This window comes from Schistocerca serialis, chromosome 4, assembly GCF_023864345.2.
Source record: "Schistocerca serialis cubense isolate TAMUIC-IGC-003099 chromosome 4, iqSchSeri2.2, whole genome shotgun sequence".
Classification (NCBI taxonomy): domain Eukaryota; kingdom Metazoa; phylum Arthropoda; class Insecta; order Orthoptera; family Acrididae; genus Schistocerca; species Schistocerca serialis.
In genome coordinates this window covers 903,325,696-903,397,784 of record NC_064641.1, presented here as the reverse complement: position 1 = coordinate 903,397,784, position 72,089 = coordinate 903,325,696, and positions in this window count along the sequence as shown.

Here is a 72,089-nt window from a genome sequence, read left to right as displayed (position 1 = left end):
TTCACTGAATTCTTTCACAAATACACACACCGATTTATCGCGACAATTGATACCCACACAGTAATTTATTTATGTGGCATAGCGTCAATTTATCGAATATTTTAAATTTCAAGTTAATGAATACCTGGTCAATAGAGTAAATTACTTAGAAAATCGCTGCACAATTCCTTCTTGCGTAGAACAAAAGATCGCTTAGCAATCGTTTTATGTTTATAAAGTGCACTCCACCACTGCAGTTAACCAGCTCTTCCCTCCTCTTAGTCTAAATAAATAGCTGTTACCTTTTCCACACACTATCTCCACTAACATACCGTATACTGGCATTTCTTTGATGAAAACTGACACAGCTTTTGTTCATCTGATGTCTTGAATTCTTCATTGTTCACCTTCAGGAAAGACTGTCTTGATAAATCTTCTAAATCAGTATGTATTTGTTCCGTCTTCTATTTTCTTACATATTTTGCCAGTTTTGCTAAACGTCCAAAAACTGCTTTCCACTCTCTCAGTACTCCGATTCTTCTCTCCTCACATCGCCATTCCAACATTATCACATAGGAACAACTCCCCTTCCACAAAGTACAGCGCATTTCTCTCCTCACATACTGCCGTGTCCCCTATGTCCATCTTTACGCTTCCAGCTTCCATCGTCAACGCTCTCACTCTTCAAGAAAAGTTATAAAGGTAAATGTTTGTCCTATTTGGAGATAGTCCTCTCTACTACATTAACATTACATAGAATTTGCATATGAATTCACATGAAACACAACAAAATGCCTATTTACACATTACAGTGGATACGTTTCCATTTATATATTTATTTTATTTATATTTGCATCATTAAAGAGAAATCAGTAAGGGGCATATTATGTTACATTAATGTTAAATTCATTGTCTATGACCAAAAAGATACTATACTAATTACCAGTGCAGGATAATCTGTCACACCTGATTCATTGTTCTATAAAAAAGTATGATCGGTACCAATTGTCTCATTGACCCATTTCATCGTTGTTTAGTGAAACACCTATAAATACGAAATTCACATATCTTTCGTCGTTTTAAAAGTGGAAGTGTTCAGACAAATTATGATGGGCTTTCGAAAAATAATGAAACACATTTTTTCTCGACCAGTTTCTGCTAAAATATGAGGAATTTGTTGAGGAACATCCTGGAATACTCCAACTTCAGCCCCCATAGTAGCTGGAAGTTCCGACAGGTGGTGGAGCTATAAGCACCCTCCAAAGTGCGGTCCGTACTGGAGGTGCGTTCCAGACAAAGAGCTCTCATTGAGTCTCTTTTGGCAGCAAACAAGGACGGCGTAGATATTCATAGGCGCTTGCAGAATATCTGCTGAGACATGGCAGTGAACAAAAGCACCGCGAGTCGTTGGGCGAGGCATCTGACATCATCGCAACAAGGTCGTTTAAACCTGCCCGATCTCTCTCGTCCCGGCCGGCCGCACACAGCTGAGACTCTTCAGATGTTGGAACGTGAGGACACTGCAGTTCTAGGTGACGGGCTGATCACAATAAAACACCTCGCTGCACAGCTGGTCATCTCTGTTGGCAGCGCTGGCACAGTCGTCCACGAGCTGTGGTACTCAAAGGCGTGTACCCGCTGGGTTCATTGCTACGTAACAGAAGACCATAAAGAGCATCGTAGGACCGTTAGCGCGGAACTGCTTGCGCGTTACATGTCTGACCCCGACAATTTTTGTCGAACATCGTCACAGTCGATGAAGCATCGGTTCATCAGTTCGCACAGGAAACAAAACCGCAATCCATGGAGTGGCGCCACACCACCTTCCCATCGAAGAAAAAGTTCAAAGACGCGCCCTCAGCTTGTAAAGTCATGACGACAGTCTTCTGGCACTCTATAGGAATTATTCTACTTGACGTCCTCTTAAGTGTATGAGATATCCGCAGCAAATTGTAGAAACGACTTCAGCGTGTTCGTCGCCACAAAACTGCCACCAAACTTCCCTTTCTCGAAAACAACGCAGGGACTCACACAAGTATGCGCACTCAAGAGGAACTGGCAAAACTACATTGGATGGATTTTCTTCATCGACCCTACAGCTCTAATCTCGCCACTTCTGACTTTGGCCCAGCGGAGGATGCACGCCGCGGGAAGCAGTACGTCGGTGATATGGATGTTGTTAATCCAGCAAGAAGTTCGCTCCGATGTCGCCCAGCGGAGTGGTACAATGCTGGGGTACTGGCCCCGCAGTAAAGTAGCGTAAAGCCGTCCCATTGAACGGAGATTATGTTGAAAAAAAGGATTTTGTATCAAACGAGTGAGGAATAATGTCGTGTATTGGAATTCTGAATAAAACCAACCTTTTCCATCTCGTGTGGCGTGGGTGAAAACTGTTTGTCGTAAGTTGCTCCGGTGATTATACCAAACCACAAGAAAAACAAATCACGTCCTTATAATATCGCAGCACACTGAATTCTCGAAGAGAACGAAGCACATGTAAGTCTGGTACTAGGCAAAGTCGGTGCAGCAGTACATCAGCTCCAAATCAGTAACCACTCGAGACCAGAACAGCCGCCACTCGCAGAGTCAGCACCTCTGACTTGTCCATGTCCCTGCTAGGGAGATACCAAATAACCTGCTTTCAGAAAAAAAATATGTTCCATTGCTTACTGAATGCCCCTTGTTTTTTTTAATTTTAAAGTTGAGTTAGGCGCGCATGCATTCTAAGAACGGTTTAGAACTCTGTACCGCAGTCTCTCAATAATGACACCTTCTCGTACTTCGGCAAACAGGGGCAGATTGCTGCTCCCCGTATGGGTCAGATCATTAAGGCAAACTCCATATGTATGCAGACGTGCACACGAATACTCTTTGTCCGGGAAACAGCTGTCTTGGAACTCAACACGAACAAACACATCTCAGGTGTAAATTTTGTGCCACCAACTTGTGGGCGGGACGGAATTAAAGTTTCAGTATTTCTGAAAGTGTTTGTAAGGTTATTTGTGGTCCTATCTCACAAAGACACCACCCGTTTTGATGTTGTCTTCCGTACGAGCAGTGATTGCAGCGCCATGTCCACCTTCCCTCGAAACTGTTTTCCCTCATTAAACAACTTTATAGATGATGTGTTCACCCTTGGCTTCCTGTAACATTGTGCAGACCTCAACTGAACATTTGTTGAGACGAAAGCAGACTTTTCGAGCCGCATATTGTTCATCGCGCGTGACCTCCATTCTTGCCTCTGACGATACTGAACATGTACACTATTGGCCATTAAAATTGCTACACCAACAGGAAATGCAGATGTTGACCGAGTATTCATTGGACAAATATATTATACTAGAACTGACATGTGATTACATTATCACGCAATTTCGGTGCATAGATCCCGAGAAATCAGTACACAGAACAACCACCTCTGGCCGTAATAACGGCCTTGATACGCCTGGGCATTGAGTCAAACAGAGCTTGGATGGCGTGTACAGGTACAGCTGCCCATGCAGCTTCAACACAATACAACAGTTCATCAAGAGCAGTGACTGGCGTATTGTGACGAGCTAGTTGTTCGGCCATCATTGACCAGATGTTTTCAATTGGTGAGAGATCTGGAGAATGTGCTGGCCAGGGTAGCAGTTGAACATTTTCTGTATCCAGAAAGGCCCCTCCAGGACCTGCATCATGCGCTCGAGCATTATCTTGCTGAAATGTAGGGTTTCGTAGGGATCGAATGAATGGTAGAGCCACGGGTCTTAACACATCTGAAATGTAATCTCCACTCTTCAAAGTTCAGTCAATGCGAACAAGGGGTTACCGAGACGTGTAACCAATGGCACCCCATACCATCACGCCGGGTGATACGCCAGTATGGCGATGACAATCACACGATTCCAATGCGCGTTCACTGCGATGTCGCCAAACACGGATGCGACCATCATGATGCTGTAAACAGAACCTGGATTCATCCGAAAAAACGACGTTTTGCCATTCGTGCACCCAGGTTCGTCTTTGAGTACACCATCGCAGGTGCTCCTTTCTGTGATGCAGCGTCAAGGGTAGCCGTAGCCATGGTCTCCGAGCTGCAAACGTCGTCGAACTGTTCGTGCAGATGGTTGTTGTCTTCCAAACGTCCCCATCTGTTGACTCAGGGATCGAGACGTGGCTGCATGATCTGTTGCAGCCATGCGGATAAGATGCCTGTCATCTCGACTGCTAGTGATACGAGCACAGCGTTCCGTATTACCCTCCTGAACCCACTGATCCCATATTCTGCTAACAGTCATTGGATCTCGACCAACGCGAGCAGCAATGTCGCGATACGATAAACCGCAATCGCTATAGGCTACATTCCGACCTTTATCAAAGTCGGAAACGTGATCGTACGCATTTCTCCTCCTTACACGAGGCATCACAACAATGTGTCACCAGGCAACGCCGGTCAACTGCTGTTTGTGTATGAGAAATCGGTTGGAAACTTTCCTCATGTCAGCACGTTGTAAGTGTCGCCACCGGCGCCAACTTTGTGTGTATGCTCTGAAAAGGTAATCATATGCGTATCACAGCATCTTCTTCCTGTCGGTTAAATTTCGCGTCTGTAGCACGTCATCTTCATGGTATAGCAATTTTAATGGCCAATAGTGTATGTCTCACCCTGGCCACTTCTTACAGGAAGGAACCAGGACTGCTACATTGAAACTAGTAGACCCCGTGGTCTAGGGGTAACGTCTTTGATTTATAATCAAGACGTTTTCGGTCCCGGGTTCGATCCCCGCCACTGCCTAAATTTTGAAAAACAATCAGCATTGGCGGCCGAAGACTTCCGGCATAAGAAGTCAGCCTCATTCTGCCAACGGCCATGTCAAAGAGGGCGGGGGAGCGGATAGAGGTTCAGGACACTCTCTTGTCCTAGGGGTGGGAAATTGCCCCTAAAGGCGGAAGAATCAGCAATGATCAACGACATGAGGATGCAGAAGGCAATGGAAACCACTGCATTAAAGACACGTAACGTGTATGCACAGGACATGTGGCCTGTATTTGAAGAAGTGTCATGATGATCTCTCCATTGGCAAAAGATTCCGGAATAGTCCCCCATTCGGATCTCCGAGAGGGGTCTGCCAAGGCGGAGGTTACCATGAGAAAAAGATTAAATAATCAACGAAAGGATAACGTTCTACGACTCGGGGCGTGGAATGTCAGAAGCTTGAACGTGGTAGGGAAACTAGAAAATCTGAAAAGGGAAATGCAAAGGCTCAATCTAGATACAGTAGGGGTCAGTGAAGTGAAGTGGAAGGAAGACAAGGATTTCTGGCCAGATGAGTATCGGGTAATATCAACAGCAGCAGAAAATGGTATAACAGGTGTAGGATTCGTTATGAATAGGAAGGTAGGGCAGAGGGTGTCTTACTGTGAACAGTTCAGTGACCGGGTTGTTCTAATCAGAATCGACAGCAGACCAACACCGACAACGATAGTTCAGGTATACATGCCGACGTCGCAAGCTGAGAATGTGTATGAGGATATTGAAAGGGTAATGCAGTAGGTAAAGGGGGACGAAAATCTAATAGTCATGGGCGACTGGAATGCAGTTGTAGGGGAAGGAGTAGAAGAAAAGGTTACAGGAGAATATGGGCTTGGGACAAGGAATGAAAGAGGAGAAAGACTAATTGAGTTCCGTAACAAGTTTCAGCTAGTAATAGCGAATACTCTGTTCAAGAATCACAAGAGGAGGAGGTATACTTGGAAAAGGCCGGGAGATACGGGAAGATTTCAATTAGATTACACCATGGTCAGACAGAGATTCCGAAATCAGATACTGGATTGTAAGACGTACCCAGGAGCAGATATAGACTCAGATCACAATATAGTAGTGACGAAGCGTAGGCTCAAGTTCAAGACATTAGTCAGCAAGAATCAATATGCAAAGAAGTGGGATACGAAAGAACTAAGGAATGACGAGATACGTTTGAAGTTCTCTAACGCTATAGATACAGCAATGAGGAATAGCGCAGTAGGCAGTACAGTTGAAGAGGAATGGACATCTGCAAAAAGGGCCATCACAAAAGTTGGGAAGGAAAACATAGGTACAAAGAAGGTAGCTGCGAAGAAACCATGGGTAACAGAAGAAATACTTCAGTTCATTGATGAAAGGAGGAAGTACAAACATGTTCCGGGAAAATCAGGAATACAGAAATACAAGTCGCTGAGGAATGAAAGAAATAGGAAGTGCAGGGAAGCTAAGACGAAATGGCTGCAGGAAAAATGTGAAGACATCGAAAAAGACATGATTGTCGGAAGGACAGACTCAGCATACAGGAAAGTCAAAACAACCTTGTTGTTGTTGTGGTCTTCAGTCCTGAGACTGGTTTGATGCAGCTCTCCATGCTACTCTATCCTGTGCAAGCTTCTTCATCTCCCAGTACCTACTGCAACCTACATCTTTCTGAATCTGCTTAGTGTATTGATCTCTTGGTCTCCCTCTACGATTTTTACCCTCCACGATGCCCTCCAATGCTAAATTTGTGATGCCTTGATGCCTCAAAATATGTCCTACCAACCGATCCCTTCTTCTAGTCAAGTTGTGCCACAAACTTCTCTTCTCCCCAATCCTATTCAATACCTCCTCATTAGTTACAACCTTTGGTGACATTAAAAGCAACGGAGGTAACATTAAGAGTGTAACGGGAATTCCGCTGTTAAATGCAGAGGAGAGAGCAGATAGGTGGAAAGAATACACTGAAAGCCTCTATGAGGGTGGAGATTTGTCTGATGTGATACAAGAAGAAACAGGAGTCGATTTAGAAGGGATAGGGGATCCAGTATTAGAATCGGAATTTAAAAGAGCTTTGGAGAACTTGCGGTCAAATAAGGCAGAAGGGATAGATATCATTCCATCAGAATTTCTGAAATCATTGGGGGAAGTGGCAACAAAACAACTACTCACGTTGGAGTGTAGAATATATGAGTCTGGCGATATACCATCTGACTTTCGGAAAAGCATCATCCACACAATTCCGAAGACGGCAAGACATGACAAGTGCGAGAATTGTCGCACAATCAGCTTAACAGCTCATGCGTCGAAGCTGCTTACAAGAATAATATACAGAAGAATGGAAAAGAAAATTGAGAATGCGCTAGGTGACGATCAGTTTGGCTTTAGGAAAAGTAAAGGGACGAGAGAGGCAATTCTGACGTTACGGCTAGTAATGGAAGCAAGGCTAAAGAAAAATCAAGACACTTTCATAGGATTTGTCGACCTGGAAAAAGCGTTCGACAATATAAAATGGTGCAAGCTGTTCGAGATTCTGAAAAAAGTAGGGGTAAGCTATAGGGAGAGACGGCTCATATTCAATATGTACAACAACCAAGAGGGAATACTAAGAGTGGACGATCAAGAACGAAGTGCTCGTATTGAGAAGGGTGTAAGACAAGGCTGTAGCCTTTCGCCCCTAATCTTCAATCTGTACATCGAGGAAGCAATGATGGAAATAAAAGAAAGGTTCAGGAGTGGAATTAAAATACAAGGTGATAGGATAGCAATGATACGATTCGCTGATGACATTGCTATCCTGAGTGAAAGTGAAGAAGAATTAAATGATATGCTGAACGGAATGAACAGTCTAATGAGTACACAGTATGGTTTGAGAGTAAATCGGAGAAAGACGAAGGTAATGAGAAGTAGTAGAAATGAGAACAGCGGGAAACTTAACATCAGGATTGATGGTCACGAAGTCAATGAAGTTATGGAATTCTGCTACCTAGGCAGTAAAATAACCAATGACGGACGGAGCAAAGAGGACATCAAAAGCAGACTCGCTATGGCAAAAAAGGCATTTCTGGCCAAGAGAAGTCTACTAATATCAAATACCGGCCTTAATTTCAGGAAGAAATTTCTGAGGATGTACGTCTGGAGTACAGCATTGTATGGTAGTGAAACATGGACTGTGGGAAAACCGGAACGGAAGAGAATAGAAGCATTTGAGATGTGGTGCTATAGACGAATGTTGAAAATTAGGTGGACTGATAAGGTAAGGAATGAGGAGGTTCTAGGCAGAATCGGAGAGGAAAGAAATATGTGGAAAACACTGATAAGGAGAAGGGACAGGATGATAGGACATCTTCTAAGACATGAGGGAATGAATTCCATAGTACTAGAGGGAGCTGTAGAGGGTAAAAACTGTGGAGGAAGACAGAGATTGGAATACGTCAAGCAAATAATTGAGGACGTAGGTTGTAAGTGCTACTCTGAGATGAAGAGGTTAGCACAGGAAAGGAATTCGTGGCGGGCCGCATCAAACGAGTCAGTAGACTGATGACCAAAAAAAAAAAAAAGAAATGGCCTGTATGATGCTCATTAAGATAACAAAAATGGTAGGATTAAATTCCAGGGCGAGGTATTATGACCATAAAAAATTAGGATCCCTCTCTATTAACCCTTAACTCACCAGGTGTTTAGACCGCGCGAGGATTTTCCAATTCGCTGTCCAAAATGAAGTCTGACGGAATGGTTCCATCCTCCCCTGCTCTCCTTAAATCGCTAACCCTACAATGTTTTGCTGTCGACTGCTGCAATACCATCTTCTTTGTATGTTGCAGACATTGGGGTTTCCTATATTGCGCCCTGTCAATTACGGATGTGTAATCTTCCGTACATAACAAAAAGTGTTGACTGGAATGTGTATGTGTTAACGATCCTAACTTCGGTGAAACTGTTACTCGGGGAGCAGTGACATAGATAACTAAAATGACGAAAAAGACAACTATTTTCCAGTAACCAGTGATGGCATTTCCGCTAGCGAATAAGATGGTAATTCAGAGGAGGCACTTCACGACCATGGTGACTGATGTCTTTCTGTTTCTTCAACAAAATACTTAGTGATTTAGTTAAAATCGAATATGTTCTGAGTCATGGTAAGAAGAAATTTAGATCACAGCACTGAAAGTAAGTTTTGGAGACTTTGGTTCTGTATCTACCGAGTGCAATTTTTATGGGCAAGTTTAAAACCTGGGACTTAGGAGTGTTTGGAAATGGAACTGCTGCATACTATACTATGTATTTGAGTACGGTGCGTGGGTATGGGGAAACACCACTGGAAAGTATTTCAAGAGACGTCAAACTCTGCAAGTCCGAGAGCTAAGGCTCCATCAGATGGGCACCGACAACAGTCGTCATATGTCGTCGCCAGAGGTCACCCGATTATATCGTTCTACATCTCGGCCATAACTACATCCCATCTTCTTCGTCAGTTTTTGATGGGTTGAAAAGCACAACGCTTCTGTGCTTATGGAAGAGTACTGCACCGCAGCTTTTGCTATAAAAACGAGACCGGAAACATGTGAATGAACTGCAGTCTACATGTGTCGAGTAGAAGGAAGCGGATACCATACACTCGTTACACTGCTACATACTCGAGGTGATTGGTGGTGACATTCAAAAACAATGCAGCATCAGAAAATACATTCCAGTAAAAGACAGGTTAGTCGAACCATACATTAACTTCTTTTTATATATCGTCTTCAATACCTTGCCTAAAAATTTGGTCTTTACTGTTATTGACTCCAATTCTAGTACAATACTACTCATAGCGCATCTCACACCAATACTGGTGCAGTAATATAACCAGCAGGATAGAACTTTTAACTGAATTTGATCGCAAATTGCGTGCATTTCCAATTAGTTTAATCAGTTAGTTATTATCGAATGATTTTAATGCACTTATGGTTTACGTATAGCTCATAAATAATACCAAGGCGAGCTGAAAAGTATAGCCACCGAATTTCCTATGTGAAAACCTTTAAAGCTTTATTTATAAAATACGCTATTGTCATTTTGCGTCTTTATTCTTGCTGGCTACATAATTTATTTCTGAACGTAAGTCACCCTGGCTGCGACCACTTTTCTCCCAACGACAGATCAGTTTGTTGATATCGTCACAGCAGAATGTTTAACTTTTTTTCACGGAGCTACAAGCTCACATCAGTTTGCACCGATTCAGCACGATCAAAGACAAGTCTTCGAAGGTGTTCTTTAAGTTTTTAAAACAGATGAAAATCAGATGGGGCCTAGTCAGAACTGCAAGGAAGCTGGTCGACGACAGAGTACCAGAGGCATCCAATTGTTGCAGATGTCGCAACGCTTGTGTGTCGTCCGGCACTGGCATGCAGAAGGAGAGAGGGCTCCATGTGTGGACGAACTGTTCTGTGGTTTCTCACGCACCGACGTCGTTATGTCACACACCGCCACGTTGCACGCTACAATTCGAAGCCCTCTAGCGAGACAAGATTGAAACTAGCGTCAGCGAAGCGGGAAGGCCGACCAAGCAATGTGCGTGATACGCAATACTTCAAAGGAGATTGAGAATAGAATGAAAAGTGGGAGGCATTACTTTTCGGCACGTGCTGGTAAAAGTAATGTTGCAGATTTGGAACGACAATGGAAGAAAAGAAGTTTTACTCAAAAAATGAATTTACAAATGAATTCATAATGTAGAGGAAAGATATTCCTCTATCGGCCACATTAAAGAAATATGTTATACTGTGTGAACCAGAATTTTCAACTACGTTGCATGTACGGTTTCCGAATTTTAGCGAACCTCGCAGTCAGAAATATTGCTGTAGCCAAAGAATCAGACCATTGATTCAGAGATATATGTCTGTTATCCTCAGGATGCCAGAAACTTCTCTTTTCTTTGTACTTACTGTTAGGTCTCTCACACTAGAATATTTTGCGTGTGGGAACGTCGCCCGATTGGAGCGAAGCGAACAAAGTTATTTCAGTTCCACCGACCATCTTCCGAAACCCGGCCGGTCAAGTGTACATTTCGTTTCCACTGAGACCGGGCACGTACTGGCCCGATCTGCTACAGATTTTTAGCTCTCGCCGTTGCATTGCCACAATGGCCCTTACAACTGAAAGTCATCACTTCCTTTTTGTTCATTACCCATCCCGTTTCCTTTCCATTCGTCCTACACCAATTATTCATGTACACTCCTGGAAATGGAAAAAAGAACACATTGACACCGGTGTGTCAGACCCACCATACTTGCTCCGGACACTGCGAGAGGGCTGTACAAACAATGATCACACGCACGGCACAGCGGACACACCAGGAACCGCGGTGTTGGCCGTCGAATGGCGCTAGCTGCGCAGCATTTGTGCACCGCCGCCGTCAGTGTCAGCCAGTTTGCCGTGGCATACGGAGCTCCATCGCAGTCTTTAACACTGGTAGCATGCCGCGACAGCGTGGACGTGAACCGTATGTGCAGTTGACGGACTTTGAGCGAGGGCATATAGTGGGCATGCGGGAGGCCGGGTGGACGTACCGCCGAATTGCTCAACACGTGGGGCGTGAGGTCTCCACAGTACATCGATGTTGTCGCCAGTGGTCGGCGGAAGGTGCACGTGCCCGTCGACCTGGGACCGGACCGCAGCGACGCACGGATGCACGCCAAGACCGTAGGATCCTACGCAGTGCCGTAGGGGACCGCACCGCCACTTCCCAGCAAATTAGGGACACTGTTGCTTCTGGGGTATCGGCGAGGACCATTCGCAACCGTCTCCATGAAGCTGGGCTACGGTCCCGCACACCGTAAGGCCGTCTTCCGCTCACGCCCCAACATCGTGCAGCCCACCTCCAGTGGTGTCGCGACAGGCGTGAATAGAGGGACGAATGGAGACGTGTCGTCTTCAGCGATGAGAGTCGCTTCTGCCTTGGTGCCAATGATGGTCGTATGCGTGTTTGGCGCCGTCCAGGTGAGCGCCACAATCAGGACTGCATACGACCGAGGCACACAGGGCCAACACCCGGCATCATGGTGTGGGGAGCGATCTCCTACACTGGCCGTACACCACTGGTGATCGTCGAGGGGACACTGAATAGTGCACGGTACATCCAAACCGTCATCGAACCCATCGTTCTACCATTCCTAGACCGGCAAGGGAACTTGCTGTTCCAACAGGACAATGCACGTCCGCATGTATCCCGTGCCACCCAACGTGCTCTAGAAGGTGTAAGTCAACTACCCTGGCCAGCAAGATCTCCGGATCTGTCTCCCATTGAGCATGTTTGGGACTGGATGAAGCGTCGTCTCACGCGGTCTGCACGTCCAGCACGAACGCTGGTCCAACTGAGGCGCCAGGTGGAAATGGCATGGCAAGCCGTTCCACAGGACTACATCCAGCATCTCTAAGATCGTCTCCATGGGAGAATAGCAGCCTGCATTGATGCGAAAGGTGGATATACACTGTACTAGTGCCGACATTGTGCATGCTCTGTTGCCTGTGTCTATGTGCCTGTGGTTCTGTCAGTGTGATCATGTGATGTATCTGACCCCAGGAATGTGTCAATAAAGTTTCCCCTTCCTGGGACAATGAATTCACGGTGTTCTTATTTCAATTTCCAGGAGTGTATTTAACTTTATTTATTCCTTGTGATACATCTCTCTTGGCAATACAAATGAGACTCGTAAGATACATGCACTGTTACAATTGGCGCCTTGCTAGGTCGTAGCCATGGACTTAGCAGAAGGCTATTCTAACTGTCTCTCGGCAAATGAGAGGAAGGCTTCGTCCGTATTGTCGCTAGCAATGTCGTCCGTACAACTGGGGCGAGTGCTCTATCGTATATCGAGACCTGCCTTGTGGTGGCGCTAGGTCTGCGATCACACAGTGGCGACACGCGGGTCCGACATGTACTAAATGGACCGCGGCCGATTTAAGCTACCACCTAACAAGTGTGGTGTCTGGCGGTGACACCACAGTATCTGACCCCAGGAATGTGTCAATAAAGTTTCCCCTTCCTGGGACAATAAATTCACGGTGTTCTTATTTCAATTTCCAGGAGTGTATATACCGCAGCTGCTTAACCGCGAGTGGTTAACAGCTGTGTCATACCTATCCTACAAAACTGACACTACTCGTATTTATAGTGCTTACTAATGTTTCTGAGAGAGAAAAATTACTTCCCAATAAAGGAAATGAACTTCCTGTACGACGTCGCGATCATCGTGAACAATGCTGCGAGTAAAAACGTTTTGATCGCTTGATAAATGTCATTAATAATCCGTTTCGGTAGCTGCCATCAACAGATACCTGGAATCAAGGTTGAAAGAACGTAAAGAGCGACAGGTGTTTGTAATATAACGTGAAGCTACAAACGTATAAACTCTGTAACTGAGTTGTCAGTCCAGTTGACTCACATTCGGAGGAAGTGAGTTCGATTCCCGGACTGACAGGGTTTTCCCTTTGTGGGATTTCTCATACGAGACGTATTCAGCCTCTTGAGGCCAACTGAGCAGCTACTCAACCGAGTAACAGCGGCTCCCAAGTCTACAAACACCTCATCGACTGAGAGCGCGATGCGGTAGCGACACACCGCTCTGGTGCATTCAACGACGCCTTTGGCAGAGGATGACACGGCGGTCGGTCGAGCCCGATTGCCTATTATAGGACAAGAACGTCGAACTACCAAGGGTTAGAAATTAAAAATTGAAAACATTTATAAAAGCTCACCTACCTCAAACTTAGAATTTGTTCAGGTTCAGCATCGAAACATGGCCACGGGAAGTTTATTAGTGTCAAACATAGGCCTTAATTTGGGGAAGGAATTTCTCAAAATTTAAGTTTGGAGCGCAGCTCAGTATGTGGTTGAAACATTCACTGTAGGAAAACCGAAACAGAAAACAATCGAAGTCTTTGAGATGTGGTACTTCGGATGAATTTTGTAATTTAGGTGGACTTATCAGGTAAGGAATGAGGAGATTCTCCCCAGCATGGGCGAGAAAAAGAGACAGGGTGGTAGAACGTCCGTTAAGACATCACGGAATATATAGTACTAGAGGGAACTATAGAGGGTAAAATCTCTATAGGAAGACAGAGATTGTAACACATCCAACAAATAACTGAGAATGTTGGCTGCAAGGGGGGAGGGTGGGGGGGGGGGGGAATATTACTTTGTTGCAAATTGTGCTCCCCGCCACATACCGCTTCTTGGCTAGCGGAATATATATGTAGACGTACATGTAGATGTAAACTCTGAAATGAACCGACTGGCACATTAGAGGAATTCATGGCGGGATGCATCAGACTAGGTCATAAAACTGACGGAAACCAGGAAAGATCTCTACTCGGGGCACCAACTGACATCTTGCTTCTCTAACTTTCCAATGATACAAGTTTCAGTTGCAGGCAACGCTATTGTCAGGAATGTGAACTTCAGATTTTATTTATTTTATTTTCCTTTCTTCTTATTTCCTCCTTCGTACATATAGAGATACAGACGATCGTTAATTCTCAAATATTCCCAGTCAAATAATAATAAAAATCCTAAGAAGAATGACAAAAATAACAGAAACAACTATATATAAATATTTACAGTATTATTCTTTGGTGTTGGCGACATTTAATGCACATGCAGTTCTACTAAATTTGACTTTCAGAGCTCCTCAAATCCTTGCCGATGTATCATATCCACCACGTCGTCCTCATCTACGTTCTCTTCCCTTCCCTTTCTATAATATTGCCTCCAACTTCATCTTCCCTTCATAGCCTCTCTATACACTCATTCTACCTTTCAGCTTTCCCTTCTTTGCTTAGTACTGGTTTTCTGTCAAAGCTCTTGACATTCATACAACTACTTCTCTTTTTTCCTAAGACCAGTTTAATTTTCCTGGAGGTGGCATGTATCTTACTCCCCATCTTGACTGGCTCCTATGCGATCGGCGCAGCGTATTCCTGGCCGGGTCGGAAAAATCGTCCGCACAGAGACCGAGTGTTGTGTTGTTCTCACGTTCGTATAGTAATAACTGACACCCCTGATGACCGACAAAAAAAAATGCATTTCCGTAGTGATATACTCTCCTTTATCATTGTATTTTTCCTCCAGCCATTCTGCTTAGCCATTTTTCACTTCGTGTTCGACTCATTTTCTTAGACGCTTGTAGTTCCTTTCTCCTGCTTTAGTTGCTGCCTTTTTGTATCTTCTCTTTTCATCAGTTGAATTCAGTATCTCCTGTGATACCCAAGAATTTCTACTACGCATTGTCTCTGTTTACCCGTTTGATCCTGTGCTGACTTCACTTTTCATCTATCAAAGCTACTCTTTAGTCTTGTACTGCATTCGTGTCCCGTGCTTCAGTCAATCCTTGCCTTATGTTGCTACCGAAACTCTCAAAATACTCTGGTTCTTTCAGCTTATCCAGGTCCCGTCCCCTAACTATCTGCAATTTCTTCAGTTGTAATCTATAGTTCATAACCAATAAATTGTGTTCAGAGTCTACATCTGCCCCTGGAAATGTCTTACAGTTTAAAACCTGCTCACATGATCTCTGCCTTACCATAATACAGGGTGTTACAAAAAGGTACGGCCAAACTTTCAGGAAACATTCCTCACACACAAATAAAGAAAAGATGTTATGTGGACATGTTAGAGCTCTTTTTAGTTTCGTTCTTCCACGTACGCTCAATGGAGCACGTTATCATGATTTCATACGGGATACTCTCCTTGTGCTGCTAGAACATGTGCCTTTACAAGTACGATACAACATGTGGTTAATGCACGATGGAGCTCCTGCACATTTCATTTGAAGTGTTCGTACGCTTCTCAACAACAGATTCGGTGACCGATGGATTGGTAGAGGCCGACCAATTCCATGGCCTCCACGCTCTCCTGACCTCAACCCTCTTGACTTTCATTTATGGGGGCATTTGAAAGCTCTTGTCTACGCAACCCCGCTACCAAATGTAGAGACTCTTCGTGCTCGTATTGTGGGCGGCTGTGACACAATATGCCATTCTCCAGGGCTGCATCAGCGCATCAGGGATTCCATGCGACGGAGGGTGGATGCATGTATCCTCGATGACGGAGGACATTTTGAACATTTCCTGTAACAATGTGTTTGGAGTCACGCTGGTACGTTCTGTTACTGTGTGTTTCCATTCCATGATTAATGTGATTTGAAGAGAAGTAATAAAATGAGCTCTAACATGGAAAGTAAGCATTTCCGGACACATGTCCACATAACATATTTTCTTTCTTTGTGTGTGAGGAATGTTTCCTGAAAGTTTGGCTGTACCTTTTTGTAACACCCTGTATAATCAGTCTCGAATCTTACGGTGTCTCCAGTTCTCCTACACGCATATACCATTCTTTCACGATTCATAAACCAAGTGTTGGCGAGGATTAAATTATGCTCTGTGCAAAATTTTGCCAGGTGGCTTCCATTCCTTTCCGCCAGTTCATATTCACCTGCAGTTTTCCCTTCTCTTTCATTTCCTGCGGTCGAAATTCAGTCTCATCACTATTTAATTTTCGTCTCCCTTAACTATCTGAATTCTTTCTTTTATCTCTTCATTATCTTCTAAGGTAGTTGATATATAAACGTGTACTACTATGGCATCGTGTCTATCTCGGTTACGACAATGCGTTCACTATGCTGTTCATAGCAGCTTACCCGCATACCTATTTCCTTATTCAATATTGTACCTATTCTTGCATTACCCGTATTTGATTTTGTATTTATAGCCCCGAAGCTCTGATTCGTAGAAAGTCAGTTTTGGAATTCCTGATGACGACATACTCCTGAGTAGTCACCGTCCCTAGATGCGGGTGTGGGACTAGTTTACGTCCGCAAGATTTTAACCAAGAGGACGCCATCATTTTTTAACCATACAGTAGAGCAGCATGTCCATGGGAGTCATCGCTTTAGTTTCCCGTTGTTTTTAACCGTTCATAGCACCAGCAACAGTACAAGTCCACGATGGTTGATGCTACAAAGCTACATCATTCCATCATCCAAGTGTTGCCCCTGCAACCTCTGAAAAGGCTGGTGCCCTTCTTCAGGAACCACACGTTTGTCTGGTTGGTTGGCCTCTCAACAGATACCCTTCAGCTGCAGTTGCTCCTACGTTACGGCTATCAGCATTGCTGAGGTAAACAAGCCACCCCACCAATACGGGGTCCATGGTTCTTGCATGCGGAGAGGGGAGGTATTACTGTGGTTTCTGTATTTCATGCGAGTCCCCAAGTGATGACAGAAACCTACACTTGAAGATTCAAATTTAAATAGAGCCCTATCTATAACCAGACAGAGCATTTCTTTTTCTAGGTTCAGTATAAATAAGGAAAAATTATTTGATTCGCGTTACTTGGGAATCTTCTAAGGGAGCTTCAACTTTTTTCTTTATTTGAGTGAAACTAGTATTGATTTGGAATCGCTATATGAGTAATCGTGTCGAATGCTCTGGGCACCGACATATGTTTCTTATGTTAATAAGTGTTTTGTAAATCTGTCGTCCAGTGGCTTTCCACTCAACGATCACTGTATCCAAGCTATCCCGCTCTTAAAAGGGTCGTTAGTTCCAACGTAATTCCATCTACCATAACCATCAACCTCCCCCCCCCCCCCCCCCATTTTCTGTCACTCTCGATGTCTCCATCGCTCGTGGGCTTTCAAATCTCTTGATGAATTTTGGGTATAATTAATTTTTGAGTCCAACTGATGAGTCAGTTGATTTAAAAACGACGTCCTCAAAATACAGAGAAATAAAAATAGGCCTCGACCAGGTGTGTATAATTTGCTAGAGATTTATTTCCGTTTTCCCACTTACCATCTGCTCCACGTCAATATAAACCCACATCAGCCGTTACTATACATGTAACTCCTTTTAACTGTACTTTCCTCCCCAAATGCCTTGCTTTAGTGGCTGCGTAGCTAAGTATTTTGATCATCTACAATTTTCATCTCTGCTAGGTATGTAGACGAGCAGAACTTACAGTGACCAAATGCATTACAATTCCTTAAGTCACGAATCAAGTCACCTCTCTTCAAATGCTGAATTAATGCGCTTATAATTAGCAGTCAGGAGCATATTGTGTTTTGTTTGCTCTTCAGTATATTTGTTTGCTCTTCAGTATACAGATGTGCTTGTTATAAAAATGGCTCTAATATGTGCATTGTGTGAATGATTCGTGAAGTGAAGAATTCAAAATTGATGTTCGCAGATGCATATTGTGCGTTTTCAGGGTCTGCCGTCAATACACCGAGAGTAACGGCTGACAGCTAACTTACAATTAGATTATCATACTAGGGTTCACCATGGACTTACTATAAGCTGTAGAACAAATAGTTACCTTGCGGTTGGTTTACTCTACCAGGATCTACTACATGTCATAAGAAAAACGGCTATGTTACAGTGTTCAACTGTATGTATAACTGAAACCACACAGAATATCTTGGAAGCTCTGTACAGCAATTACGCTGCTATGCATAAAAAAGTAGTGAGACCAGGAGTCGTATAGAAAAGCAATAACATTTTCAGCGTATCTAAACTTGTTGCACGGACATACATTACACTGTCAGAGCAAATAAATATGAATAATTGTCCAAAAGTAGCCAGACGAGCCCATTATTATATGATTGCGCAATAACTGGAAACAAGCATAACTATAAACATCAAAGAGCATGCGGCAAGAGCTACTTGAAGTGGAACTACCAAACTGAAATATTTGTAGGAAGAGTGTATTCCAGACTGAGATTCATTGGAAAAATCCTAGAGACAGGTAATTGCCCACTACAGAGGTGACTTGCTGTGCAGGCTGGCTGGGTCCCGATCAGGATAGACGAGGATTTGGGCACGCAAATGGAGGTTTCATTGAATATGTTATTGAAACTCAATTTCTTATAATATTGTAAATGGAATACATTCCCGAGTCAGAATGCGAGGTCATTAACTATTCAAGATGTCCAGGGAATAATGTAGTTTTGGTGTTAGAACGAAGCCTGATCAATCAGGACAGAGAGAAGACGGTTGATATCATAATTAATTAAAATCCTGAGCAAGAGACGGTATCCAGTCTTGCATCAACACCCCAGAAGATTCATGAAGCAACATATGACTTATCTCCCTCCCAGTCCCGCAGGCTGATCAAAGAGGTCCATGGAAAATTGTGGGTCAACAGAAGCACATATCACCTGGGCCACAATGAATTGCACTCAAAATATATAAATGAAAGTTTAAGTGAGAAAAAATTTAGAAATAAATATCGATCCCTACTAGACTGCATAGATGACCTGCACATTCCTTTGCCCCTTTCATTGGCCGAGATACAGTGGATAGGCGACCCATGTCTGGAGTTTATAACTAGCAACTTGGGCGTAATCGGTTACTTTCGCCAGAAGGGCTTACATAAATGGTTACGATGTTATGTTTTACTTTTTAACTGGCCTGAACAATGGTTGGCAGACGCTCAGGTGATAGCTGATCTGGGCGTATGAGCTGACAGGGACTGCCCACAATGACAGCTGAATAGCACGAATACGAGAACAAGAGAACAATTGGTCTCCTGCACATGCGTGTATCTAACTTGAGAGAAAGCCTTGCGCAAAATGTTACACATCAATATAGCCTTTGGGTACTGAAGTGAAACATTCGTGCCAAATTTAATGCGAATTATGTAAGCCACTTTTTGCTCTGAACTGTACTGAAGGCCATACGGAACAGCACCATAAGTATAAAAGTAAGCACGAGTTGTACCAATCATATGCATCACAAAAAATTTCAAACATTATAAATATCATAGTATTGTCACGTAGAAGAAGGTGTAATTAGACGATTGACGAACACTAACTTCACTTAACGAAGGTTTATTCAGCAATTTCACATACAAGAGCGCGGAGCAAATTGCCTGCGGCCAGAACACATACAGTATATTTACAGCTATAGAACATTCCAGTACAATGGTTCTTGACATTTGTGCACACTTCTAGAATGTACTCTAACCGAATATAGAAATACAGTCCAGGTAAGTTTCGAACTCACGACGTTCCATGAGAAAGTTTAGTATTACAACCACAACACCACGGAGCTACTCAGCTTCTTCAGCGACATTGCTCCCTCCTTAAGAGAACACCGTCTCGGTGCTATGTCGTCGTAGTCTGGGAACGAGTCGTCGGTCCTGCGTACTCCGACTCCTGATGTCTGATCCTCGCACTGGTGGTGATATTCTCAGAACTTCTTTGGCCTCTACGCTCTTCACCACCTTCCCGCTTGTTACCTGTCGCTGGAGTTTCGAATTTACCCTGACTTGCAGGATCCCTACAGGGCTTCATTCGAAGTACGTGAACCGTATCTCTGATCTTTCGTCGTCTTGTGTCGGGGTCGAAATCTTCAACTTCATAAGTAACATCAGACAACTGTCTCACAACTTTATAAGGTCCAAAGTAGCATCTGAGGAGCTTCTCAGAGAGACCAACCTCCCGAACAGGAGTGAAGATCCAGACGAGGTCACCAGGCTGGGAGACAACAAGGCGGTGACTGCGTCATACCTTGAGCCTGAAGCGTGCGGAGTCGACTTAACTGCTGAGATTCCTCAGCTCTCGTTAACACTTGGACGTTGCAGTCGTCGTCCACGTCATCAGGATGTAACGGAAACACAGTGTCGATCGTCGTAGTTGCTCACGTTTATGGACCAGGAAAAATGGCGTAAATCCTGTGGTGTCTTGTTTGGTGGCGTTGTAGGCAAACGTCACGAAAGGTAGCACCTCATCCCAGTTGCTCTGCTCAACATTGACGAACACTGATAGCATGTCGGCCAAGGTCTTATTAAGGCGTTCAGTAAGCCCGTTAGTTTGCGCATGGTAGGCAGTCGTCATGTGATGAGTGATGTTGCACCGACTGTTTACCTGTGTTACAAGATTCGATTGAAAAACTTTCCCTCGATCGGTAATTAACGACCTTAGGGAACCATGTTTTAATACAATGTCTTCCCCGACGAATTTGGCTACCTCGTATTTTTCGGCTGTTTTCAAGGCTTTTGAAATGGCATAGCGTGTCAGATAATCGGTGCAAACAATAATCCACTACCAGACGTTGGAAATCGTCCGACGAGGTCAATCCCAACACGCTGGAAAGGCGTTTCGGCTGGTGGAATTAGTATGAGTCGGCCAGGTGGTTTCTGAGGAACTGACTTCATCCTCTGGCGCTCTCAACAATGCGACACATATTGACGGACACTCCTGAATAAAACTGGACATAAAAACCTCTTGCGGATCCTATCGTATGTCTTAATAAATTCTAAATGTCCGGCCTCAGGTGCATTACGGAATTTCTGTAAAACATCTAACCCCATGTGTTTAGGAATCACTGGTAGCCACCTCTTTCCAACCGGATCAAAGTTTCTCTTGCAAAGTAATCCATTAACTACCGTAACCTGTCCTTTCACATCCTCTGACCGATTTAAGGCAAGTATAGTTTGAGATATTATGGCGTCCTTCTTCTGCTCAGCAGAGAGAACCTGGAGTGCAGCGAGACCGTTACTATCTTCATCAAAATCTAGATGTCTTTCGTAGGGTTTCTTGAGAGAAAGTCGGCATCTTGGTGTTTTCTTCCACTTTTGTACACTATGGTAATGTCATACTCTAGAAGACGTAGTGCCCACCTGGCGAGTCGTTCCGTTGGATTTTAAAACCTGTCAACCAACAAAGTGACTGATGGTCTGTAACAACTGTGAATGGCCTTCCATAAACTGTCGAAAACTGCACATGGCCCAGATCCCAGCAAGAGATTCTCTTTCTGTAGGTGAGTAGTTTCTCTCGACTTTTGTAAGTGTCCTAGAATATAGGCCATAACCTTCCCTTTTCCATCCGAAATTTGCACCAGAACAGCACCGATACCATACCCACTAGCATCTGTGTGTAGTTCTGTAGGTTCTCTCTCATCATACAGACCAAGTACAGGGTCAATCGTCAGAGCTTTTCGCAGCACATCGAAAGAATCTTGTTGAGAACCATCCCAGATAAATTTAGCATTGGCTTTTAAGAACTCTTGGAGTGGCCTGGCTTTGATACAAAAGTCTTTGATAAAATGACGGTGTTAAGAACATAATCCGAGGAAAATTCTCACATCTCTAATACTTTTAAAAGCACTCCGTCTTCAGGCCACGAGTGGCCTACCGGGACCATCCGACCGCCATGTCATCCTCGGTGGAGGATACGGATTGGAGGGGCATGGGGTCAGCACACCGGTCTCCAGGTCGTAAGATGGTATTCTTGACCGAAGCCGCTACTATTCGATCGAGAAGGTCCTCAATTGGCATCACGAGGCTGAGTGCACCCGAAAAATGGCAACAGCGCACGGCGGCCTGGATGGTCACCACACCAAGTGCCGACACGCCCGACAGCCCATAAGGGGCTCCGGAACGCCCTATACTTGCAATGTTAAAATAACGCTTATAAATTACATCTTTCCTCACAAAGTATTTCAGGTAGGAAGTTGAACTTTTTACAGATTATTTATTGGAATATGGGCTACAACTTAACACAGGGATTTTACAAAATTTTAGTTAAGTTATTAAAGATGATTTTTTTTCAATTGTAATGAAAATTCACAATATTTTTTTGCAATTTTTTATTTATATATTCAAAAATATACAGTTTTTTGGAAAAAGGCTGTGTTAAATTATGCAGAAGGTACTGTGTAACATTTTCTGATAGTTTGAAACAAATATGTTTGGAAGATCCTTAGAAAACATGTAATTAGTGTGAGAAAATAAAAGTTTTGGGAATCGAGCGACAAAGATTGGATTAACTTCTTAGTGCATTCCAGGTCCATAGGATGGATTATCTTCATCCTCTGCAAACTCCTCCTCCAGCTTCCTCTTGTTCCTCCTCCTGTTTACTATTGCTTGTATTTCTAGACTCTTTACAGCCCTGTCTGCAGCCCGAAGGCGTTCCTTGTCTAAAGCAAGCATCGCTCATTGTTGTGTTCGTAGATTTTGCTATCATTTTCTTCAGTTGCAGTTACTGCAACACTGTTCCAAAAGGTGGTCATGTATGAACACTTATCACATTTCAGTTGTATTTCACTAGCAAGTCCTACGTGCTTTATTATGGAGAGTTCCAGACCAACTTCACTACAATGAATACATCTTACACAGTTTGAAAAAATTCCTTTGAGAACCGACATATCAAATATTTCATTCACATCCGATTCGCCCATAAAACATTCATAGTTTTCACTCATTGAACCAAGCTTCTTCTGTGAAGTATTTTCTTTCCCACTTTGCCTGCTATGGGCAGGTGTACTTGAGAGGTTAGGTTCACTCACTTGGTTATCGTCTTTATTGTTTACAGTAATAACACATACCTTTGGCTTTCCAACATTTCTCCTTTTCTTAAAAGCCTGCAGAGGATTTCTAATAACTTTACTTTTACTCATTATTATACTTCAACAAAACAGAGACTCAAGAAACAGAATTAATTACGAATATTTTCGAGATAACGACAGAGTAAATAAACATGAAACAATCGACAATCACACCAGCGATATATATTGAACCATCACAGGTTAGCCACAACACATACTTTATCTCACATCACTAAAATGTACCTGATGAACACGGACGTTAATAATAACACCATTTGACAGCAGTTTAACAGCGCCACAGTGGGTCACGCCCATGTAGAACACATTTCAAAAAATTTTTTAAAATAGTTGTAGTCTTCGGAATTGAATAAATTATATATCTATTAAAAGGTAATAGTCTGCAGATTCAGAAAACGCAAAAAAGTAAAAATTGAACTTTTCATGATTTTGAGCCTTTCCGGAGCCCCTTAACTTCGGTGATCTCACGGGAACCGGTGTATCCACTGCGGCAAGGCCGTTGCCCTCTAATACTTTTAGGAATAGGAAATTCCGTTATAGATCTTACCTTTTCTGGATCTGGCAGCACACCTTCGTTTGACACAAGGTGTCCAAGTGTTTTGATTTCTTTTGCTACAAAGAGACACTTTCTTGGATTAAGTTTCAGTCCGCCTTGTTGGAGACACTTGAGAACGGCCCTCAGTCTTTTTATATGTTCATATAAATAACAAATCGTCCACTTTAGGTGCCTTAGATTATCCATCATCCGCTCAAAAGTTGCTGGTGCATTACACAAACCAAACGGCATTACCTTAAACTCATACAGGCCCTCAGGGGTGATGAATGCAGTTTCCTCACTATCAGCCTCATCTACTTCGATTTATCAGTGTACCGAGTACATTTCCATCGTGGAGAAAAACTTATCCCCCTTCAGACAATCTAGTGTATCGTCAGTTCGTGGAAGAGGGCAAACGTCCTTTTTAGTTATCTTATTAAGCTTCCTGTAATCAACAAAAAAGCGCCAACTGCCATCCTTCTTCCCGACGAGGACCACTGGTGACAACCATGGGCTCTGCGAAGGCTGAGTAATGTCATTCGTCATCATTTTCTCTACCTCGTCGCGAATTATTCGATGTTCCGTTGCTGACACACAGCATGCTCTGTGGTTTATTGGCTGATGCTCTTCAGTGCTAATCCGCTGCTTCACCGACGATTTGTCTAATTTGCTCTTTACCTGTGGTCTGGAGCATTCAGAGAACTCTTGAAGAATGGAAAGTAGCTTCTTTTGTTGTTCCTTAGTGAGATCAGGTGATAGTCGAGCTAGAAGATCTTGTATCTTAGTGGTAGCGCTAATTTCGCCCACAGACTCGGCATGGGAGGTTTCTATGACGCTCAGCTGTTCTTCAATTAACGGCTCAGCGTTTGCTAAGCACATACGGCTTGGAAAGATCTGCGGTTCTCAGCGACAGTTAATTATCCACAATTCACCGAACCCGTTCTTAAACGAGATGACGGAGTCTGGGATGACCAAGTTATTCTTCAGTGGTATGCTTTTCTTACATTCAACTGCAAGATCCATGGGTTGATGCATGGCATGGCACGTGACATCTTTCTATCGCTGACTGCACACATAGTCTCCACACACACGAGTGCGCATCTTCCTGTCCACAGTATCTCATATCGTCTAACGTAATCTACGAGCGACCACAATCTATAATTGCCTGAGAAGCTTTCAAAAAGTCCCATCCGCGAATAACGTCATGACTACACTCTTGTAAGATGATGAATTCTAAGGGCTGTGTATGGCCACTTATACCCACATGAATGGTACATCTTCCTTTAGGGTTAACATATTTCCCATTAGTCACCTTCAAAAATGTTTGCCGTCGACGAATACGGTTTTCTGCTACTGGTGACGGTACTTCTCCGAAAAGGCTGAATATGATGCTCCAGAGTCCACAAGAGCTTGGGCTGGTCGGCCATCCATGAGGATATCGACGTAGTTTCCTATCATTTTTTTAGTGTTCGACGGCGGAGAATTTTTCTCTTCGGCGGCCTCACATCCAAGGAAGGTCGCATCTTTTAGTTTTCCAGTTTGCGTCGGCTAGGTGATCGGCTGGACCTTCTGAACGATGACGGAGACCTTGATCGGCGTGTTGGGGAGCGTCCTCTCCAGCGGCTAGCTTGCGGCGATGGTGACCTACGTCGTTCTGCACCCACATCTTCTTGTTCATCTTCGTGGACGCGGAGTTGGCGTCGGCTAAGATCGATTTGCTGTCTTCTGGCGCGGACGTCATCAAATATCCGCCACCTTTCTCGACAATAGCGCGCCACAAGTCCTGGTCGTCTGCAGTGGAAACACACTGGTTGGTTATCCAGGGTCCTCCAGACGTCAGTCTTCCTTGGTGCCCAAACAGGTTCCTCATGCGGCACTGTAGGAACGTAGCTCCGCCTGGGTCTCGCCTTTTTCACCGTTTTAAAGGGAAATGAAGGACGAGAGATATGGTTCAATGTCTGTTCCACTTCCTCTCTTATGACCTCTTGAAGAGTCTCGGTTTTTTGTTCGCGGTGCAATCCAAATGCCTTCTGAACTTCCTCTCTCACTATCTGACGACGAACAGTTGTGAAATCAGTTCCTTCGTCCATCACAGATATCGATACTACGTTTGGAAGCCGTTCAAACATCTTGCGTGTAATTCTTTTTCATGCATTGTCTCGACATACTGGCACCATTTTCTGAAGCTGCTGTCGAAACCTCTTGCAAGAGTAGGACTTGATACATGTCCTCATCAACACCCTTCATGAGATGTGCACCCTTATCTTCCTCCTTCATTCTAGGATCCACCATTTGACACAGCTCCAAGACTTCTTGAATGTAGGATGTTGTAGCTTCTCCTGGACGCTGTGCCCTGCACTTTAATTTATCTTCAGCCTTGCACTTCAGTGGTTCTGTGTCGCAGTTCCACCTGGAATACTTCCCAGCTTGTGAACTTCTCCTCGTTGTTCTCATACCATTGCTTGGCAGTGCCCTCCAAGTAGAAAAATACGTTAGCCAAACACACAATGTCATCCCATTTATTAAATTTGGCTATACCCTCATATACCTTCAGCCACCTGTTTGGATCTTGGCCGTCCTCTTCTTCTTCTGTCTCCGGTAGACTGCGATCAGTTGAATATGGATCGAACTCGGGTTTCTCGCCACGTAAACGGCGGCTCTGTCGTGGCCGGATGGGAGCCACTGTGTCGTCGATAATGTGCGCTACCACAAGTTCCAACACCCAGCGTCTCCACCAGAATAATGTAACGTAGAAGAAGGTGTAATTAGATGAATGAAGAACACTAACTTCGCTTAACAAAAGTTTATTCAGCACTTGCACATACAAGAGCGTGTTACGACCCGCCTCCGGCCAGAACACATGTATTGCATATACAGTTACTTGACATTATAGTAGAATGATTCTTGACATTTGTGGATACTTCTAGAATGTACTCGAACAGAATATAGGAACTGAAATTTTACAGTCCAGTTAAGTTTTGAACTCACGACCCTCCATGGAACAGCTTACTATTATAATCACAACACCACGGAGCTACTCCGCTTCTTCTGCGACAATATAAGATGAAATTAAGGGGGGTAGGACGTCAAACGGACCGACCTGGAGCAGGAAAGGCACCACAGAACATTTTAACTTCCACTGTCTGTACTTTTGCAAAAAAATTCATAAAACTTTGTCAGCATGACCAGGAAGGATTCAGAATTCACACTCATAGCAGTGGAAGTTCGAAAATATAACGAAATATTTTTTTTTATATGTGAAATTTCATCTTTTTTTCACTTACTAATGACAGTATTTGTTGCTATAGGTACACTTTTCTTCATAAGTAAGAGAGATTCTTCGATGAATTGTGCACGGCATACGAACCATACTTAAAGGTGTATGAAACTCTAGAATTTTCGAAATCTATTAAAAACTGTGGTAAAAATTGAGGTAATTAACTATAAAATTTGTGTTTTTCCTAGACATGAAGATTAAAATATAACAGTTAATTCGCTTTTTCATAAATTACATAAATTCTATAATTTCATACACCTGTGAGTATGGTATGTATGATGTGCAAAATTCATCGAAAAATCTCTCTAACTTATGAAGAAAAGTGTACCTATAGCAACAAATACAGCCATTCGTAAGTGAAAAAATGATGAAATTTCACACGTAAAAGAAATTTATTTTGTTATGTTTTCGGACTTCCACTGCAAGGAGTGTGAATTCTTCCTGGTGATGCTGACAAAGTTTTATGAATTTATTTGTAAAAGTATAGACACTGGAAATTAAAATGTCCTGTGATGCCTCTCCTGCTCCAAGTCGGCCCGTTTGACGTCGTTCCCCCCTTAAATGACTCTTTAAAAAAATAGGAAGCAACTGACAATTTATTTTGTCATAACCCTATCATAAAACTGTGGTCAATTTCTAAAAACCTGTTACATTTAAAACCAATATTTAATGGAGAGTAAAATAAATTAGCACAGTTATGATGGAGCAGTTTCCTGGAATTAGTGTGGAAAAGCAAGCACCAATTAAACTGGTAAGTTGCAGGCGAGGCTCCAACTTGAAATCTTTCGTGAAGTTAATTAAACTTGAATTAGAGAAGGTAGTTAACTGAGCCCATTAACGGCTAGGGATTACACGACAAGTGGACAAGCTCTGGGCAACAAAAGTAAGTTCCCTAATAGACAAAACTGTAATGTAAATTGAACACGTACTATTTCTATGCTGTATATGGTAACCTTGCACCTTTATCAGCAGAATAGCTTTCCATAGACTTGTCATGTTGTATCAACGACAGCAAATTCCCAAGGCAAGCTAGATGGTGTTTCGTGCACGGAGGCGACAGGTGTGTTAACTGGCTGCTCCAGACGACACACGAGTCCTCGACACTGTGCATTCTAGGACCGCGGAACCTGAGACGAGGCCCTTTTATATCATTAGCCACCTGCGACGCCAGATGACCTGCCTCAGTGCACACGGGGACGGGTCGCGCCTGAAGACATCAGACTGTGAGCCGCTCAGTGCTGCAGGGAGCAGCAATGTGCCTCGCGCTTGACGTGTCAAAGCGCAAGCAGGTGTGGCCGGGCGTCTGTGAGCGCTCTGAACACAGCGGATGGCTCAATCCCCCAGCCCGCCAGGCGAGGACGGCGGGCGACATCGGGCAGTCGGCGTCTCTTGCGAGTCAGGTCTGCAAGACGAATAACACCAAGGCAACGGGATGACCGCCTTCTACCTCACAGATGTAAGCGATTCAGTGCGCACATTCCGAAGCAAACATTCACAGTTATTGCGGTTGTGGTCTAATTGCAGGTTTCTACATGAATGCCACCATTTACATATTGAAATTGGCTAGATGACTCAGGAGGAATTTTCCTACACCACAGGGAAACGGTCTCCCAAGTCAACGTTAAACTAAGGGAATTGTGACCTAGTTGAAATTTTTACAGGACACCAATAAATTATGTAAAAAGAGATTTATTTCAACAGTCTAAGGTGCCAAATGTCTCAAGCGACTATTACTTTCCATCATGTAATGTTGATATTCAGATCTACTCTTATATCTAAAAAGCATTTAAAATTTAAAATACTTTCAGTTATTTCAGATTAGTCACCAGTTGCGCAGATTGACTTTGCACAGCTCGTGAGTGATCAAGTATAATTTCAGGAATTTCAAATTTTAAACATTTTCAGCGTGAATTGTTTACTTACATACTATTAACATTTTATTTCTACGTGTAGACATGAAACACCTAGTGGAGAAAAGGACAGCAAGGGGCCTTACAACCCACCTTGTCTTTGTAGACCTCCAGAAAGCTTATGACACAGTTCCACAGAACAAGCTATGGATAAGTCTAATTGATAATGGTGTGTCACCGAGCTATGTGAAAGCTGTCAGACTCCTCTACCAAGATTGTACGGAAATGTTTAAAGTGAGAAATCAATTATCTCAAGAGTATGAGGTGACAAAGGGACTACGCCAGGGATGCACACCTGCCCCTACACTCTTTAAGATCTACCTAGAGGAGGCACTAAAATCATGGAAAAGGAAATGCGGAGGAATGGGTGTCCCTATAGACGATGAGATCTTCTTCACTCTATTTTTTGTGACGACCAAGTGTTAGTAGCTGGAGATGACGAAGATGCAAATTACATGCTCCGCAAATTAAAAGAAGAATATTAAAAATGGGGTCTTGTCATAAACGTATCTAAAACAGAATATCTGAAAGTTGGAGAAAATACTGTTAACCGCTTACAGCTCGGTTCTGATACTGAGAAAGGGTGTCATAATTTTAAGTAATTGGGAGTGACACTGTCGTCCAATGGTAGAAGTATGGATGATGTAAACAATAAAATAGGCTAAGGCAAGCGAGCCATAAAACAACTAAATGGTATTCTCTGGAACAAAAACATAACGCGCAGAACAAAACATACCATCTACCACACAATTATAGAAAGTATCGCAACATATGGTGCAGAGTTGTGGGAACTAACTCAGAGGCAGAAAGATCGCCAGCTGGCTGTCGAGATGGATTTCTGGAGACGGAGTTGTGGATACTCCAGACTTGACCATATTAGAAATGATAGGATCAGAGGGGTTATGAATGTCAAAACCACAATCCTAGACTACATAGCAGGGAAGCGCCTACTCTGGTATGGTCACTTACAGCGTATGCCAGACAAAGATGGACAAAACGGGTATGGCAATGGACTCCACATCAAAGAAGAAAGCGCGGTAGACCTGCGAGATGCTGGAAAGACGACGTCAACGAAGCAATGGCGGCAAGAGGTCTTAATGAAGGAGACTGGAATGACCGTGAACGATGGAGATTGGGATATACAGGGTGTTTCAAAAATGACCGGTATATTTGAAACGGCAATAAAAACTAAACGAGCAGCGATAGAAATACACCGTTTGTTGCAATATGCTTGGGACAACAGTACATTTTCAGACGGACAAACTTTCGAAATTACAGTAGTTACAATTTTCAACAACAGATGGCGCTGCAAGTGACGTGAAAGATATAGAAGACAACGCAGTCTGTGGGTGCGCCATTCTGTACATCGTCTTTCTGCTGTAAGCGTGTGCTGTTCACAACGTGCAAGTGTGCTGTAGACAACATGGTTTATTCCTCAGAACAGAGGATTTTTCTGGTGTTGGAATTCCACCGCCTAGAACACAGTGTTGTTGCAACAAGACGAAGTTTTCAATGGAGGTTTAATGTAACCAAAGGACCGAAAAGCGATACAATAAAGGATCTGTTTGAAAAATTTCAACGGACTGGGAACGTGACGGATGAACGTGCTGGAAAGGTAGGGCGACCGCGTACGGCAACCACAGAGGGCAACGCACAGCTAGTGCAGCAGATGATCCAACAGCGGCCTCGGGTTTCCGTTCGCCGTGTTGCAGCTGCGGTCCAAATGACGCGAACATCCACGTATCGTCTCATGCACCAGAGTTTACACCTCTGTCCATACAAAATTCAAACGCGGCAACCCCTCAGCGCCACTACCATTGCTGCACGAGAGACGTTCGCTAACGATATAGTGCACAGGATTGATGACGGCGATATGCATGTGGGCAGCATTTGGTTTACTGACGAAGCTTATTTTTACCTGGACGGCTTCGTCAATATGCAAGATGGTGCCCGGCCACATCGCACGGCCGACGTCTTTAATTTCCTGAATGAATATTTCGATGTTCGTGTGATTGCTTTGGGCTATCCGAAACATACAGGAGGCGGCGTGGATTGGCCTCCCTATTCGCCAGACATGAACCCCTGTGACTTCTTTCTGTGGGGACACTTGAAAGACCAGGTGTACCGCCAGAATCCCGAAACAATTGAACAGATGAAGCAGTACATCTCATCTGCATGTGAAGCCATTCCGCCAGACACGTTGTCAAAGGTTTCGGGTAATTTCATTCAGAGACTACGCCATATTATTGCTATGCATGGTGGATATGTGGAAAATATCGTACTATAGAGTTTCCCAGACCGCAGCGCCATCTGTTGTTGAAAATTGTAACTACTGTAATTTCGAAAGTTTGTCTGCCTGAAAATGTACTGTTGTCCCAAGCATATTGCAACAAACGGTGTATTTCTATCGCTGCTCGTTTAGTTTTTATTGCCGTTTCAAATATACCGGTCATTTTTGAAACACCCTGTATATATATATATATATATATATATATATATATATATATATATATATATATATATATATATATAAATGATTGTTAAGTGATCAAAACTAGTAACCGCTTGTTACAATTTCTAACTAAGGCTCTTAAAATAAATATTACTTTTTCAAAATACACAATTATGGCCTTCTCTCGTGACAGTATGCCAAAACGTGACATATATATACATATTATCAGTAAATTTTTGGGGTTGCAGTCACATTGTAATTAAGATCTGTGTTAAGTAAAAGCATATATTGTCCATTTATTACCCAACCAGAACCAGTTAGGAAATGCAGAATACTCTGAAAATGTAGAGTTGGATGGGGTAAGTCGGAATACGTGACATATATATATATACATGTTATTTTATCAGTAAATTTTTGGGGTAGCAGTCACATTGTAATTAATATCAGTGTTAAGTAAAAGCGTATATTGTCCATTTATTACCCAACCAGAACCAGTTAGGAAATGCAGAATACTCTGAAAATGAAGAGTTGGATGGGGTAAGTCGGAATCGTGCCAATGGCAGGGCAGCACATCCCAGCTGCTTGGGACGAGATACCCTTGACTAAAGGAACACTGTGTAGAGACAGGTGGAGTGTGTGAGGCAATGCTGTCACCCTGGATATTACGCCAAAGATTTTACACGCTGTGAAATTTAGCTACTAGTGCTCGAAAAGCAAAGTACACATAAATGACGTGGTGTTTTTTTCGTCGACCTATCCCTGATCAACCCATTGGTTAGCATTACCCTGCTTCTGCACACGGGCGACATATTAAATCTGCCCAGTGAAGTACTACATTCACCTTAAGATAGTTAATACAACTTGTATTATCCACATTGTCCACACCCAGGGGGAAGGGGAGGGGTCGCCCATGTTGCACTATTGTCGAATATTCGTCGTTTTTGTTTTAGATATGAAGTATTCATAATTACTTTTTCCAAAGCAATTTATCGATATTGAACCTTTCAGAGTGTGAAAAAGCTTCTCAGATTGTGATGAATAGTCGATGACGTGTCCTCTTCTTAAATTCCTGACTGTGTCATTATTACGGTGATGAGAATACGACTCTCACACGCGTGTCGAATTGCAATTCTAGCCGTCCGTCGACTCTCAACCGTGATTCTACAGTGTTGTGGTGTGTGACGTCATTCGGTAATGAGCTTAAATTCTTGGCCACTCAGAGACATTAAACGTTCCCTTTGGTTGTCCTGGCAACGAACGACAAAAGTAATCACAACTTTCGCGACACATTTTCCTTTGAAATACAAAATTCTTCTCTTGTGAGCTATTTGCTTTGAGACATCGTGGATCAGTTTGTATCTAACAGGTAATCTCGGTATTTCGATACCATCTTCTTTTAGTTGTCGAAATTTTTCGCTACTTGTATTGCTGTAGCTTTGCCTGTTTGTACTGCTATCGGTTTTTTGGCTTGCATAGGTATCGGTCTTTTAAGCAGAGTTGTAAAGGTGAAACGAGGTTTTCGATACCAGTTGTTGTCGGTTCACGCAAATTTTCCAATTTTTCCCTGTTTGAAACCTAGCTTTGTGTCGTGTTTCTCTGGTTGTTTATTTCTGTATGTTTATTACCGTTATTTTCAGTCTGTTATTTTAACTTTTGGTTCCTCCCCGCCCATAGACCTCATTTTATATCGTCGCTCTGTGGAAATGGGTAATGTTATTGGTCGCCATTTTGAAATCAGATTTGTGCTCGATTTTGGGCCTTGTTATGAAGTCATTTGTAAACCAGAACGGATGGTAACGGGGTTTCTGGTTTTTTCTTGCCCTATACTGCTCAACTATCGCTAAACACACTTCAATGTGTCACGCGATCTTTTATAGAGTCCTCCCCAAAGCCTTCGTTTTTTGATGCCTCACTTACGATACCTGTAGTGCTGTTCTAGATTTTCTGCTGTCTATTGGTAACGTGACTGACAGCTTCCAACATTTTCAACTCACGAAAGGGTCAACTTTTTTGCTGTCTGTGGCGGTGTAATTTCTTATTTGCTCCCGTATAGCTTCGGTAGCTTTGGAAACAGAATGATACGGTGCACGTGCAAAGATTCCACGCTCATGAATTTTAGCAGTACTATCAGAATCAGTTGGAAATTGTGCTTTAGTTTGAACCTAAACATCGATCGGTTCAACCGTCTTCAAATCTTCCGAGATGTAAATCTTGCGGAACCACGTGACCGCTACGGTCGCAGGTTCGAATCCTGCCTCGGGCATGGATGTGTGTGATTTCCTTAGGTTTACTAAGGTTTAAGTAGTTCTAAGTCCTAGAGGGGTGATGACGACAGGTGTTAAGTCCCATAGTGCTCAGAGAAAATTGAACCATTTTTTTTGTTGTTGTTGTAAATCTTGTCTTTACAGCCACAAAAGAATTACCTGCCCAAAGTTCGTTATTATCTTAAAGAACTGAGTGATACAGGGCATTGTTGCTAAAGTTGGTGTCTTAACTCGCACAACTGAGTGATACGCGGCGTTATGCATAACACTGACTGACAAGCTTTTGGTAATTGTCATAAGTGAAGTTCCAAACCAACTCTCAAAATCCAGACTTTTCATCTCTAAATGAAAATCACCTGTCTTATTCGAGCGAATTATTAACAGGCAGTTTATTAATCACGTAAGGATCGTCCCGTAACTACAATGTCCGCTATTAGTCGCGGTAATTTATTGCCTTCTTCAGATGTGATTTCGTAACAGCATGACGTAGCTGTTAGTGGATAATCACATCTGAAGAAGTAAATATGTAGCCGATGCCAGCATTTTATTATAAGCCAATCATGATGCAACAGATAATCATTATTGATAATTCAGCAGCCTTTCAGCACTGTGCATGATGAAAATTTTCGGATCCCATAACCACCCTCTTTTTGAAGCGACAGGAGTAGTTTAGATCTGGTAGGACGCTCCCGTCCGTAATGATAATTGCGTATACTTCTACGAATAGTTATTTCTGAAAATCGTCCAAAGTTGATACTTGCGCCTTCCTCGGCTCATCTTCATCCTCTCCATTCGGACTGCTCTCCCACAGAATTGCGAGGCTGCACTGTTTAGCAAGCTTCACTCGCTCCGATTCACATCACGATCTGGCCACGTACCGCTCATCACATTGAAAGTGGCTTGAAATGAAGTAGAACCGAAAAAAACACTGAAAACACCAAAACCAAACTACGTAGATTTCCAGTTCAACAAAGCGATGCGACAGCACAAGCTACCCACAAAATGCCCACCGTTAACTTTCAGACACGCTGAAATTAGTTTCACAGCGCAGCAACGTGTCTCGTGCTACCTGCTCAAACGCAGTTCATCACTGGTTTCCATCTACTGGTGTGCAACGAAACGACGCAGCTGAGCTGACAGTAACAAAGGTTTGTCTCCCACACTATAGTGGAGACTGAGAGTCGATATGTCTGCTACTGGTGAAGCCTTAAAAGGAAACTATCACTTACTGGAATTGATACAGGAAGGAATGAAACCGTGAGTGCAGTGGCTGCTCGTGTAAAACCATTACAGTGTGCTACAATGTGATGGCCTATAGCCTTTTGACTTGCAATAGTAGTAATCATGAGTAAACTGAATATATTAATTTTGCAACGAATAAAATAATATAAAACGAAAAAAAAAATGTAACACTGAGAATTGAATCCAGGTTCGCAAATTACCAGTATGTGCTTTACACACCTGCTCACAGTGCCGTAATTACAACACTTCTTTAAGAAGAAATAGAAGTAGTGAAATGGTGCTACGAGAAACGTAGCAATTGTAGTGCTGCAAGGGATGAGGTAACAGCAGACCAAGCACAGTAGTAGACTGACGTCTGCATCGTTTCCCTCATTTGATCGTAATGTGGCTGACGTCATTTCAGCACTCAACACTGGTTTCTAATTATTGTAAAGAAAGCACTACAAAACTTATTTTTGTCCATTGTATTTGCATACCGGCATGCATTCTAAGACAAATGATGTATTTTTAGTGCAATTATGGCTATCATTCCAAGTGAAATGGCGTAATTTTACTGTGATTTTCAGCTCGCAGTCGAAGTGAAATGGCGTAATTTGAGTGCGATATTAACCGGTGTGCTGTAGCTCATTAGCACATGATACCTGGCCGCCACTGTGTAAGAGAAATAGTCAAAGAAAAGCCAATTCAAGAGACCATAGGAAAGGCAATGTGACGATGATATGGACATGTTAAGAGAATGGGAGTTTCAGCATACTGAGACAGGTTCATGAAGTGAGAATAGGAAGCAAGACCAATAGACTAATGGATCACGGAAATGAAGGAATGTGTCATGAAGTGACGAGAAGATTGGGACAGAGTGGAGAAAGGAATGTGGTGGGGCTACAGGAAAATATGGAGAGGACTGTGCTATGCATATCCAGACATAAGACAGAAAGTATAGAAGACGATGGTGCTTGTGATGATAGTGGTTGTGGTAAACCCTTTGTTGCGAATACTCCCAGCCGCCTAGGGTGACACACTTTGAAATGGTTCTTGTGGTGACTGCGTTGGCTCGCAAGACCCAGCGGAAGCTGTAGCAGCGTTAAAAGGTTAAGTAACATTAAAATACCACACGAAGTCTAGGTGTCCCTGTGTGGTGCACTAAATCTCCTTTACGTAAAAAGATATGTCTGGAATTCGTTATTCTTTAACGTCACACTTCTCGGTGGCCTTACTTTTTACCAGACGTTGCTGGTTTAGACCTCACTTGTTTCACTCACAGTTTCTGCTCCGATTGGTATACTGATTACTTGTGGCGAAATGCCGCGTCACCTACTTTAGAACTCGGGCGAGTCTATATATCGTTGTGATCAAATGATTGACATGTAATGCGAAAAGCTCTAAAGTGACTCTGTAATTACACTTGTTGTTAGTACGAGGGCTTTTCGGAAAGCAAGGAACGATAGCTCGCGAAATGGAAACCACAATGAAGATCAAAACTGTTTTATTTGCAACAGTTAGCTACAGCTACCAGCTACTTATCTCCATAGTCGCCTATCCGACTTCGACATTTGTCGTAGATTTGTACCGACTTTCCAATACCCTCGTTATAGAAGGCAGCCGTCAGTGCTTTCCGCCAATTCTCTACGCTGGCCTACAGCTCGTTGTCTGTGCCTAAATGTTATTTTCATAGCCATCGGTTAATGTGAGCAGAGATGAAACTCAGAAGGAGACAATTACGGGCTGTATTGTGGGTAATCAAACATTCCTAATTGAAAACGATGCAGGAGCATTTTCATTGCACCTTCAGAATGCGGCTGAGAATTGTCTTGAAGAAGAAAACGCACGACAGTTATGTAATGTTGGCTGCATAGCTTCAGGCGAAATTTCTCACCTGGCCCTCGTACTTGGCGGGAGACACTATTGTTCTACGTATCTTTATGTGCTCCCTGTGTGCTCAGAACTAAAAAGAACGACGTAACGCGATCGACGGGCATACTAGATTCACTGCCCAACACACATGTGCAAAACGTCATCGGATTTTAACTGTAGTTTCCATTTCGCTACCGATTGTTCCTTACTTTCCGAATAACTCTCGTACTTTCTCCTTTCTGGACGCCAGTTTGACTCTTGACCTTAGAAGTTCCCTTAGAAGTATCGATACCACAAGGTTACCGAGCAGAACAACTTTCCTATGTTTAATACAGTGTTTTCGAAAAATGTGCTCTTTTTAGGAGGCGTGCCTTTATGTGTAAATCTTATGTATAGAAATTAATGCACAGGCAAACATCTGATCTTGCAACTTCAAGGCAGTTTAGTAGAATAAGTTGAAACGAAATGTGAACCCGGAAGCTCCCCTTTCTCATGCAAACTCTTACTGGCTGAGGTATACAAGCAAGACTCGCAACAAGTTCTCAGACGACCTACGTCTGCCAATAGATTTTTGCTACTCTTCAAATTGCATACAAGGTATGTAGTTTAACTTGCTAGATTAACATTCCCGGAAGAAGGGGAACCGCGGAAAAATAGCTTAAAATTTTCGTCGTCGCCAATGTCGTCCTAATTTACGATGAGTATAAGACTAGGCTAGGAACGAAAACGCCAGAAGTCGCAGCTCTATAAGGCCACCCTATAGTAAAACATATCATTTTGGCGCCCGTCTGGTGAGTCAGCTGCTGCTTATGTTGAAGTAGATTCCGGAGAAGCGGTTGGCGCAGCGGAAAGAGTGCATAATGATAATACGCTGGGTCTGAGGTGGAGTGTCTACGGAAAAACTAATTTTTGATTTTTTTAAATTTACAATTTTAACATTTCTTACACTGCATGTTATCGAAAACAACGCTAAGTATAATGTATTTATTAACATTTTCATTAATGGCATGAAAGGAAAGGCCAAAGAAAATTTGGGATTGCAGAAAAAATTCCCAGTAAAGGATTCCTACACAATATTAGACACTTTTATTATTTCACAGTTGGTGATTAACACGTGCTGGGGTATTATTCGTCGTAAAAACAAGTGAAGTGCCAATTTTCTCGGCATATTGCAGAATGTTTACAATTACATGATTGTTTTAATGTTTCTATAGAAAAACAATTTTTTAACTGTGTTGTCACAATATTCTCGAAAAAATGACATTTCTCGGTCGAGAGCTAGCAAGTGACTGGGTTTCCTTACCCATGGCCGTAGGCAGGTTTCACTTCGCCATGAAAATAGTACTGCCGTACGGCTGTCGAAAGCTGCTCGAAGGTGGAATTGAAACAAACGGAATACGAAGTCTTGTACGTATTAGTTACAATCACTTATTGGAAAGTTATTTGTAGAGTTCTCGTGAACGCTGTTAGTACAATCCCTTCTTGGAAATATCTTGGCAAAAACTAATTTCCTTTTGGCTTTCCTTTTCATGTCTTTTATGAAAATATTAAAAGATACAACATATGGAGCATTATTTTGGTTTATTTGCAGTGTATGTAATGTAAAAACAGAAAGCAAAATTAGTTTTCATGTAAGGTCTAGACATTATTGCACCGTCACAGTTAAAATGTTCTTCCTAGAGAAAGATGTCCACTCGGCATGCGGTGATTGTCTCGCCTTCTGCACCTCATGCACACGCCTACACAAAGACGGCTATTGTATCTCGCCTGTAAAAGCTGTGGTGGAGCGAGACGCCCTCTTTGTGTCTAGAGGTGCAACAGTTGTTTCCTAGTTTCAGGATAACTGAGCTTTTAAATGATAGACAGTTTGGAGTGAAAACTTCAATATACTGGTGACTGTTTGATGCAAAAACGCCGCGAAGCTCGTGCTAATCTTAACTTACAGTAGCGACATTCACAAGCAATCACTGCTGTCTCTCGTAATAGCCGGCTTACGGAATCCAACCGAACCATTTACTGAAAAGTTTACAAAACAGGTTGTCTGTGACAGGATTCTCGTTGAAATATTCCACGACCTGATATCTACAAACGTTTAGTTCTCGGTCCGTTCTTGAACAATACGCCAGCGCCAATTTTGATTATTCAAAAGTCACCGTTTACACATAAACATCGGAATTTCGTTTGCTAGCCGTTCACACACGTTCGCGGTCATTTCCCGGCATTCCACACTCAACTCATAATTCCGAAAAATCGGCACATCTACGCAGAGCTCCCTATACACGCACCCTACCATGATAAAGGCTGAGTTGCAAATTCCGTTAGACTTCACAAAGCAATTCTTTAGCCCACAAAATACTAGCGAACTTACCGTCCCCTGACTGGCCCATACATATCACAGTCATTCCAATATCGGTATTAAACTGCGCAATCCTCCATCTTTTACATTTCACCGATCTCAGCGTAGTTTCTATTAGCAGTGTATCAAATGAAAAAATTTAGAAAATCCACAAATATCAAAACAACCCCTTCTTCTAATAACTGAATTATTCTAAAACGTTTCTTGTTTTCCAGTATCATAACCTGGCGAACTATACATCAGGAATTTCTTCTGAGAGTACGACTCACTCTCTTTACAGGTATACGTTTCGCACAAACGTACACTCTGTTAATAGATATAAAAATAAAATTTATTATAGTAATCTACATTCACACCTTTATTCACACCAGCAACTAAACATATTAAATCTGCAATAATTAATCCAACTCATAATAGTAACAAAAGACACAGTTCTGTTTCAAAAAAATAATCTTTTGACCTCATATTATTTTAGTCTCTAAGATGTTGACACGTTTCAGCCACGTCCTATCAGGAGTGCTGCATTATATCAGCAAACATGTGTTGCTAGAACGATGACTCATATGTCTGCTTGCTCCCGTTGGACATACAAGGGCACAACTGAAGGCGCTAAGCCTCACTTGTATGAGCCTCGGATTACCGTTCTGCACTCTTTCCACTGCGTCAGCAGCTCCATGGTAACTACGAAAACATAAATTCCTCAGGTCTCGCCCCATCCCCCCACCCTTGACAAAAATGCTATTTTTTCTAAACGCTTTGTCATCTGTAGGTCACGTTTCTGTCTCTTTCATTTCTGGCCATTAAGTATTTCACCGACACTGTCGAGTTCGGCACGCATCTAACCTATTAGGTGACTACGATTTAACGACTTACAGTTACAGAGGTGCTGAAAGAATTCTGCGTTACTCTCGTTATGACACCTATGGTACGTTTCCATTGACGTCTTTCGTGGTCGGACTGTTGAAACACTTATCACCGTGTGTTTTACGACAGCATGTTCATTCCTAAGTGAGAACATGAATGTTTATTTCTTGATTGACTATTATGATCTCGAGTATTTTCTTACCTTGCAACGGGTCGTGTATTGATATATGTAGGCACTTCATATTACTGTTTTACTTTCGGTCGTGTCTTCCTTTGGCTTATTGAGCTTGATGTCCTTCCACGTCTCAGACAAAAAGGCGTACAGCGACTAATCTGTAACAATTTATAACATAAGACGAGTCGAGTTGGAAGATTTTTTTTTCCAAAGTTCGTTTCTTTCGAATATTTTATTATGATACGTTGTCACTTACCACGATGAGCCATTATTTCGTTTTCTATGTACATCCTCGGTCACATTTTTCACTCCAGATCCCTTCCGGAGCCAAGCAAACTGTTTCTGATTGCCTGAGGTCTTATAAGCATGATGCACAGTTTCCGGAGACGTCACATTAACTACGTTTACGCCAGCTTTTGCCTGGTAAACCCTCATTTCGGCGAAGAAGAGGGTCCTCAAATTTTTTCAGGTGTGTCATATCTAGTTGATGATAACTATAATAATTAGATCCCTTAGAGCTACCAAATTGCGAGTATGTTCACAGCTGTGTTTCAGCAGCTGCTCCAAAGAGCTCCAGGTATTTTGTGTGGAGAATAAGGTTCGGGTGATTTAGCGTTTCAGTCGAGATGCGACAGAGTGACAGCAACGCACTCTCACTTTAAGCCTGGAGTGACTTCGTGCTGCCCATTGAAGATGGTCGTTGTCCTGATGGGAGACGGGAGTTTCCAATGCGTACTCATTATCAAGACACAGAAGAAAGGGCAACACCGAGAAGGCTGAAATTAGCATCCTGTGTCACGTTCGCGGTGGCTTGAACCAGTTGGACTGAGTAATGGTACGAAAAAAGAAACAGCAAAACATTGGAGCACTACCTCTGGCGTGACCTGCAGTTAGAGTGTCGTAAGGTTGCCGATCTCTGCGTCTTTTGGAAAACCGTGAATCGTCGCCTCACAGCTGCGTCTCCAGTCGGCTACTGTCTTGTTTCAGTGTTGTCTGACGCGATGAAAACAAACGTGCAGTTTTAGGCTCTGCTGCGAACGAAGGCCATTTGCGTGGTACGTGATTCAAGACGTCCACTGCATTCAGTTCCTTTCGCAGCTGTCTCTCGAAAGCCACTCGTAGTTGTGAAGAAACCACATTCGCTGCCTGCAGATATTTCTCTCGAGCTTGAAACCGAATGTCGTTTGCATGACGTGTCACTCTTCTCCGGTCCCTCCCGATCAAGCTGTCCTCACACGGGACGAGGTAGCTAACATTGACGTGGACGTGGGGGGGCATTCGACCTCACGAGGGACAAGCGCCGTCGTCACACGGGACGAGGTGGCTAACGGGATTTGCACTCTTAGCGCTCTCTAGTGGCCGTTGTCGGCTTTGTTTGGTTCGCAAACCTAACATTTTATTTACGAAAATGGCCGCGATTACAACAGCTTCGTGAACTCTGTTAGTGATTGTCGCAGGAGAGCGGAGAACGTATCGAAGAAAGTTCTGGACTCGTCGATAGCTTCAACAACAACCTTCTGGTGGATGAACACCACATAATGCTTTATAACCATCTAAGAAACATACTAGTAAAAGTTATTAACTCAATCTAATTCTCATCCCAAATCCGGTTTTAAGTTGAATATAGTTATGCTATAGGTCTAATGTTAGCTTGTGCAAGCATAATATTCATATTCTTGATGGTGCATTGACTGCCAGAACTCTGAAATAACTTACTTCCTCAAGATCTAGATTCGTTTCGTAATGTCATTATAATGTAAGAGGAAATTTTTCTTCTAAGCTATATATATGGTGACGCCACATGTATAATTAAGGCTAGGACGACCACCTGATTACGTCAGAGCGGATGTACACCACGCTGTAACTCCTACGGTAATCGACGAAATGCGCTAGTAATGAGGCTAATGTGCAAGGAGATAAGCTGAAAATTTGGGCCTAATGGAAGGTGCTATGGGGTAGTAAGTGCAGGTACAACGACCACTGTGTCCAGATGGCAACGTGATAAGCACAACTGCCGAGTGAGTCGGAGACCTGGCTTCGAATGCCAGTCTGTCACAAAGTTTAACTTTTCCCACTGATTTAAATCGATGTCCACTTGCAGTTAATGTCATTCATTCTTTTGTGTATTTTTTTTATCAGCTGTTCAACATTGAAAAAAATTCCCGGCTAGATACAAATATGAGCCACTCAGTGAACCGATAATAGATATACACATTTTACAAAAAGCGTCGTAATAGCAAACACTTCCAATGTGTAACTCGTGGTTATTGTCTGACAGACTGGCTGTCCGGTTCAGGTTTCTGGTCACATATTCCTGAAAATTTGAATACTCTTCTCGAAGTGGTCTCTGAGATTCAGAGAAAAAAGCAACAGAAAATTACATTTTCAAGAACAGCTTCTAAAGTTTCAAAAGACTGTAACTCAATATATGCTAATTTTTTTATTTTTAGTCACTCAGAAGTACCTGCACCATACTGTATATCATCCTCATGATCTTTTTCCAATTTTTTTCTTATTTTCTTCTTTCTGAATTCCTTAGTGCCCAACTGTGCTGCATACTATGCTTTATCAATGGTAACCTTGTCCATCCGTTCAAGTTCTCTGAGGCAGTTTTCTCCAGGATTAATTCCCATATGCTGTAGCACTTTCACCCTAACAATGTCGCCAACATTAAAAGCAATAACGGCATCACTTATTCCCCCCCACTTTAGTGTCTTCGTTCCAACAAAAACATTTTTTTGGTAATCGATTCCATATAAGATTATTGAACGACTCATTGGGATTTTGAGCCTGACAATACAGACACTTCTTCAGTAATTCACGATTTGCCAGGTCTCTGTAAATAGGTTTTTTGATATTCATGACTGTTACTGGGATGGAATGTTTATCGCTGTATGAACTGTTTGAGTACTGGGAATTGCGGTAATTGCACCATGAACCAGGTCCAGAAGGGCGAAAGTGGTGCACTGGATTTTCATCAGTTGACCATCTGTGGAAGAAGGTAGCCCATACTGCCTGCTTCATTTTGAACGAATCCTCAGTATTATTTCCAATGGCCATCCCATAATTCTGATGTAGTTCATCAATCATTTTGTCTGTCAACCTGCCTTTATGGTTTTACCACCATCGACATACAACATGTGTTTATACTGTGAAACGATACGATACTGTTCTCGACACTGCTACCAATACACACAGGTAATTTAACCTTTATAAAACAGCAATCTACAGCCTTCTATACAAAAAATTACCAGTTTTGTTAGATCTTGAAGTAATGCACGTAAAAGTTTTAACATTTTCAGACGGTGTAGATTACATTAAAAAATAAATTAAAATACTTCCCATTGTGTTAATAAGTGATATACATCATTTTATTCGGAAAATCTCAAATTTTATGATGAGATAAAAATCCGAAAATGTGAAAAAAATTTTCCGTTCTAACTCCCCTTACGACACAATAATTTATTAAAATTGCCACGCATGACGTTCTTGTGCGAGTTTTTAATTGTGACTTTTGCGGTTCTTTAGAAGTAATTAGCATTCGGAAACTTTATCATGCCCACAATCTTTTTCTTTGGGTTCTGTAAATAGAAACAAAAATCAAGACGGCATTAAAGTATTTAGTAATTTCATTTGTAATAGCGTTAAATTCCGTCCCATTTGCCGCTTCGTTGAGCGCTATTTACTGCGTCCAGCGGAGAAAAAAGCAATCGTGACGATGGCTACAAAAGATCTTCACGAGAGGTTATGAAGTTGATGGCATTAATTATTGCTCCCTCAACGGGTTACTGTGTGGTTTGTTATGTCTAGCTCTGGAATAATAGGGGCGATAGTTCGTTGATCGCACGGTGACTATCGAACAGTACTTTATGGTTTCGGAAGATGATTTCAACACATTATCCGAAGTCTCCCTGATTTCGACAAGGTATGTTTCATGTAAGACAGAGCTCGGCCCCATCGAATCAGAAGAGGGTCCCTTGGCATGGGCCTTGATTGGCCGCTACGTTCTTCGGATCTGTACACATGCGACTCCTTTTTGTAGTGCTACATTAAAGACAAGGTGCACAGTAATAACTTCGAACCATTAATGATGTGAAAACAGCCATTCAGGAAGTCATCGACACTATCGATACTCTTACACTGCAGCGGGTCATGCAGAATTCCACTATTCGTGTGCATCACGTCATCGCCAATGATGGCAGGTACATCGAACATGTCATTACCTTAAATCCGAATATCTGTAGTGACGTTTACATGTTGAATGAAGTATGTGCACGCCGTACTTTGTAACTAATTTAGGTTTATTTTTCATACAGTTCAATAATTGTCACCCTGTACAAATTACGGCTCCATGAGAGGGCGAGGTGATTGTGAAACAGCTGCGCACTGTCATTTCTGAGGTGGCTTTGTTGACCCAGCCATCAGCCATCTATCTCCTATCGATCGCTTTCGCCTCTAGGTGTCCATTACGAACAAACATGCACCGAGGTGTGCCAGGAAGGCGGGCAAGGCGATACCTGGAATTGTACTGTGGTGTCACCGCCAGACACCACACTTGCTAGGTGGTAGCTTAAATCGGCCGCGGTCCATTTAGTACATGTCGGACCCGCGTGTCGCCACTGTGTGATCGCAGACCGAGCGCCACCACAAGGCAGGTCTCGAGATACAGACTAGCACTCGCCCCAGTTGTACGACGAAGTTGCTAGCGACTACACTGACGAAGCCTTTCTCTCATTTGCCGAGAGACAGTTAGAATAGCCTTCAGCTAAGTCCATGGCTATGACCTAGCAAGGCGCCATTAGCCTTACATAGTTTGATAGTTATCGTATGAAATGTCTCATCAAGAATGCTGTAGTCACAACGAGGATAAATAAAAGTTAAGTATTCGAGGAGCTGCATACTTTTCTTATTAGCATTCACCACTTCTCCTGTTACAGAATTCACGCCCGTCTGCATTAGATAGTGTGCATTTCGGCCTCCTCTATCTACAAGGTGTTGGCACATTTGCCAACACATCATGTACCACGTTTAATGTCGTCTCGTTCTCCTCCGCGACAGAAGCTACATTTGTCTCCTAACGAACATTGTAAAAGATTATAAAGATGGCAGGTACCAGTACTGTCCCACAAAGTAAGCAGAGTGGTGGGTTACCCATATTTTGGGCCGGCATTACGTAACCATATCGAGCACCTTTCACTCCAACTGAGCCAATTTGAAGACTGTGCAGTATCGGGACTGCAGCCTCTAAGCAATTACCCAGTGCTGTAGTCAACACTTCTGCGAATAAACAGCTAGTTGTGTTCCATAAGAACGTTTTCAAAACCCATGTTGACTGTGGCCAATAGACAGTTTTCTTCGAGGTAATTCATAATGTTCGAACACAATATATGTTCCAAAAACATGCTGCATATCGACATAGGCCTGTAATTAAGTGGATTACTCTTACTACCTTTCTTGAATATTTGTGTGACCTGTGTTACTTTCCAGTCTTTCGGTACGGATCTTTCGTCGAGCGAACGGTTGTATATGATTGTTAAGTAGAGAGCTAATGCATCAGCATACTCTGAAAGGAACCTAATTGGTATACAGTCTGCATCAGAAGACTTGCTTTTACTAAGTGGTTTAAGTTGCTTCACTACTCCGAGGTTGTTTATTTCTACTTTATTCATTTTGGCAGCTGTTCTTGATTCGAATCCTGGAATATTTACTTTTTCTTCGTTTGTGAGATCATTTCGGAAGGCTGCGTTTCGTAACTCTGCTTTGGCAGCACTGTTTTCGATTCCATCCCAGCAGCAGTCATGGATATCATAAAACCTATTTACAGAGACGTGGCGAATCCTGAACTACTGAAGAAGTATCTGCGTGGTCCGACTCAAAATCCCAATGATTGGTTCAGTAATCTTATATGCACTCGCTTACAAAAAAATGTTTTCGTTGGAATGAAGACAATGAAGTGTGGGGTCAATGATGCTGTTATTGCTTTTAATGATGACATCATTGGCAGGGTGAATGTGCTACAGCATGTGGGAATTAATCCTGGCGCAAACTGCATCAGAGAACTTGAGCAGAGGGACAAGGTTCGCATTAATAAAGCATAGTGTGCAGCACAGTTGGCCACTAAGGAGTTCAGAAAGAAGAAAAGGAGAAAAAATTGGAAAAAGTTCAAGAAAATGATAGACAGTATGTTGCAGGGTGCTTCTGAGTGACTAAAAATAAAAATAACCATATGTTGAGTTAGCCTTTTGAAACTTGAGAACCAGTTCCTGAATATTTACATTTTCTGTTGCATTTCTCCCAAATCTCTGAAACCACTTCGATGAGAGTATTCAAACTTTCTAGGAGTAAGAACATACATATCCTGAGTCTACTGCACTAAGAGAAGAACATAATGTTATGTATAATTAAAATTATTTAGGATAACGTACAAGAAGAGTACACAAAATATTAACTGTACAATTAAAAAAAGCTGTATTTCTCAAAGCAGTGGCTGAAATGCAATTATTGTTGTTCAGCAGACTCAGAACATACAGATTAATGTCCTGCAAAAGTTTCATGTCAATGGCGACATTGGTTCCTGAAATACAGGGAAGCTAAGTCACTAAATTTAAAACTATCGGGATAGGGCGTTCCAACTCCCCTTAAGCCTTCATTCCTGTATTCAGCTCACTAAAGGCACTGCACCGTTCCATGGAAGACTGAAACCACACGTGAACACAAGATATTGGACGGAGACACTGAACAAACATCTGGCTCTTATCTGCTGCCCTGTTAACAGCGAACATGAGGCAACTAGGCCATGAGGCGGGCAATTCGCAGCTCTTAGCACCGGAGGACTGCAAGAATCAGGTGTGACACAGAGGTATCTAACATCGTGACAGCCGCTTTAGGCCGGTGTCACATTCTCATATTTCTTTGACAAAGAAATTTGATCACATATTATTCAAAATTCTTTGACTAAGATCTCTGATGTGGCGCTAAAATGAGGCATTACACTATCATATTTTTCGACGAAGTTCAAGATGGCGGATAACAACTTGTTACGCGCTGCAGTTTCCTCTACCGCAACTTCGCTGAGCGTGCATTTGGAAGAGAAGCGGCGGGAAAAAGGTAACATACTTGGGTGAAGCCGTAGGCTTCACGTCGAGATAGCCAACTAATTCAGCAAAATTTGTTAGGAGAGCTGCAAGTAGAGGAAGTCAAGGCTTACATAAATTACTCGCGAATGGATGAAACTGCATTTAAGTATTTACTCAGTAAAGTAGCTCCTTCTCATACTACAAAACACAATACTCACTTCAAAAATGCTGTATGTGCAGAAGACAGGCTCACCATAATACAGCGATTTCTTGAGACAGTAGAGAGATATTCTAGTTCATAATACAGCACTCGAACACCACAGTGCACATTAACCGGAATAATTCCAGAAACGTGTGAAGCGATTTATAAAGCACTGAAGGAGCGGTTCCTGAAAGTAAGTAAATGTTTAGGGAAATATATGGACAAAAATTAGGTGGACTGATGAGGTAAGGAATGAGGAGGTTCTACGCAGAATCGGAGAGGAAAGGAATATGTGGAAAACACTGTTGAGGAGAAGGGACAGGATGATAGGACATCTGATAAGACATGAGGGAATGACTTCCATGGTACTAGAGGGAGCTGTAGAGGGCAAAAACTGTAGAGGAAGACAGAGATTGGAATACGTCACGCAAATAATTGAGGACGTAGGTTGCAAGTGCTACTCTGAGATGAAGAGGTTAGCACAGGAAAGGAATTCGTGGCGGGCCGCATCAAACCAGTCAGTACACTGATGACCAAAAATAAAAAAAATGGACAAAAAAAACTATTTTTATTTTTCAATAATTTAATTAGCACAATTAGTGGTCCAAGAACTACAAAATTAACAAAAAGTGCGAAGCAGACGAAGCACTTTCTTAACGTGTGGCATCCAGAGCAGACAAAGTAGTAAGGAAAGCTATTTTTTTTTTAAATTTTGCAGTGTGACCGCCTCCTCTATTCCTGCTTCCTGAAAATCTGCCTGGATTTTTCAAGCTGCTGAGGTGGACGGCTGTAGCTATGATTGTGGATATGAAGTCGCCTGCAGGATATTCCACCCGGCCATCAGTACACGATTTTGCCCCTTGCTCACCCAACAACCCAGACGAATCAAGTTCACTAAAAAGAGTCGAAGAAAGACACAAACTAAACTTTGAGACCATGTTTGCAAACACACAACAGAGATGTCAAACAGCTGTAGTGACGCCAGAGGTCCAGGCGGATACGTTTCACATTTCAGTGGACAGAAGACGAACCACTTTTGTGATTAAATCTACGATGAGGCTCTAAATTTGATCATATTTGTTTGACGAAACGCGAGATTTAACAACGTTCCCTCTTACACTGTCAAATTTCTTTGACATGTACATTTGACATATTAACTTTGAAAAAGAAATATGATAGCGTAGTACCTGCCTTAGTTATCTAACAGTTGTTGTTCTGTCGTGCAGCACCGTATTCGCGTAGTTGAAATTTCTACTGCTGCTTTCCTCGACTGCCGCGGGCTCCTACCCCAGCATCACTCGACGAATACTCACTGAAACTCTGACTTTTAACTGTTCGTGGCTTCCCTTTTATACATCGTTTTGGAGGACTTTCCTTCTTGAGTACCGATTTCCCTAGCTTATTTTTGCTGCCTCGGGAGTATTCCGTCTCTGTTGACCCATATCGACGTGATTCTGTCCAGCAGAGTTCTAGTTCGGGTTCTTCCTACATGTAAACAAGGTTTCGGGACCTTCACTTTCTGTAGCCCGCTGTGTTTACCCGCGGCGACTGTGCCCGGGTTGTCCCACTTTCACTGGATGTGTTTGTCCGGCGCTGCTTCCTTAAGTGGCTAACGCAGCTGACCCTGCTCATTAGTACTGACCGAATCTTTGCAACTAGTGAGGTTGGTCTCAAACGGTATGATGATTTGTAATTAAAATCTTCTATGCTGACGACAGCGCAGTATTTGACATGGGCTCTGTCAGCCCATCTCTGTTGTATATTTTTGTTTCCTTCAAAATAAAGTAAGTTGCTTAATTAAACATCGAAATTATGCAGTGAATTGTGTTGCCACATGATGGAGTGTCTAAGCACCATTGCGCCTTGCATTTTTTCAAATGTAGTTTTTTTCTATATTTTCAACTCTGTATTCCATTTTATACGATTGTTTAATATTATCTTCCATCTGAAACTGATTAATTACGTTTCTTTTTAATTACAAAAAAAAATCTTCAAACTAATTTCTCCACAACATATAACGAACCACAATAAGATACAATCTTCCTTTTTTTCCTTTTGATTTGGGGAATTGTAATAATTCTTGTAATAAATGTTCTTACAGATATAAAGGATATTCCATATTACCCCAACCATCATTTAATTTTTAATCGGAAGAGAAGGGAAAGAGACAAGTATAAGTATATTACACTACTGCCCAATAAAATTGCTACACCACGAAGATGGCGTGCTACAGATGTGAAATTTAACTGACAGGAAGAAGATGCTGTGATATGCAAATGATTAGCTTTTCAGAGCATTCACACAAGGTTGGTGCCGGTGGCGATATCTACAACGTGCTGACATGACGAAAGTTTCCACCAGATTTCTCATACACAAACAGCAGTTGACCGGGGTTGCCTGGTGAAACGTTGTTTGATGCCTCGTGTAAGGAGGAGAAACACGTACCATCACATTTCCGACTTTGATAAAGGTCAGATTGTAGACTATCGCAATTACGGACTATCGTATCGCGACATTGCAGCTCGCGTTGGTTGAGATCCAATGACTGTTAGCAGAATATAGAATCGGTGGCTTCAAGAGGGTAATACAGAACGCCGTGGCTGATTGGAGCGGGCGCAAACGAGAAATGCCTTTCGGTAGCTCCCATCAACCACCGCACCCAGTGTGAGCTTGATTTGCGCGAATAGCAAATCACGTACATCTGAAACGCAAATTTCACTAATCACTTTCCTTCTCGCTTAAATTACGGAAAATACTGTTAGCGACGAAATGCGGAATCTTGTGTGCTCACTCTAGCAATCACGAGGAGAAATTTTGTCACGCTGCCCGGTGAACACTTCTCTGTCAAGAAAAAGTCTTTGACAGAAAGTTTCGAAGGGATTTAGCGGGAGCTGTAAAAAAATATTACCCCGCTACGGGCAGATTGTGAGCGTTATTATTCGCGGAAGACGCAGTCGCCCCCATTGTCTGCTGTGGAGGCGGGCGGGGGTGGCGGCGCAAGGCACAATGCAGCGACCTCGGAAACAAGCGGCGGCGGTACGCGAGCGATAAGCAGATTTCCCACGGGGAGCGCGCGGCAGCAGTTTTCATTAGGGGGTCCTACCCGCCGCTGACAGATAGCTGGTCGTCCGCCTACCAGACGACGGTTCTCTGCAGAAATCCGAACCGGGAGCTCCAGCGGGCGAAGCGAGGGCCGCCGATGGTGTGCTGGGCTGCCGGTTCAGTTCCCCGCTATCGTCCGCCGAACAATGGCGCAATTTCAGAGTTAGCATCTCTGCAACAGGCTCCTATACAGTTGCACAATGGCGCTCTCCGTGTAATCGGAACGCAAGGTAGGACTGGATGCCTTCCAGAAAATATCGTTAACTGAAGTTCAGATTCCGTTCCAAACACAGTATACAGCCGAAGTTATTCTTTTACGTGGGAACCTACGAGGGACATTCTCTAAGTAATGCAACACTTTTCTTTTATCGGCCCAGTTAGATTCGAAAATATTGTGATTTTCTTTGCAACATCCTTAAACTTTTCCATGTCATGTCATGTTGTTGTTATGGTCTTCAGTCCAGAGACTGGTCTGATGCCGCTCTCCATGTTACTCAATCCTGTGCAAGCTTCTTTATCTCCCAGTACCTACTGCAACCTACGTCCTTCTGAATCTGCTTAGTGTATTCATCTCTTCGTCTCCATCTACAAGTTTTACCCTCCACGCTGCCCTCCAGTACTAAATTGGTGATCCCTTGATGCCTCAGAACATGTCCTACCAACCAATCCCTTCTTCTAGTCAAGTTGTGCCACAAATTTCTCTTCTCCTCAATTCATTCAATACCTCCTCATTAGTTATCTAATCTTCAGCATTCTTCTCTAGCACCACATTTCGAAAGCTTCTATTATCTTCTTGTCCAAACTCTTTATTGTCCATGTTTCACTTCCATACTAGGCTACACTCCATTCAAATACTTTCAGAAATTACTTCCTGACACATAAATCTATACTCGATGTTAACAAATTTCTCTTCTTCAGAAACGCTTTCCTTGCCATTGCCAGTCTACATTTTATATACTCTCTACTTCGACAATACCAGTTATTTTGCTCCTATACTACATTGTCTCATTTCCTAAACTAATTCTCTCAGAATCACCAGAGTTAACTCGACTACATTCCGTTATTCTCGTTTTGCTTTTGTTGATGTTCATTTTCTATCCTCCTTTCAAGTCACTGTCTATTCCATTCAACTGCTCTTCCAGGTCTTTTGTTGTCTCTGACAGAATTACAGTGTCATCGGCGAACCTCAAAGTTTTTATTTCTTCTCCATGGATTTTAATTTCTACTCAATTTTTCTTTTGTTTCCTTTACTGCTTGCTCAATATACATATTGAATAACATCGGGGGTAGGTTACAACCCTGTCTCACTCCCTTTCCACCCACTGCTTCCCTTTATGCCCCTCGACTCTTATAACTGTCATCTGCTTTCTGTACAAATTATAAATAGCCTTTCGCTCCCTATATTTTACCCCTGCCACCTTTAGAATTTGAAAGAAGGTATTCCAGTCAACGTTGTCAAAAGCTTTCTCTAAGTCTACAAATGCAAGAAACGTAGGTTTGCCTTTCCTTAATCTATCTTCTAAGATAAGTCGTAGGGTCAGTATTGCCTCACGTGTTCCAACACTTCTACGGTATCCAAACTGATCTTCCCCGAGGTCGGCTTCTACCAGCTTCCCCATTCGTCTGTAAGGAATTCGTGTTAGTATTTCTCATCTGTGACTTATTAAACTGATAGTTCGGAAAGTTTTACACCTGTCAACACCTGCTTTCTTTGGGATTGGAATCACACTTGCTGTAAATCCTAGAATTTGTAAAATCAACGAAACGACTATTCACGTTGGTGTGTAGAATGTATGAGTCGGGTGACATACCATCTAACTTTCGGAATAATATCATCCACGCTTTTATGAAGACTGAAGGAGCCGACAAGTGCGAGCATTATCCCACAATCAGCTTAACAAATCATGCATTCAGGCTGATGAAAACTTTAACATACAGAAAGAAAACGGAGGCTGTGTTAGTTGATGATCAGTTTATAAGTTTAGGAAATGACGTTGCGGTTGATAATGGAAGCAAGGTTAAAGAAAACTCAAGACATGTTCGTAGGATTTATTGACCTGGAAGAAGCGCTCGACAATGTAACATGGTGCAAGATGTTCGAAATTCTGTGGATAATAGTGATACGTTATAGGAAAAGATGCCTAAAACACAATACGTACGAGAGAGAAGAGGGAAGAATAAGAGTGGACAAGAAAGAACGAAGTAATCGGATGAAAAGAGTGAAGACAGGGATGTAGTCTTTCGCTCGTACTGTACAGTACGTACATGCAGGAAGCAATGACGGAAATAAAAGAAAGATTCACTAGTGGAGTTAAAATTGAAGGTGACAGGATATCAATGATACAATTCGCTGATGACACTGCTGAGTGAAAGTGAAGAGGAATTACATGATCGCTGTATGGAATGAATAGTCTAATGACTACAGTGTTTGGATTGAGAGTAAATCTAAGAAAGACAAAAGTAATGGGAAGTAGCAGACATGAGAATAGCGAGAAACGTAACATCAGTACGGATAGTCACGAAGTAGATGAAGTTAATGAATTCTGCTACCTAGGCAGCAAAATAACCAGTGACGGACAGAACAAGGAGGACATCATGAGCAGACTAGCAATGGCAAAAAGGGCATTCCTGGCCAAGAGAAGACTACTAGTATGAAACATAGGCCTTAATTTGGCTGAGAATGTACGTTTGGAGCAGAGAATTGCATCGGATTGAAACATGGACTGTGGGAAAACCTTAACAGAAAAGAATCGAAGCTTTTGAGATGTGGTGCTATAGTCGAATATTGAGAATAAGTGGACTGCTAAGTTGAGGAATAAGAACGTTCTGCGTGGAATCGTAGAGCAAAGGAATATGTGGAAATCACTGACAAGGAGAAGGAACAGGATGGTAGAACATGTGTTAAGACATCAGGGAATGAGTGCCAGGGTATTAGAGGGAGCTATAGAACGCAAAAACTGTGGAGGAAGACAGAGATTGTAATACATGCAGCAAATGATTGAGGACGTAGATTGCAAGTCTGTGATGAAGAGGTTAGCACAGGAGAGGCATTCGTGGCGCGCCGCATCAAACCAGTTAAAAGACTGATAACTCACAAGAAAAAGACTGTACCGACACAAATATTCACAGAGCTGCCGCAATAGGACCCTGGAATGCTTCCATTCATAAGCACACATATCCCATTGGGAGGCAAGATCGCCAAATGACGAATCCACAACCGCATTCATTCTTGCACTCTTTCTTCCGACTGAAAAGGACGTGTCCGTGCCGTGAGAATGGCACGGAGTAAGATCTGGGCCATACGGAGGATGTTGTTGTAGTAGCGTTCGTCTGATTGGCAGACTGGGTACGTGGGTCATCGTGCAATGCCCCTCATAATTTCTCTATTTCTTATATGACCGCAGAACATGATATCATTTTACAATTGATGGAGTACTTATGACCACATACCAAGAATGAACTACAGAAGAAAAACAACAAAGTACAAGCAGAAAGTGGTAAGAGTAAAAACATGCAGATTACTACAGTTGCATGCCAAACTGAAGGACGAAAGTAACTTTCGTATGATGTGTCATTGCCAAGTTACATAGCTCGATAAAACTTGGATTACACGTAGGTAGAATTGGTGCAGAATAGTACAGAAGGTAATTGAAAGAATACGCAATCAGACGAACAGAAATGATTCTACTATTCAACAACAATAATTACGTTGGAGTTTCCGCAATTTATAAACGTCGTTTGGACTGTAGAACATGCAGGACACGGATCTCAATAGACGGTGCGATCTGCATGGACTTCAGTGCAAGCTCTGCAACGTGCTCTTATGGTGGTCACAATGTTGGTCCTTGGCTACCCATGTGTGGTCGCTGGTATACGTGAGCGTGCAGCAAGACATGGCCCAGTAGAGTTCCACCTGTGATCATTGAGATTCAAGTCGGGGGATCGGCAGGCCGTCCATTCGCCCAACATCTTCTCGTTCCAAGAGTTTCTCCATCTGCACTTTTAATCCAGTCCCGTATTGTCAAAATCGAAGGCATCCCTGGAAAGACTCCTAAAAAGTGGGTAATGACTATAATGTCAAAAATGTTGACTGGATCGACAGTCTTCCTGGGTGAAGTAAGTGTTCCCAACTCTCGCCACATGAGGATACCTTCAGAATCCCTACTCAGACTCAAGTTGGTCTCATCCGAGAAAGGCACGCGAGCCCAGATCTTGTTGCTCAAGTACATGTGCTCTAGGCACTATCTCAAAAGTGAACTGATTTGCGGGTATCAATGAATCTTAACGCACTGGTGTTCGGGCAATGAGGTCACTCTCATGCAGTCGCTGCGCGACTGTGGAACGTGAGATTATGTGCCTGGAACTTATGTTAAATATGGTTGCTGTTGCATTCACTTGCCAGTTCCACAATATAGCTGCCATCTGCGACTATTGCTGACAATGTTAGACCACTCCCCACCTTCAGGAAACAATGCCCGTGGTTCGAAACGCTGGCCACGCACACAAAATAGTGCTGCGAGTAGTATCAAACTCCAGGGCTACTTTCACCACATTCCGTCCTTCTTCTGGCTATCGATGACTCTTCTTCTTTTGAAGTCATTCATGTATCGTCTCCGGGCCATGTTGTAATCAAGGACATTACCACAGTGGGCCGCAACTGCTCGCTTATCAACACGCTCTGCGTTTCCCATTTCCTTCAACTGCCTCGTGATCTGGACCCATTTGGCATTATAGTCACGTTGACCTCACGTCATGTGACGTCCAGCATTCTCTACACGACTGGAAGACCTCAGACAACTAGCTCCGACACTTCCATTCCACCGAGTGGTTTTCAGAACCTGATAGCGTTTTTTTTATTCTTTTTTTTCTCGTTGGTATGTGATGTTACTACATCTAGCTCGTTCTTAAGATAGTTCTCTTCATTTCTGTGGACAGCCCAGTATTCGGCGGTTTTGGCTGCTGCTCCGATAGCTGCAGCCAGATCAGTGGTACAGTCCGCGCAAAATGCCGTGGCCGGTAGATGCGCAGTCGCAACGGCACGGATGGCGAGAGCGGCAGTGGGATGAGGCGTGGGAGGGGGTTCAGGTTGGGGGGGGGGGGGGGGGGTCGGACAGGTGCTGTAGAGGAAATGGTTAGCGCTGAAAGGGGAAGTACCTTTATGCTGAAGCGTACGCTCACATTTTGTGTAAATATGAAGTGGAGTTCTTCCATACCCACACTTCCATGGTTTCAGCTTTGAATCGTATCGAAAAAGAATTCCGCTGAAGTTTCAGCGATTTATTTTCGCTTGATTTGTTCACCATTTGTAGTTTTCGGAGAGGCACCATGAGTGGCGAATTTTGAGTAAAAATTACACATTTATCTGGAGTTGCAATGTTAAAATTTGCGGACTATTTGCAGTATCACGTCTGTAACATGTTGTGCAAACGCAAATTCGAGAGAATTCTGAAATAGGGAATTGTTAACTTTATTAACTGAAGAACTGATGAAAAGTAAAGTCAGCAGCTTAATAAAAAGCATATCCTCGGTACGAAATAAACTTATGTTGTCTTCACTTACGTTGCTCCAAAACCCATAGCATTTCCTGTTTTCCTAGCTATCAATGGCCCCTAAAATTTTCATTCTTTCATCGAAAAAGTCAGTCGTTAGTGAATTAACATGGTGGATAATTAGGTTTTTCATAATAACCATGTACTGAAATACTATCCTCTTTAGCGACTGCAACTGAGACATGTACCAATCACAGAATAGCTACTAAATTTCTTTCAGCATAAGACTAGGTCAAAGTTTAACTGACAAGTGAGAAAGAATCAGTGCGCAAATAAGTTGAAGACGAAAGTACTTAAGAATTAAGGGTCGTGCTTGAAGTTCTCTGACGCTGTAGATAGTGCGATAATGAAAAACACAGTAGGCAGTTCAACTGAAAATTAATGGACAACTTTTTAGAGGGGAGTCACAGAATTTGGATAGAAAAACACAGGTACAAGGAAGGTAACTGCGAAGAAACCATGGATAATTGCTTTAGTTGATCGAAGAAAGAAGGAAGAACAAAAATATTTAGGAAAATTCAGGAATACAGAAATACAGTTTACATAGGAATGAAATAAATATGAGGTGTAGGGAAGCTAAGGCAAAATGGCTACACGAAAGACGGAAAGGTATCGAAAGAGAAATGATTGTAAGAAGGACTGCCTTAGCGTATAGAAAAGTCAAACCAGACTTTGGGTGAAATGTAAAGCAAGGGTGGTATTCACTAAGAGTGCAATGGGAATTTCACTGTTAAATCGCAGAGGAGAGAGCGGATAGGTGGAAAGAGTACACTGACTGCCTCTATGAGGGTGAGGAAATATCTGATGACGTGATAGAAGAAGGAAAGGAGTCAATAGGAAAGAGACAGAGGATCGAATATTAGAATTTAGAAGGGCTTTGGAAGACTTAAAATCAAATAAGACGGAAATAGTAGAGAATATCCGATCGGAATTTCTAAAATCGTTGGGAGTAGTGCCAATAAAATGATTATTCACGTTTCTGTGTAGAATGTATGAGACTAGGGAAGTATACCATCAGTATACCACCCGCAATTCCCAAGACTGAGAGAGCCGACACAATCGTCTTAACAACTCATGCATCCAAGTTGCTGACATGAAGAATACACATAAGAAAGGAAAAGAAAATTGAGGATCTGTTAGATGACGATCAGTTTGGATTTAGTAAAGGAAAGGCACCAGAGAGGCAGTGCTGACGTTATGGCTGATAATGGAAGGAAGACTGAAGAAACATCAAGACACTTTAGAAGTATTTATCGACCTGGGCAAAACGTTCGACATGTTACGTGTTGAAAGATGTTCGAATCCTGAGGAAATGGAAATAAGCTATAGAGAAAGACGAGTAACGTACAATACGGACAAGAGCCAAGAAGGAATAATAAGAGTGTTAGACCAAGAACGAAGTGCACGGATTAAAAAAGGTGCATGACAGGGATTTAGTCTTTCACCTCTGGTATTTTAGCTGCACGCTGAAGAGGCAATGACGGAAATAAAAGAAAGTTTCTACAGATGGATTAAAACTCTGGATGAAAGGGTGTCAATGATAGCATTCGCTGATGAGATTTCTGTCTTCAGTGAAAATGAAGAATTACAGCTCGTATTGAATGGAATGAATAGTCTAATGTGGAAAGAATATAGATTGAGAGTAAATAAAAAAGAAACGAAAGTAATTATAAGTAGCAGGAATGTGAACATTGGGAAACTAAACATCAAAATCTGGTGACCACGAAATAGACGATCTTAAGGAGATCTGCTAGCTAAGCAGCAAAATAACCCATGCCGGACAGAACAAGGGGAACAGAAAAATCAGACTAGAACTTGAAAAAAGAACGTTCCTGGCCAAGAGCTGTCTACTGTATCAAATATAGGTCTCAACGCGAGGAATAAATTTGTGAGAATGTACGTTTTGAGCGATGCATTGTACGGCAGTTAGATGTGAACGGTGGAAAAACCGGAACAAAAGAAAATAAAAGCGTTTGAGAAATGTTACATAACACGTAAAAAAATTTGGTGGACTGGTAAGGTAAGGAATGTGGAGGTTCTCCGCAGAGTTGGCTAGAAGAGGATGGAAAGCGCTGACCAGAAGAAGGGACGGATTGACAGGACATCAGGAAATAACTTCCGTGTCACTAGAGGGAACTGTAGAGCAGAGGTTCATAACTTTTCGTAGAGCGTTACTCCTGAGTGCAATTAAACATTAGCTAGTACACCCGCCGCTTTCTCCCCCCCCCCCCCCCTCCTGCTGTCTGTTTCCCCTACTCCCCCGCATTATTACCAAATTTAGCACCTAACTAAACTGTAGAATGAAACACCTCTCTCGCAACACTTTTTAAAATGATGAAATATGAATCAAATTCAGTTTGTGTGTGTGTGTCTGTGTATGTGTGTGTGTGTGTGTGTGTGTGTGTGTGTGTATTTGAAGAATCAATGACGAAGGAATTCGTGGTGTATTGGAAGTGCTATCCACAACTCCTTCTCTGGTAAGAAAGCTATGTATCCACAATGAGAGTAAACACTTGTTACAAAAGACACTTCTCTCCTACATTACTGCTCTCCATTGCAGCACTTCCTTGACCTGCTCACTGCAACTGCACTTAAAATGAACAAAGTTAAAATTTGTGCACTGTACTTATTGTTCGTAAATCACTTGATTGCTGCACTCATTACTTCTGAACTGGCAGAATTTGGAGGACTTCAGGCTATTAATGTACTGTGTCTGAGCACAGCCATTAACAGTAATAGTAATAATAATAATGCTGTGAGCAGTACTATAGTAGCACTAAGTAGTGAGGCAATTTCTGGGCTACCTCAGGTGCTATCTATAACTCGAAGAAGACATTTTCTTGACATATTTAGCATCTGTTACGCGTATGTCTCACTTTTATCGTTAGCGATGTAAGGGAAAAAGCACAACATGTGTGTGTGTAATGGGTGGACTATGTGAGGAACCTCTAACCTCCACCGCATTATTGTTAATAACAGAGGAAAAGTAATTATTGATAACTTATATAATCAGTATTAGAGTCTTACAAAATTGTGATTATAGCAACGATCTTTAGAAAATGGTTTGCTTTCTTGATTGAAACAGAATCGAATCGTTTAGTTTTTACCCCTCAGAAAATTACATGCTACCCTTAAGGGGCAATCACCGCCAGGTTGGGAACTACCGCTGTAGAAGGTAAAAACTGTACATGAAGACAGACTGGGATAAATGTAGCAAATAATTGAGGACGTAGGTTGCAAGCGTTACTCTGAGATGAAATGGTTGGCGCAGGTGAGGAATTCATGGCGACCGATATAAAACCTGTCAGAAGACTAATACCTGGCGGCTGGGTGGGGTTGTTGTCGGCGTTGCTCGTACGTACTGTCTCTCTCATTCATCGTCCACCTACCTTAGTACGGCTTCCTCACGACGTCCCTTTAGGTTTCGGATGGGCTGAGCAACAACCCTATGTCCTGTGCTGATTTTGATGGTGCACACAGGTCGATACTGAGATTCACGATAGCTATCTTCAGGTTTATTGGATCTGTACGAAGATACAACTGGAGGTCATCAGCATACATGTCATATTTGAAATGGGATAAGACTAATGACACATCATTCCCGTTCAATAAACAGTATAGGATCTAATACCGACCCATGAGGGATGCCTGATACTATCTGCAGCCATTGTGATTTTATGGTCTGGACATGACGCATTGCTGGCGAGACGTCAGGAATGAGAGAAACTATTGCACTCCACTTGTTCAGAAACATAGGCTGCTATGTTTGGCGAGTAAAATGTCATAATCGACGGTGTCAAAGGTTAAGCGCAAAATAGTCGCCTCTTGTGCATCCATGACAAGCTTCAGGTCATCTCTTACCTTCATTAACGCAAATGTAATGCTGCGATGCTTACGGAAGCCTGGCTGTTTGTAGTTACATAGTTTGTTAGCTGCTCATGTACAACATTAACTGATAATGAATTCTAGTCAGGCACATGCAAGTTGCGTGGAGCATCAGTGTGCGTGCTGCCCATGTGGAGAATAGGGGAGGCGCGCGTTCTGCCTGAGTTTGACCGAGGACATATTGTGATAGCCCGGAGGCTTGGCTAGAGGATTTCAGAAACTGCACGACTTGCCGGCTGTTCGAGGAGTGCTGTAGTGAGGAGTGTCTTCAACACGTGGAGACACCAGGGTGAAACCACATCCAGACGTCATGGGGTTCGGCAGCCATCCCTTAGTACAGATGTCGGAGTCGTAGGCTGGGCAGAGTGAGGAAAGGCGGCGAACTGTGACGGAACTAACATCAGTTTTAAGACTAAGAACAGTGCAAATGGCCTAAACACATAGCGCACCGAAGGCTCCTATTGGTGGGCCTCCGCAGACGACTACCATACATGTGCCAATGTTAACACCATAACAGCGGGAACTACGACTGAAATGGGAACGACACCATAGGCACTGGACGTTGGGACAGTGGCAGACCGTTGGTCGGTCTGATGAATCCCGATATCTTCTTCCTCATGCCGATGGACGGGTGCGATTCCGCCGCCTTCCAGGGGAACAGCTGCTCAACACCTGTTCTGTGGGATGGAGACTGTTGTGTTGGCAGAAGAGTTAACACCGTGTTACTAGTGGAGGCCTAGATGAACGCGTTTTAGCTCGCGCAGGCTGGCGTGAGGAGGGAAGAACTATACTGACGTGAGGTCTGGAATATGACAAGGAATTAGAATTCAGCAAGCGGACGTAATTCGTTTGATACTTAACTTTAATCCATTAATGATGAACGTCGCTCTTGACGGTACATGATTCACAATATTATCTGTTCAGAATACATTCTTGAATATAATGATTGAATATGGCGCCTTGCTAGGTCGTAGCAAATGACGTAGCTGAAGGCTATGCTAAACTGTTTTCTCTGCAAATGAGAGCGTATGTAGACAGTGTACCATCGCTAGCGAAGTCGGCTGTACAACTGGGGCGAGTGCTAGGGAGTCTCTTTAGACTAGACCTGCCGTATGGCGGCGATCGGTCTGCAATCGCTGATAGTGGCGATACCCACGTCCGACGTATACTAACGGACTGCGGCCAATTTAAAGGCTACCACCTAGCAAGTCTGGTGTCTGGCGGTGACAGCACAGAGAGAAGCTAGCGGTCGCTCCATGATGCTCTGGGCAACATTCACCTGGACATCAACGGGTCTCGTGGACCTCGTCCGGGGCACCATGACGGCCAAGGAGTATCGTACTCTGGTTGCAGACCACGTACACCCCTTCATGACGAACATGTTTCCCGACAGCTGTCGCGCTTTTCAGCAAGATAATGGACCAAGTCTCTCTCTGATGTCATAAACAGTGGTCGTAAACAACACTTTAGAGTTTCCAGTTTTTGACCCCACATGTGATGGAATCATGTTGACCAGTGTACTATTCCACTTGTAGAAAAAATTCATAGAATACAGTGGCTGTTGCTTGAGTACACATGTCAGTATAGCTCTGAACATCGCATGCCGCGGTGGTCTAGCGGTTCTAGACGCTCAGTCCGGAACCGCGCGACTGCTACGGTCGCAGGTTTGAATCCTGCCTCGGGCATGGATGTGAGTGATGTCCTTAGGTTAGTTAGGTTTAAGTAGTTCTAAGTTCTAGGGGACTGAGGACCACAGATGTTAAGTCCCATAGTGCTCAGAGCCAGCCATAGCTCTGAACATCCTCAGTGGCAGTGTTCGAACATCCAGTGATAGGTAGTTAGGACAGCTGCAGGGCTGCTGTGAGAAAACTCTCCAGTGTCTTACTTAGGCAACACCGCGGATATCAATTTTAGCCTTATTTCAGGTGTGTAGTTGTGAATCTCTTGTCTCTTGCAGAAGGCTCCTTGATTTCCTTTTTATAGACAAGGGAGTTGAATACATACTGGCTAAATATTGTGATGATTCCCAGATGCCTTAAAATGGGTCTGCAGTGGTTAAATTTCTTGCTAGAAGATATTATTCGTACAGCCTTCCTTTGTAGGAGCAGTATGTTTTTTCTTCTGGTGGAGTGTCCCACAGTAGCAATCTATACATGCGGTGGCTGTGGAATACTGCATAATATATTGTGATTAAGTACTGTGCTGTTGTCATTCAGCTTTCTGAGGAGATAAATTACTCATGAGAGCTTAGAACATGTTGTGCACGTGTGTTTGGTCTCTGTCAGCTTATTGTCAGTTGTGATTCCTAGGAGTTTGACACTGTAAACATTTGCTATGGGTCCACAATCACCAAAGCTGCATAACATTTTCTGGTTTGTATCTTAATTTTTAACCACTTTTGGGCTGCTTGAAACAAACTTTTAACATCTTTTAGTGCCTCAGCTGAGTTTCTACCCTTCGTTATTAATGTTGTACCATCTGCAAAGAGCAACGTATGACCATCACAACTTAAGTCATTGACAAACACTAAAAACAGCAGAAGGATTAGTTAAGATGACAGAGTCTCAAAAATTATACGTTTATACCATAAGATTTTAGTTTTTTTTAGCAGTACCTTGAGAGAGATGCAATCAGATGACTTGCTTATATCACAAAGAATTAAAGCTATGCAGTTCTTTTCTTCAAATGCTTCCATTGTTTTTGTTATTACATTAAGCACTGCAGTAAATGTAGATTTATCTCTTATAGTCTAAGCCATTTCTAAATCCATGTTGGTTATCCAGGAAGAGGTTGTTGTCTTCGAAATAATAACAGTTGGTTCTTCATTACAGTATCAATCACTTTTGCCCTTCGCCACGCACCGTCAGGTGGCTTGCGGAGTGTGGATGTAGACGTAGATGTAGACGGCCAGGACTGTGATGGAGTAATTCGAGGTATTGATGTGCTCGCCCCCCGAGCGAACCCATCCGGTATGAGACTGAACGTGGCGTCAGAGTTCAGCATCCCCTCCCCTAGTTTTACGGGATTCAGATGAGTTGGGTGTGCAGATTTAGTGGCAGCTCCTTCCAGCCACCTACCGAGGCCTCACTGCTTTCACGCCACGACGCATCTCAGCTATTATCCGTGGCAAAGGAGGACATGCTGGCTATTAGGAAGGTTGTAATAACGTTGTGGCTGATCAGTGTAGTCTAAAATCTTGGACAATGCAGGAAGTGCGCAAGTAGGTCGGCAACCAGAGGGTGCTGTAACAATGCCTTTTTATATAAGGCTCAACTAGACCCAATTTCCCGGCCTGAGGGAAAACGCTTGATGGAAAGGAGTATTTTAAGGTATGTATTATATGAGGAGTAGGGGGTCAATAATGAGCTTCATCGGTACTGGACGTTGGGGCAGTGGCAGGGCGTTGCCCTGTCTGATGAACCCCGATACTTTCTTCATCATGCAGATGGAAGGGTTCTTCGGCTGCGACAGTGGGATCAGCTACAGCTTTTACTTTGCCTATACCAAGACTACATAGGTTTTTCCGTAGGACAGCTGGTCTGTTAATGTTCTCGGTTTACGTTTGGGCATACGTGAGTTTTTACTGACTGACTGTTCCGCTTCTGCTCGTAAATAATATGATTTTCAGGAAGCACATCGCGTCGAGTAGCTGCTGATCCCATACGCATGATGGCATTGTTGGCCGTGTTGCAAGTTACATGCTTTAGACAGAATTTTTCTTGGCTATTCCCAAGAAGTAATCGATGAGTCTCTGTTTCGTTTTTGGTTAAGTTGCCGTTGTAGGTAGTGTGAGGTATCGGTTCAGTTCTTCGGCTGCGACAATGGGATCAGCTACAGCTTTTGCGTTGCCTATGCAAAGACCACACAGGTTTTTTCCGTAGGACAGCTGATCTGATGTTTTCGGTTTATGTTTGGGCACGCGTGAGTTTTACCTGACTGACTCTGTTCCGCTTCTGACTGTAAATAGTATGAATTTCAGGAATGGGACGCTATCAATTCGGAACAACTGAACTGCCTAAACTATATATTATCACAGCAGAAATACGCACGAATATAATCAAACGCTTATCATACTTCTCAGCACATCATTATCCTACTTCTGTGCAAGTTGATTCTTTAAGACGACTCAAACATCGGAATACTCTGAATCATTACTAGATTTTGATACGAGTCTGTAACTACTTCTGGAAAGGCCTCGTAATCCAATATTTGATTTAGGAATCTCTGTCTGACCACGAATTAATCCAGATGGGACCTTCCCGCTATCTCCAGTCCTTTTCCAAGTACATGTCCTCCACTTGTGACTTTTGAACACTGTATTTGCTGCTACTAGCTGAAATTTATTGCAGATCTTGCTCCTCTGTCCTTCCTGCTATAAAGCCTATATTTTACAGAAATTTCTTTTTCTATTAGATACTCTAGTAGCGCGTTGTAATCCTTCATGATTATTCGATTATCATCTCCTTTTACATACCAAGTTATACGTTCTATATCTCTGTTCACTTACCTTTCTCTTCCTCTTCTGTTTGTGACGTCAGAGTTTTTCCTAGAATATATGAGTTGGCACTCGTTTGCTTTCGATTCTGATGAAAATATCCCTATTACCAAATTGTTAGGAGTAACTCACTCTCTCCACCGCTTTCTCTTGATAACGAATCCTATTCTCTCCATGCAGTTTTCTGCTGCCGTTAATATTACACTGTATTCACTGCTCTAACCTGAACAAATCCTTTCATCCGTGCATAAATTTCAGAACATACACCCTTTGGAACCTTCTTACTGGAATCAAGCCTCTCCAATTCCGCCCCGCTCTCCCCGCGCCATCACCCCCCCCCCCCCCCCCACACACACACATATAGAAAGGCCCTTCCATCACCATTTTTCTGTAGCACCTGCCCTTTCAAAACTTCTCTGAACGTTTCACTTCTACACAAATCTACACTCCAAACAAATACCTTCAAAAAAAGCTTCCTAAAACTTCACTTTATATTCGATGCAAATTGATATATCTGTTTCAGTTAAGCTTTTCCTGCTATCGCCAGTCGACATTTAATATCCTCTCTACTTCAGTCATTCTATACTCCGTTAGTCTTCTTGTACATTTGTTGGGGTTCTTCTTCTAAGACACTGTCCATTCCGTTCAACTCCTCTTCTAAGTCCTCTCCAATTTCTGTTAGAATTATGATATCAACAAATCTCAAACTTGTGGTATCTTCCCTATGAACTTTAATCCCATTTTAAATGTTTCAGTTATTTCCGTCCCAGACAGATTGACCAACACTGAGGACACTCCATAGCCCCGTCTCAGTCACTTTTCAACAACATCATCCCATTTACATCCTTCAACGCTTACAACCACATGCAGGTTTTTATACAAGTTATAAACAACCTTTCGCTCCCTAAATTTTATCCTTGCTACGTTCATAATTTCAAGGAATATAATCCATTCAACATTGCCGAAATTTTCCTCTAAATCTACGGATGCTGCAAACGTAGATTTCCCTTTGTTTAAGTTATCACCTGCAGTAAGTCGTCTGGTCAGTATTGCCTTGTGTGTTCCTTTAAATACACCTCAACAAAAGTTTGCAGTACCATCGAGTTTACTACAATGAGTTCTTGTAGTACATCCATTGCCGTTTGTACAACACTTCATTAACATAATCTTAACGCCGACAAGAGTATATTGGTACAGCCTGCCGATAATGAAGAGTGAAGATTATGAGCAAAAGATCCGAAACATTAAATCCGACGACGTACCGAAAACTAAGCGCAGATCCGACTCAGCGTATCACACGGAGTACGAACCGGTTAATCAAGGCATCTTCTCTGCCGGTGGACATACAGAGAAACCTGCGCAACACAGAAGCCCTACCGCCACGGCTGTGTCGATTACCTAAGGCCCATAAGAACAATTTTCAACTGAGATCTATTGTTAGCACTCATGGCTCACCGACGTTTAAACTGGCAAAACACTTGGCCTCTCTGCTCCAGCTGCATGTGCGGAAGACCGACACATACATAAAGGACTCAGTACACTTCATTGAGAAGCTGAAGAAACTGAAACCTGCACCAAACGACATCCTGGTCAGCTCTGATACTGTTTCTTTGTTTACGAAAGTGCCACTCAGTGACACTCTGGAGCACATCGGTTCCATTTTCCCGAAAGACATCACAAAGCTCTTCCATGCATGTCTCACCACTACCTATTTGAGGTGGAATGGCAATTTCTACGAACAGCTGGAAGGCGTTGCCAGGGGTAGTCCTCTTAGTATAATGGTGGCCAACTTCTTCATGGAACATTTCGAAGCACAGGCACTGGACTCGGCGACTTGTAAACCTATGGTGTGGTATAGAGGCGTCGATGATACTTTCGTTGTCTGGAGTCACGGTGAAGAACAGCTCGGTGGCTTCCTAGGCCACTTGAACAGCCTCCATGCCAACATAAAATTTACCATGGAAGTAGAAAAGGACAGAAAACTGTCATATCTAGATGTGCTAGTCATAAGGGATGGTGAAAACCTGGGACACAGTGTGTATCGAAAATCGACACACACGGACCGATACCTGCAAAAACTATCAAACCACCACCCGAGCCAGAAAAAAGAGATGATTCATACGCTCGTAACGCGAACAGCACGAATATGTGAGCTGCAGCAGCTCAGACTCGAAATCTAACACCTGGAAAGTGTTCTGAGGAGCAATGGGTACTCTACAAGTTATGTTAGAAGTGTAACAAAGCCAAACACTCGGCGAAATAAGGAATCAGAAAAATAAATGTCGGGTACGGCCTTTCTACCATACTTTCCTAGAGTGACGGAGAGAATCGCCCGTATATTGCACAAACACGGCGTAAAGACAATTTTCAAACCGATAAGGAAGATCAAAGAATGTCTTAGATCGGCAAAGGATAAATGTCGGGAATGTACCGCTAACCATGCATATGCGGTACAGTTTATGTCGGAATGACTGGACGATCAATCAACACTAGGATCAAAGAACGTAAGTGACATTGCAGGTTGGGGCAGGTGGAGAAATCAGCCGTGGCAAGCACGCGCAGAATGAAACCGATCATGTAATAAAATTCACCGCCATGGACGTTCTGGCTATAGAGAAACACTACCATACCCGCTTGTTCAAAGAAGATGTAGGAATACACAGACACGGGAATAGCTTGAACAAGAAAGAAGAAAGCCTTAAGATGAACAGATCCTGGCTTCCCGTACTGCAGCGAACGACCATCGCAGGTAGCAAGAGGAGAACCGCACCGGAAATGACCCCCGGACGTTGGCGTGCCAGGTACATATAGTTTGCGGCCGCGAGCTCGGCTCCAGTTCACCATCGGCAATGGAGGGTGAAGCTTTGACAATGTCAGCACTTGTGCTGGCGAAACGTCCTTAAAATCATCAGACGAACGTCGGCCGAAAAACCCGAGACAGAAGCAAATAGGTAGTTTGTTGACAAAATTAAAATAATTCCTTCTGAAAACAAGAACGATTTTTGCTTAGTTACAAAAATGAATTTCAAAAGAAAACAGGCTCTGTCCTAAGCGTATGTCTTGGAAACAAAAACAGTTGAAATCATTATCTCAACATGATGAGTATCAGCCTTCAGTAATGAACATGTGCTCCCTGCACATGTATGACCATTGTATCTCCAGAACTCAAACCGATCTTCTACGAAGTCAGGTTCTACCAGGTTTTCCATACCTCAGTAAATAATTCTTGTCAGTATTTTGCAACCATTATTTATGAAACTGATGTTCTGTAACATTCACAACTGTGAGCACCAGCCTTGTTTGGAATTTGAATAAATACATTTTTCTTGAAGTGTACGGGTACTTGACCAATACGATATACCCTGCGTACTATGTGGATCTCAGTAATTCTGAGGGTATGATGTATGGGCCTTGTTTCGACTTTCTCAGTGCTCTGTCATATTGTTGTCCCAACCGGAATCCCATTACATCTTCATTTACTTCCTCTTCCACTTCTATAAAATATCCTGCTAGTTGATTTCCCTTCTCTAGCAATTCTATACACTCTTTCCACATTCCCGCTTTTCCTTGTTAGCTTAGTATCTTGTTGCTGCCTCAGCTCTTGGTAAACATACAGCTGGTTGTCTTTCTTCCAAATATATCTTTAAGTTTGCTATAGCATACGTCTGTGTTTCTGCGTCTCGTGCATGCATCCACAGACCTAAACTTATCCTCTAACCCTTCCTGCTTAGCCACTCTGCATCTTCTTCCAAACTCATCTCTTACACATTTGTATTCGGTTTTGCCCTCTTCATACTCCGCGTTCTTTTATTTCCTCCATTGCTAATTAAATTTAGTATCTCCTGTGTTAACCAAGTATATCAACATAATTTTGAGTTGACCTTCTCCTAGTTCCATTATGTCATTTCCTAAAGCTATTCATTCGCAAGAAATTGTTAAGACTTTCGTGGCCGCTTGTTGACCAACTGCCTGTCTCGCGTTCTTTTGCTGACGATTGTTTGATGATTTTTCTGACGTTTCGCGAACATAAATGGCTGACTTTGTCAAAGCTTCACCCTCCATTGCCTGCCAAATGTCAGAAAAATCATACAAAGCGTCGGCTTAAGAACCCGGGACAGAAGCCAACAGGCAATTTTTCTGCGCATTCGTCTTTAGTTTTGTATTCCTTTCCTCTGTTTCAGTCAATCGTCACCTAATTCTCCCCAAGAATGTCTCAAGATACACCGATTCCCTTAGTTTATCTGGTACCCATCGCCTTAATTTCCTACGTTTATCGCAAATTGTCCAGGGTTTGCTACACTTCATAAGCAATAACCTATAGTCAGAGCGTCTTTCCGCCTCTATAAATGTGCTACTGTTGAAATCTAGAGATATTTGTCTTATCAATATTTAATTAATCTGAAACATTCCAGTGTCTCCAGTCTCAATGGTATTTCCACATATACAACCTTCTTACATAATAAAATGAAATTTTCACTCTACAGCGGAGTGTGCCTGATATGAAACTTCCTGGCAGGTTAAAATTGTGTGGTGGACCGAGACCCGAAATCGGGACTTATGCTTTTGCAAGCAAGTGCTCTACCAACTGAGCTACCCAAGCACGCTTCACGCCCCGTTTTCACAGCTTTAATTCCGCCAGTACCTCGTCTCCTAACTTCCAAACTTCACAGAAGCTCTCCTGCGAACCTTGCAGAAATAGCACTCCTGGAAGAAAGGCTATTGCCGAGACATGGATTAGCCATACTTTCATAATGCTTAAAGGAAGTGTTTGATATGATTGAATTATGCTCTGTGCAAAATTGAGGAAGTCGGTATCACTGGAAGCTTTATCTTCTATATTTCACGTTCTGTGTACTAGAGGCAAGCTTGGTCCATAAAGAAGACGCGCAGGACCGTAGCAAAGACGCCAGTGTTGGACACGACCATCGGGCCGATGACACTGGATGAAGAGCAGGAGATGCCGGCTGCTCAGACATTCTCCATCCAGCAAGCCTCGCCCACGTCCGGTCTGTCTCTCCTCTGATTGTCCGGCACTGCCGCCGTGACTACGTGTCGCCCACAACGTCAGCTCCTTTAACTGCAAAATAACACTGTAGTAGATTCCTGCTCTGCATGTGTCCCACGTGTCAAATGCTCAATCAGTACTTAATCAATATAATAGCAGGTGTACTGTTTGTATCCATGTATCGCACAGAATATACCACAAATACAGGGTGACAATTATTCAACAATATGAACTAAAATTGTCGTAACGTCTGAACAGTTCGAGTCAGCACGTCCAAACTGCACGGTGGGCCGCGGGCACGACGGGAATCCGTATGCCCATACGCACACGCCTTAGAGACGAAACCACCAACCTCCACCCACCCCCCTTTCATTAGGATGGATTCGTCAATAAGCAAAATTGGCGCATTTGGGGGGATGAGAATCCGCATTTCGCGATCGAGAAGTCTCTTCACCCTCAACAGCTGACTGTTTGGTGTGCAATGTCCAGTCATGTAATAATTCGTGCGTTCTTATTTGATGGTACGGTGACTACCGAGCGGAACGTGAAAGCTTTGGAAGATGATTTCATCCCCATTGTCCCAAGTGAGCCTGATTTCGACAAGGTGTGGTCCGTGCAAGATGGAGCTCGACCCCCTGGAAGCAGGAGAGTGTTTGATGTCCTGGAAGAGCACTTTAAGGGACGCATTCTGGCTCTGGGGTACCCATAGCCCACTGGCATCGGTCTCGATTGGCCGCCATGTTCTCCGGATCTCAACACATGCGACTCCGTTTTGTGGAACTGTATTAAAGGAAATGTGGACAGAAATAACGCCGAAACCATTTCTGAACTGAAAAACAGCCATTCAGGAGGTCATTGACAGTGTTAATGTTCCGACACTTCAGCGGGTCGTGTAGAACTTCGCTATTCGTCTGCGCCACATCATCGCCAAGGATGGCATGCCTATCGGACATGTCTTAACCTAAATCCGAATATCTGTAGTGACGTTTACATGTTGAATAAAGTGTGTGCAAGCCGCAGTTTCTACCCAATTTACGTTTTTTTCATATAATTCAATAATTGTCAGTTTGTACCAAGAAGAAGACAAACAAACAACTACTCAATGTCATGTGGTGCCCTGACATGCAACACTCCAAGTAATATATCAATACACACAGACAAAATAAACATACATAAACACAAACCATTTCAGATGAGAATAGCTCGAAGTTCTTCTCGCCTGAAAGAGGTACACATACGTTATCATCAATCAACAAGCTACTTTGAGTGTTTCATGTATCCATATATAGTATATGACTTCCCTCTGCATATTGCAACTTATTTTCAACACACTTATTGTATTACTGCATTTAGAGTTGTGTATTTATTAATCTGCTTAGTTGTAGGACCTTGCCCATAATGCTCCAAACGTTCTGAACTGCGGAGAGATCGGGGACTTAACTGGCGAAGTTAGGGTTTGCCAAGCATGAAGAAAAGCAGTAGAAACTCTCGCCGTGTGCGGACGGACATTACCTTGGTGGAATGTAAGTCTAGGACGGTTTGCCATGAAGATAACAAAACAGGGAGTAGAATGTCGTTAACGTGGCGCTATGTTGTAAGGATGTCGCGACTGACTAGCAAAGGGATCCTGCAGTGAAAGGGAATGATACCCCAGAGAGTCCCTGCTCGTTGTCGGGCGGTATGGCGGGCGACACTCAGGCTGGTATTCTACAACCTGTGGGGCGTCTCCAGGCGTGTCTTCACCCGTCATCGAGTCTCCGTTCGAAGCAGGACTCACCACTGAAGACAATTCTACTCCAGTCAATGAGGCTGCAGTCCGACGACATGTCTAGAGGTGCTCCCGCCGATGGTGGGGCAGCAGTTCGCTCAAAGTTGGTGAGGGAGGAGAGTTGTGGGGGGCACATGAACTCGTCCAACAAAAACACTTATACTATACTGTCAGGTGACCTAGGAGCCCTCTGGTGAATTGCCAGGTTCGCAAACCTCTTACGAGGCAGCCCCATAATCAAGTAATACACTATACGAAAAAAAAGAAAAAAAAAACCACAAACAGCTCCACGAAAGAATTATCCGAATGAGATGGAAAACGGTAGATGTGATTTACATGCATACAAAAACAAATGATTACAATTTCAGAAAAAATGGATGATTTATCAATGAGAAAAGGTTTTACAATCTGAACAAGTCGGTAACACGTTGGTCAACGTCTGGCTATTAGGTAAGTAGTTACTGGACTTGGCCTTGGTTGACGGAGTTGTTGCATGTACTCCTGTGTAATATCGTGCAAAATTCTGTCCAACTGGCTCGTCATATCGTCAAAACACAGAGGTGGTTGGGGGGTCCTGTCCATAATGCATCAAGCGGTCTCAATTGGGGAGAGATCCAGTGACCATGTTGGCCAAGCTGAAAATTTAGCCCAGGTTAGCTTGCCATGAAGAGCTTGGAATACCGTCGACGTACCGCTGTTGTGTAAGATTGCCATGGATGACAACCAACGGGGACCCAGTATCCAACCGAGCGAGGTGGTTGCAGTGGTTAGCACACTGGACTCACATTCGGGAGGACGACGGTTCAATCCCGCGTCTGGCCATTCTGATTTAGTTTTCCGTGATTTCCCTAAATCACTCCAGGTAAATGCCGGGGTGGTTCCTTCCCCATCCTTCCCTAATCCGATGAGACCGATGACCTCGCTGTTTGGTCTCTTCCCCCAAGCAACCC